Source organism: Sphaeramia orbicularis, chromosome 7 (assembly GCF_902148855.1).
Source record: "Sphaeramia orbicularis chromosome 7, fSphaOr1.1, whole genome shotgun sequence".
Taxonomy (NCBI): Eukaryota; Metazoa; Chordata; class Actinopteri; order Kurtiformes; family Apogonidae; genus Sphaeramia; species Sphaeramia orbicularis.
This window is the reverse complement of record NC_043963.1, coordinates 51,545,601-51,617,689: the sequence shown is the minus strand read 5'-3', so window position 1 is coordinate 51,617,689 and position 72,089 is coordinate 51,545,601. Positions and strand designations below refer to the sequence as shown.

Sequence of the window (72,089 nt, the reverse complement as noted above, 5' to 3'; positions counted from 1 at the left end):
CACACACATGTGGGGGACCTCGAGAGCTTTGACATAAGGCCAAATACGTAGTTGCCATAGAAACGGCTATATTGTTCTTTCTCAGATTCCTATTATTTTTCTTTATTTCTTTATTTATTTTTTTATTAGGCCCGAGCCGAGTAAAACCGGCGCAGGGCCTATTGAGTCTGCAGTGGGCGCATGGGGACAAAATCGCCAGTGACGCGGTCGCCTTTCGCCACTGTCGCCACTCTCACACACATTCACATTCACGGCACTGAGACCTTTCCGAAGATGTATATGATATGTGCACAAGTCGCATATTTACACCTGCACAGAATGAATGGGAGTCAATGGGACACGCCCACTCGGGGTCAGTCACATGGGTGTAAGTGCACGACACGTGACATCTGACCCCACAGACATGTCGGGGAGCTCGAGAGCTTTCAAATAAGGCCAAATACGTGGTTGCCACGGAAACGGCTATATTGTTCTTGCTCAGATTATTATTAGGCCGGAGCCGAGTAAAGCCGGCGCAGGGCCTATTGAGACTGCAGTGGGCGCATGGGAACGAAATCGCCAGTGACGCGGTCGCCTTTCGCCACTCTCACACATATTCACATTCACGGCACTGAGACCTTTCCGACGATGTATATGACGTGCACAAATCGCATATTTACACCTGCTCAGAATGAATGGGAGTCAATGGGACACGCCCACTCGGGGTCAGTCACATGTGTGTAAGTGCACGACAGGTGACATCTGACCCCACACACATGTGGGGGACCTCGAGAACTTTCAAAAAAGGGCAAATACGTGGTTGCCATAGAAACGGCTATATTGTTCTTGCTCAGATTATTATTATTTTTTTTTTAGGCCCGAGCCGAGTAAAGCCGGCGCAGGGCCTATTGAGTCTGCAGTGGGCGCATGGGGACGAAATCGCCAGTGACGCGGTCGCCTTTCGCCACTGTCGCCACTCTCACACATATTCACGTTCACGGCACTGAGACCTGTCCGACGATGTACATGACATGTGTACAAGTCGCATATTTAAACCTGCTCTGAATGAATGGGAGTCAATGGGACACGCCCACTCAGGGTCAGTCACGCGGGTGTAAGTGCACGACACGTGACATCTGACCCCACAGACATGTGGGGGACCTCTCACTGTGTGAGAGAGAGGGCCTTTGCCCGAAGGGCCTATTGTTTTTCGTTTGTTTTTAGGGACCGAGCCGAAAGGTAAGGCCCTCTCACGCAGTGAGAGGCTTTGCCTGCAAGCAAGGCCCTATTGTTTTTCGTTCGTTTTTATATTATTATTATTATTCACACACCACTTTGACCTGGATTTTGACCCCCTGAACATGCACGAAAACTCACCAAATTTGGCACACATGTCAGGCCTGGCGAAAAATTTGATAAAATGAAAAAATTAACCCCATAGGTGCCAAAATGGGCTCTCTAGCGCCACCTATGTGAAAAAAACGGCAACTGCCCTAGTGGCCAGTAGGAATGTCGTACAGACATGAAACCAGTGCCAAAATTTTTGTTGGATCATGCTCTACAAATCATCCACTGACACTCATGACCTATCTGCAACAGGAACTTCGCAATATGCCTTTCAAAATAAAATTTCTAAAACTAACTCCGATGACACCGTTTGTGGTATTGACTTCTAAATAGCGCCAAAAGATAGAGTGAACCCTCCTTAATACAACGATTTCACACCTTTTCCATAACTGTCTTAGTTTCTTTTTTACAAGCCTGCAAAGTTGCGATGTTTGGAACTCATTTTTCACTTTGGAGTTTTTCCCCACATGTCTTCCCCACATATCTACGCGTTCACGGGACTCAGCACAACTCTCACATCCAAAAATTTTTGAGATAGGATGTACGGTTATTGATTTATAACAATTTGTTTCTTTTCATACTTTTTCCACTTTAGACTGCCATTTGACCCCCTTAACATGCTCCAAAACTCACCAAATTTGCCATGTATGTCATGACTGGTGAACACTTTCATACAATATCAAAATTAACCCCTTGCATGCTAAAATGGACTCTGTAGCGCCACCTATGTACTAAAAAACACACAAAATCGGCCCTAGCGGCCAGTAGGAATGTCACAGAAACATGAAACAAATGCCAAAATGTTGGTCTGATTGAGCCCGACAAATCATACACTGACACTCATGAGCTAACTCCAACAGGAAGTTGGCAATCTGCCTTTGAAAGTTACTCTACGTTTCTGCAATTAGTACTCAGTCATTCCAGACTTTTGAATAAAAAGTTATACCTCCCTCAATTCCCACAAGTCTGCAGAATCCAAAAGTGAAAGAATTTTTCAGATCCGACCTACGGTTATGGAATTATGGCGATTTTTTGAAGACTATGTTTACTTTCACTTTTAACAATGACAAAGTCCCTGTAAAATTCTTCTTGGTGGGCAGCTGTCTACGGCTGTCCTTAGTGTAGTGGTTCATGTAGCTGCCTATGGAGCAAGAGGACCTGGGTTCAAGTCCCAGACAATCCAAACTTTTTTTTTTTTTTTTTTTTTTTCTCCATCTTAAAACAGGTTTTACTGCATTGTATTTTGGATACTGGAAATTTTGCACACATTCAAAAGTACACGGAGTACATTTTTTCAAAATAAAACCAAAATTAAGAATAATACAAAATGTCTATTACATAACTTCTTTTCATTTTTATGACCAAACACTCAACTGTTTGTACAATGTTTCTTCATTCAAAAGTACTCTTTCTCACAGACACACATCCTCACACAATAGGGTTTTTCCAAAATAAAAGCCTTAAATGTGGTAAATCATCACTTTTATACTCACTTATTCATACAATTTCAATTAATTTTTCAAACTGATTCTTTCTCTCACATTAAAAACAAATGCACATACACACAGTAGGGTTTCCAAAATAAAAGTCTCATTTTAAAGGTGATGGTGGTTTCAGCAGAGGGTCACTGGTGTTCTGTACAGATGTAAGGAGGACAGACACTAAAGGATGGGAACTGGTATGGGGACGGACAGGTGTGAGTGGAGCTGAGGCGTCGACAGTCACGGGTGGCGGATCGCGGGGGAGGCGGATCGCCCGGTGCGAGGTCCCGCCCAATGCTGCTTGCAGCTTTAATTTATTATTATTATTATTATACCGAGACGCAATAAACTGGAATTTGACCCCTAAACATGCTCGAAAACTCACCAAATTTGGCACGTATGTCAGGTCTGGCGAAAAATTTGATAAAATGCAAAAATTAACCCCCTAGGTGCCATAATGAGCTCTCTAGCGCCCCCTAGAAACACAAAAATGGCCCTAGCGGCCAGTAGGAATGTCGTAGAAACATGAAACAAACGCCAAAATTTTCGTCTCATCGAGCCCGACAAATCACGCACTGACACTCATGACCTAACTCCAACAGGAAGTTCGCAATATGCCTTTCAAAATAACATGTTCGCATACCAACTTCCAGTAGGAATGTCGTAGACACACGAAACCAACGGCAATACTTTCGTTTAATTGAGCCCAACAAATCACGCGCTGACACCTATGAGCTAGCTCCAACAGGAAGTTCGCAATATGCCTTTCAAAATAAAATTTGTAAAATTAACTCCTATCACATCGTTTATCGTATCGTCTTCTAAATAGTGACAGAAGATAGAGAGAACCCTTCTCAAAAAAATGATCTTGCACTTTTTTTATAACTATCTTAGTTTTTTTTTTATAAGCCCTCAAAGTTGCGACGTCTGAAACTGAAAATTCAATTTGGACATTTCCCCCACATATTATATATTGAAGCGATCACCAAAAAAAGCAGAAAACTCCTGTGAAAAAATTTTTGAGATACGATGTACGGTTTTTGAATTACAGCAATTTATGCGAGAAATGGTGTCTGAGGGAACTACACTTATTAACTCTATTGAGTCACATGTCTGATCTATAGGAGCCATGTGAAATGAACGTGCGCATGCACACACATGCTGACAGCTGATTGGCTGAAATCTTGCTGCTAAAACAGACTGGAGAGCCTGTTTTGGTTTGAAAGTCTAGAAACAACTCATAACTCTCATATTTCTGGGGTTACAGGAACAAATTATACATCAAAATGTAGGAAAATCTCTTTTCTTTCCCAGACTGTTGACATTTGAATGTTAAAGTGTTTAGTTTTTGATCTGTGGGCCTCCAAACACAACAACTGCTGCTTTTTCCCTCCTTCCCTCCTGTGTTCCATTTGTCTCACTCACATGTTTGACTAACTCCACCTTCGTACACTCACTGCTGATTCACTTCTGACTTTGTTTCATCACATTATACATTCAAATGTTGGTCCAACCTTCCAGAAGTCTGACATGCAAGAATTTTTCAGATAGGAGCTACTGTTCTGGACTGACGTCAGTTTGTCTGACAGGTGGTTTTTAGTTCATTTCTCTGAAACTCCAGTGTCTCCTCTAAGTCTTTAGTGTTGATCAGGTGCACCTGCCATGTTTATGCTCCCATAGCAACCATGGAGAGTCCATAGCAACTGTGAGTGAGTGAGTGAGTGAGTGAGTGAGTGAGAGAGTGAGTGAGTGAGTGAGAGAGACTACTGCTACTACTATTACTGATCCAACCTAGATAAAATAAAAAAACTGATTAGAACTGATTCACTCTCTGTCATTCTCACACACACACGCACGCACGCACACACACACACACACACACACACACACACTGTAGAGTCCATAACAACCATGTGTCTAACATTACTACTACTACTGCTATTTATACTAATACTACTACTGCTATTACTAAAACTACTACTGCTATTACTACTACTACTACTACTACTGCTATTACTATTAATACTACTACAACTACAACAACTACTGCTATTATACTTCTATTACTACTGCTATTACTACTATTTGTATTACTGATCCAACTTGCATAATTAAAAAAAAAAAATTATAACTGCTTCTCTCTCTCTCTCTCTCTCTCTCTGTCTCTCTCTCTCTCTCGTTTACAACACACACACACACACACACACACACACACACAGTAAGGACTTTCAAAATAAAAGCTTTGTTATAAATGGGGAAAAAAAAACATAAATCTGCCACAAAAACAAGAATGAGGTGTGACTGGTAACGGCTGGTGGCATGGGAGGGGGAACCCGGCCAGAGCGCGAGGTCCCGACCAATGCTGCTTGCAGCTTTAATTATTTTTATTTTTTTGTCTTATTTTTCTTTCTCCTGTGCTTTGAGCTCAATTTTGACCCCCTGAACATTTACGAAAACTCACCAAATTTTGCACAAAATTCAGAAATGCGAGAAATTGAATTTACATATAGGTTGCGAAGATGTCGGTAAAGAAATGTTGCCGCAGCGCCCCCTTGAAAAGTGGAAATGCATTACGCCAATGGGAGCACGTCCAACGTAAAGTTTGTTGTAGAGCCACGAAAATCGGTAGACTGATTCATCATGAGGAGACAAACAAAAAATATTATTATGGCCACGCCCCTAAACCAACCCTTTGTCGGCCATATTGGATTGAAATTTCCAAAATGCTGAGTCAGCGTTTTCGCTGACGTCGTATTTTAACTATCTCCTCCTTGGCCGTTTGGCCGAATGAGCTCAAAATCGGTGTACAGTATCTAGAGAAGTGGGGCATCAAAAGTTAGCCGAATTTTTTGGATAGGTGTCACCGTTTTTGTGTGACGACGTCGCAAATTTTGCAAAGTTTCTTTGTGAATTTACCATTACAAAAATTGCTTCAGCTCAGACATACGAACACCGATTTGGCCCAAATTTGACTCAGACGTCTATCTCCCAGGCCTACACCCATTTATCAGAAATATTTGAAATTCTGTGCCATAGCGCCCCCTACAATTTTACCTTTATGAAAATTACTTCACGTTAGACATACGAATACCAATTTGGCTCAAATTTGAATCAGTGTTCAGTCTCCCAGGCCTACACCCATTTATCAAAAGAAATTGCCACTTCGCTCATTAGCGCCCCCTAATAATTTACCTTCACGAATATTGCATTAATTCGGACATACGAACACTGATTTAGCTCAAATTTGACTCAGTGGTACATCTCGCAAACCTACACCCATTCAATGGTAGAAATTTATTTTTAGCTGCATAGCGCCCCCTACAGATTTACTTATCCAAAACTTTCTTTAGTTCGGACATATAAACAAAGATTTGCCTCAAATTTGAATCAGTTGTCGATCTCCCAGGCCTACACCCATTCATCAGAAGACATTGAAATTTGGTGCTAGAGTGCCACCTGCTGAACGATGGACATACTTCTACTGGACGTGCCTGTGGCGAGGGCCTTTAGATGCCGCTTGCGGCTTTAATTTTTGTTTTTTTGTCTTATTTTTCTTTCTCCTGCGCTTTGAGCTCAATTTTGACCCTCTGAACATTTACGAAAACTCACCAAATTTTGCCTAAAATTCAGAAGTGAGAGAAATTGAATTTACATATAGGTTTCGTAGATGTCGGTAAAGAAATGTTGCAGCAGTGCCCCCTTGAAAAGTGGAAATGCATTGCGCCAATGGGAGCGCGTCCAACATAAAGTTTGTCGTAGAGCCACAAAAATCGGTAGACAGATTCATCATGAGGAGACAAACAAAAAATATTATTATGGCCACGCCCCTAAACCAACCCTTAGTCGGCCATATTGGATTGAAATTTCCAAAATCCTGAGTCAGCGTTTTCACTGAAGTTGTATTTTAACTATCTCCTACTAAGCCGTTTGGCCGAATGAGCTCAAAATCGGTGTACAGTATCTAGAGAAGTGGGGCATCAAAAGTTAGCCGAATTTTTTGAATCGGCATCACCGTTTTTGTGTGACAAGGTTGCAAACTTTGCGAAGTTTTTTTGAAAATTTACCATCATAAAAATTGCTTCAGCTCAGACATACGAACAGCGATTTGGCTGAAATTTGACTCAGACGTCCATCTCCCAGGCCTACACCCATTTATTAAAAGAAATTGAAATTTCACACTATAGCGCCCCCTAAAAATGTACATTTACAAAAATGACATCAGTTCGGACATACGAACACTGATTTGGCTCAAATTTGACTCAGACATCTGTCTCAAAGGCCTACACCTATTTATCAAAAGAAACTGAAATTTTGCACTACAGCGCCCCTAAAAAATTTTTTAATATTTTTTATTAAAATTGCTTCAGTTTGGACATACGAACACCAATTTGGCTCAAATTTTACTCAGACGTCTATATCCCAGGCCTACACCCATTTATCAGAAAAATTTTAAATTCGGCGCAATACCGCCCCCTACAATGTTACCTTTACGAAAATTACTTCACGTTAGACATGCGAACACCAATTTGGCTGAAATTTGAATCAGTTGTCAATCTCCCAGGCCTACACCCATTTATCAAAACAAATTGCCACTTCGCTCAGTAGCGCCCCCTAAAAATTTACCTTCATGAAAATTGCATCAGTTCAGACATACGAACACCGATTTGGCTCAAATTTGACTCAGTGGTACATCTCACAGGCCTACACCCATTCAATGGAACAAATTGAATTTTTGCTCATAGCGCCCCCTACAGATTTATATATACAAAATTTTGTTCAGTTCGGACATACAAACACTGATTTGTCTCAAATCAATTGTCAATGTCCCAGGCCTAAACCCATTCATTAGAAGACACAAAATTTGGGGCTACAGCGCCACCTGCTGAACGATGAGCATACTTCCACTGGATGTGCCCTTGGCGAGGGCCTTTAGATGCCGCTTGCGGCTTTAATTAGGCCCGAGCCGAGTAAAGCCGGCGCAGGGCCTATTGAGTCTGCAGTGGGCGCATGGGGACGAAATCGCCAGTGACGCGGTCGCCTTTCGCCACTGTCGCCACTCTCACACATATTCACATTCATGGCACTGAGACCTTTCCGACGATGTATATGACATGTGCACAAATCGCATATTTACACCTGCTCAGAATGAATGGGAGTCAATGGGACACGCCCACTTGGGGTCAGTCACATGTGTGTAAGTGCACGACAGGTGACATCTGACCCCACACACATGTGGGGGACCTCGAGAACTTTCAAAAAAGGGCAAATACGTGGTTGCCATAGAAACGGCTATATTGTTCTTGCTCAGATTTTTTTTTTTTTTTTTTCTTATTATTCTTTCTCCTGCGCTTTGAGCTCAATTTTGACCCTCTGAACATTTACGAAAACTCACCAAATTTTGCCTAAAATTCAGAAGTGTGAGAAATTGAATTTACATATAGGTTTCGTAGACGTCGGTAAAGAAATGTTGCGGCAGCGCCCCCTTGAAAAGTGGAAATGCATTGCACCAATGGGAGCGTGTCCAACATAAAGTTTGTGGTAGAGCCATGAAAATCGGTAGACAGATTCATCATGAGGAGACAAACAAAAAATATTATTATGGCCACGCCCCTAAACCAACCTTTAGTCGGCCATATTGGATTGAAATTTCCAAAATGCTGAGTCAGCGTTTTCGCTGAAGTTGTATTTTAACTATCTCCTACTAAGCCGTTTTGCCGAATGAGCTCAAAATCGGTGTACAGTATCTAGAGAAGTGGGGCATCAAAAGTTAGCCGAATTTTTTGAATCGGCATCACAGTTTTTGTGTGACAAGGTTGCAAACTTTGCGAAGTTTTTTTGAAAATTTACCATCATAAAAATTGCTTCAGCTAAGACATACGAACAGCAATTTGGCTGAAATTTGACTCAGACGTCCATCTCCCATGCCTACACCCATTTATTTAAAGAAATTGAAATTTGGCACTATAGCGCCCCCTACAAATGTACATTTACAAAAATGACATCAGCTCGGACATACGAACACCAATTTGGCTTAAATTTGACTCAGACATCTGTCTCCCAGGCCTACATCTATTTGTCAAAAGAAACTGAAATTTTGCACTACAGCGCCCCCTACAAAAATTTTTATATTTTTTTATTAAAATTTCTTCAGTTCGGACATATGAACACCGATTTAGCTCAAATTTAACTCAGACATCTATCTCTCAGGCCTACACCCATTTATCAGAAAAATTTGAAATCCGGTGCCATAGCGCCCCCTACAATTTTACCTTTACGAAAATTACTTCATGTTAGACATACAAACACCAATTTGGCTCAAATTTGAATCAGTTGTCAATCTCCCAGGCCTACACCCATTTATCAAAAGAAAATGACATTTCGCTAAATAGTGCCCCCTACAAATTTACCTTCACGAAAATTGCATTAATTCAAACATACAAACACCGATTGGGCTCAAATTTGATTCAGTGGTAAATCTCGCAGGTCTACACCCATTCAAAGGAAGAAATTCAATTTTAGCTGCATAGCGCCCCCTACAGATTTACTTATACTAAAATTTCTTTAGTTTGGACATAAAACCAAAGATCTGCCTCAAATTTGAATCAGTTGTCAATCTCCCGGGCCTACACCCATTCATCAGAAGACATTGAAATTTGGTGCTAGAGCGCCACCTGCTGAACGATGGACATACTTCTACTGGACGTGCCCATGGCGAGGGCCTTTAGATGCCACTTGCGGCTTTAATTTTTCTTTCTCCTGCGCTTTGAGCTCAATTTTGACCCCCCAAACATTTACGAAAACTCACCAAATATTTCCCAAAATTCAGAAATGTGCAAAATTGAATTTACATATAGGTTTCGTAGATGTCGGTAAAGAAATGTTGCGGCAGCGCCCCCTTGAAAAGTGGAAATGCATTGCGCCAATGGGAGCACGTCTAACACAAAGTTTGTCATAGAGCCACGAAAATCGGTACACAGATTCATCATGAGGAGACAAACAAAAAATATTATTATGGCCACGCCCCAAAACCAACCCTTAGTCGGCCATACTGGATTGAAATTTCCAAAATGCTGAGTCAGCGTTTTCGCTGACGTTGTATTTTAACTATCTCCTACTAAGCCGTTTGGCCAAATGAGCTCAAAATCAGTGTACAGTATCTAGAGAAGTGGGGCATCAAAAGTTAGCCGAATTCTTTGAATCAGTGTTACCGTTTTTGTGCGATGACGTTGCAAACTTTGCGAAGTTTTTTCGAAAATTTGCCATCACAAAAATTGCTTCAGCTCAGACATACAAACACTGATTTGGTTGAAATTTGACTCAGACGTCCATCTCCCAGGCCTACACCCATTTATTAAAAGAAATTGAAATTTCACACTATAGCGCCCCCTACAAATGTACATTTACAAAAATGACATCAGTTCGGACATACGAACACTGATTTGGCTCAAATTTGACTCAGACATCTGTCTCCCAGGCCTACACCTATTTATCAAAAGAAACTGAAATTTTGCACTACAGCGCCCCCTACAAAAATTTTTAATATTTTTTTATTAAAATTGCTACAGTTCGGACATACGAACACCGATTTGGCTCAAATTTGACTCAGATGTCTATCTCCCAGGCCTACACCTATTTATATGAAAAATTTGAAATTTGGTGCCATAGCGCCCCCTACAATTTTACCTTTACGAAAATTACTTCACTTCAGACATACGAACACCAATTCAGCTCAAATTTGAATCAGTTGTCAATCTCCCCGGCCTACACCCATTTATCAGAAGAAATTGCCATGTCGCTCAATAGCGCCCCCTACAATTTTACCTTCACAAATATTGCATTAATTCAGACATACGAACACCGATTTTGCTCAAATTTGACTCAGTGGTACATCTCGCAGGCCTACACCCATTTAACGGAAGAAATTTAATTTTAGCTGCATAGCGCCCCCTACAGATTTACTTATACAACAATTTCTCTAGTGTGGACTTACGAACCAAGATCTGCCTCAAATTTGAATCAGTTGTCAATCTCCCAGGCCTACACCCATTCATTAGAAGACATTGAAATTTGGTGCTAGAGTGCCACCTGCTGAACGATGGACATACTTCTACTGGATGTGCCCGTGGCGAGGGCCTTTAGATGCCGCTTGCGGCTTTAATTTTTTCTTCTCCTGCTCTTTGAGCTCAAATTTGACCCCCTGAACATTTACGAAAACTCACCAAATTTTGCCCAAAATTCAGAAGTGTGAGAAATTGAATTTACATATAGGTTTTGTAGATGTCGGTAAAGAAATGTTGCCGCAGTGCCCCCTTGAAAAGTGGAACTGCATTACGCCAATGGGAGCACGTCCAACATAAAGTTTGTTGTGGAGCCACGAAAATCGGTACACAGATTCATCATGAGGAGACAAATAAAAAATATTATTATGGCCACGCCCCAAAACCAACCCTTAGTTTGCCATATTGGATTGAAATTTCCAAAATGCGGAGTCAGCGTTTTTGCTGAGGTCGTATTTTAACTATCTCCTCCTGAGGCGTTTGGCCAAATGACCTCAAAATCAGTTTACAGTATCTAGAGAAGTGGGGCATCAAAAGTTAGCCGAATTTTTTGGATTGGTGTCACTCTTTTTGTGTGACGACGTCGCAAACTTTGCAAAGTTTATTCGCGAATTTACCATTACAAAAATTGCTTCAGCTCACACATATGAACACCGATTTGGCTCAAATTAGACTCAGACGTTTATCTCCCAGGCCTACACCCATTTATTGAAAGACATTGAAATTTTGCACTATAGCGCCCCCTACAAATGTACATTTACAAAAATGACATCAGTTCGGAGATACGAACACCGATTTGGCTCAAATTTGACTCAGACATCTGTCTCCCAGGCCTACACCTATTTGTCAAAAGAAACTTAAATTTCGCACTACATACAAACACCAATTTGGCTCAAATTTGAAGCAGTTTTCAATCTCCCAGGCCTACATCCATTCATCAAAAGAAATTGCCATTTCGCTCAGTAGTGCCCCCTACAAATTTACCTTCACGAAAATTGCATCAGTTAAGATCACCGATTTGGTTCAAATTTTACTCAGTGGTACATCTCGCAGGCCTACACCCATTCAATGGAACAAATTGAATTTTGGCTCCATAGCGCCCCCTACAGATTTATTTATACAAAAATTTGTTCAGTTCGGACATACGAACACTGATTTGTCTCAAATTTGAGTCAATTGTCAATCTCCCAGGCCTACTCCCATTCATCAGAAGACACAAAATTTGGGGCTAGAGCACCACCTGCTGAACGATGGACATACTTCTACTGGACGTGCCCGTGGCGAGGGCCTTTAGATGCCGCTTGCGGCTTTAATTAGAGTTATTCCAGTGAAAAAAAAACAACCCAACATCTTCAATACAAAGCACCTAAAATGGACTTGTTTCCCCTTATTCTTCATTTACTAAAATATACAATTAGTGATTTCAACAATCTAAATAAATACAAGTGTCATGAAAACATGTAGTTTTAATAAAAGTGTTATTTCTGTTAATATTTTGCATATACATAGGGAAAAACATAAAATACCTTTTTCTGTCACTTCCAGACTGTTCCTTTTCTCTTCAGCCACATCATTTTGAATTTGTTCCCATATTTTCCTCTTTGCTCGCTGTCTTCTCTCAAATTTCCCAATATCTTCTTGTCTTCTTTTCTTTGGAGCAGAGACATATATGAAGATGTAAAACACAAATGCTGGGGACAATGGGTTGTCACTCTTTTTACCTTTATGAGTAAAACACATAATTTTAGTTTAAACAACTGTGTCCTGTCAGGTAAATGAAATCCTGGCTAGGACAGTACTAATTATCCATTGTTTATACCCGGATTAGAACAGTTTTGTGTGTTTTTTAATGTATTTTAACTGTATGCTTTACTCTGACATGGGATTATGCACATTTTAGATAGTACATTAAAGCAGTACTTGGAAAGCTTTTTAAACAAAAAGGTTGTGAGAGACTTATTGCCGACAAAGTGCTCACTACAAAGTTTACACGTCTCAGACGGTTTCCAGTTTTCCCTTTTGATAGCAGCTACCAATTTTGCCTGACAATCAGGATCAGCAGGAAGTCTATAAAATGAAACATCTTCCCTGGGGTGCCGATTTGAGCAACCATACACACAGCATAAAAGAACCATTTTATTATCTCAGCACGGTATGTTACCAGTGGCTGTCTTCTGCTGTTTTGTTTATCCTGGCTGCTGCCATCCAAAATGGTGACTGCGCAGAAGTCACGTAACTTAGTGACAACACTTGAGAAAGGTCTATAGCCAGAACTAGGCAAACATTTACAAACAGCAAAAGATTTCACAAATATATTTCATGTAATATATTAATTTTATATATTCACTAATAGACATTGAGTGAAATAACAGAACTGTGAGTATACAATGCAAGCATACAATGACAATATGTACAGAAAGCCATAATAAACCACTGCATTGTATTGCCAATCAATATAATTATCAAGATATAAAATATATCACTTACAATCATAATTAATATAATAAGTAGAAAAGCGAAGCAGATCAGTGCCCCCCCCCCCCCCCCCCCCCCCCCCCATCACTACCAAAATTTAATCATTTGTTCCTTGTGCCAGTATCAACATTTCCTGAATTTTTCATCCAAATCCGTCCAGAACTTTTTGAGTTATCTTACACACGGACAGACAGACAGACCAACGCCGGCAAAAACATAACCCCCTTGCCGGAGGTAATTATTATTATTGTTGAGTTGCACAGCCTTACTTCAAATGCCTACTTATGATTATTACTCTGGGTGCATTTCAGAACCTGTTACTGCAATACATAAATTGAATCAGTACTTTGAGATTTACCTCAATGTGCTTTTTCGTATTAATCTGTACTTCAACTTCAGAAAACTGTGGACTGGGCACTTAGGTCATCCAGTAGTCTGTGAATCGCTGGGTTTCCTCTTTGTCAGGGGTCTACTGAGGGGCTTGCCATGCCTCAGTACACGTGCCCCCGCCTCTCTCGTGTCTGCCCACACTACCACTGTACAGAGTGGACGCGGTAAGCAGTCGATTCTGTATCAGTAAAGATAAGAAGTAACTTAAGTCAATCATTTCTAATGAATATTTGTTGCAATAGCTGACCCTTATGAAACCAGTAATTTACCGTTTAACACAGTAAAACACCTGCTCGTGCGCTCGGTTCGGGATCTCTGCGAGCAGCTCTATGCCTTGACCAATCAGCGCGTGGCGGAGCTGCAGAACAGGCCACGCCCTCTGTTCTCTCTGTGTTCTCAGGAGCTGGAACATTTTGTTTATGAAGCCAAATTAGTTGCTACTGCTGGCAGACTGTGGTGTCCCTGTAGTTTTGGTAGCATACTTATTTGAACAACAAAAAGCCAACGAATTGTTGACAGACTGGCGTTTAACCCCTTTGAAGAACTACTAGAGACGGTAGACGCAAGGACGTCAAACTTAATTAGTTTCGAGTTTAAGTAATGAAAGAGAAACACCTTTCTTCATGCTTACTTTCCACAAAAAAAGAGCTATGGATATTTGTGACGCCAAGAAGAGGAGAAAGGTAAGCGGCAGTGTTCGGGGCTGCAGGCGGAGCGCGGCTGGGAAAATGAAGCGGGAGGCTTGCAAAGTCCTCCGTTCACTCACGGTGGAGGACAACAACAATCACACTGAACCCATGGAGGAGGAGGACGACGACAACTGCTTCTCCATCAGTTACCTCCGGAATGACTGCCTGGAAGAGCCTGCCGTGGTGGTGGCCCCGCGGTACAGCCTGCTGCGGGAGGTCGGACGGGGAACCTACGGGGTTGTATACGAAGCAATAGCCCGTAAAACGGGGGCCAGGGTCGCGGTGAAGAGGCTTCAATGCGACGCCCCGGAGAACGTAGAGCTGGGTTTGGCCGAATTCTGGGCCCTCACGAGCTTGGAGAACCGACACCAGAATGTGGTGCAGCTGGAGGAATGTGTCTTACAGAGGAACGGTCTGGCTCAGAAGATGAGCCACGGCAACAAGAGGTCTAAACAGTACCTGCGCCTGGTGGAGACATCCCTCAAAGGTAAACGGGCTACTGTAAAGTTCATTATGTAGCTGTCAGTAGGACAATTGCTGATCATTGATATCTATTGGCATACGAGCGAGTCCCACTGTGACCGCTAAACTTCCCCACTACACTGGACGACATGAGATCATTAACTGTCAAAAGTGAGAGTGAATGTGCCCGTTGAGTACATTATGCAGGGAACTACAGTAGTTTGCAAATGCTTGGGCAGTGTCTGTTTATGTTTTAGAAATTACTTTTCTAACTGTAACTTCAGAGTGCAATTTCAGTTTGAATAAAGAAGCTCACAGGCTGGTTGCTGTAATTTATGACTGTAGTCAACCGTGTCCCAGGTTTTCTTACTATACTCAGCTATAGCTACTCACCAGCATACTAGTCACATAATCATAAAGTACAAATATTTTTTTGTTTTTCCACCTCATTTCTTTCACGTTACATCCTGAGAATGTTTGCGGTAACTTTCTACAGCTGATAAGCAGTATAGGCACAATTACTAAATAATAAGCCAACCCATATTAAGTTATTTAGATTTTCGATATTCTCTAAACTCTGCAGTATATAAAAAGGCAGATAAAATGATTGAGTGTGTGAAAAGGAGCCTCCATTCACATGTCTTTAAGTGTTTTCATTGACGCTGCTATAGATCGCCTATAGGAGCAGAGTACACTGTGTCTCCATCGGCTCAGAAGAGAACACCGTGTACTTCTTGGCAGAACGTTAGCATATTGCATGTTAACTGAAATTCCAAACATTAAACCGAGAAATTACAGTAAATGATAAGGTTTTGAAATGAAAAAATGTGACTTTGTGTCATAAAATTAAAAAAAAAAAATCAGTCACTCATTTCAGTGTTGTTAAGAATCATATATGACCTACTTATCACTTGCTTTGTTACTTCTCTGCAGGTACTACAAAAGCTGATAATAGCTGTGAAATACATATTTATCACATTAAACTCCCCACAATGACTTGTGTAATGCTGTTAAAGTCCTGTGTTTGCTGAATAAATGGAATGTTTTCTTTTACTAATAACTTGGCTGTTATGTAAGTGACATCATTCAGACATCTACTGAAATGAAATATTAATCTTGAGTTGACATCTTTTTCAGCCATCACACAATAATAGTAATTGTTTTGAAATGACAGAAAGCAGTTGTTTTTTTCTGTAGTTATAGCACAATCAGTGTAAGGCATAAACCTGGTGAGCAAACTGTCAGTAGTGTGTGAAACAAAAAGCAAAACGTAGGCTAGAGCTGTATGTCCTGGCTCAGTTCTCAATGTTAGTAGAGCCACTTGGGAAAACTATCATTTGAATTCTGAGTTGTTGTTTTTTTAATTGAGGTAATTGATAATTTTGTGTATGAGAATTTAGAGAATAATAAAATTGCCTGTATAGAACATCTGAGTTAAAGTAATAAGTACCCAAATCTTGGACTGGATTTTAAACTATCAAGAAATATTGGTGCAGTTTATATATTCTGGGCTGTCACTTTCAGCAAATGCAGCTGAAAAACCAGGTTATTAACTATCAGCCTCTATCATAGCCAAGTTCTAATGATTTTCTACCATTCTATAACCCATATTCAACTACAACATATGAAAAAGAAAAAAGAACATTTTGCATTGCACATGCTGCAAAAAGCAAAGGTTAAGTTTGTTGCAGGAAAAATAAAAATAATATGGTGAAAAAATGTGAAATATTTGATTATTATTTTATTAATCCATTAATGTTGCTGGGATAAAATTTAAAAGAAGCAGCAAATTAGTTCCGGTCTCAGCTTTTGGCCTTTGTAGAACTCTAGTCTAGAGATCACTTCAATGAACCTGATTAACAATTTTGACCCATGACGCTTAGTGGCCCTGACGGGTGTACCTGGTGGTGGTTTCATCATTCTGTTTTTGTTTACATCAGGTCACTTCATACTTGTAGCTTACTTATGCCTTTGTTTGCACAAAACTAATGGCATATGAGATATTTAGAAAAATCCTCAAAAGTTTGAGGTTTTAAACATCAGTCAGTGCTCTGTGAAGTAGAAATCACACAGCAAAACAAAAAGATGTTGTGTGCAGTTATAAATCTACCAATACTGATGGTGTTAACTTAGGGGGAAGCCACCTTCACTTGTCAAATGCGCAGAAAATAATTTATTTGAATTGACATTCAAATAACTCATGGCTTAGTCATAACTATATTGCATGTTAGACACTGGGTTGAAATATGAAAGTAACATTTTGTAAGTACTCAATTAGTCTCTGATTAACTGTGTTTGGAGAGAACGCTTGTACATTTGTCACACATCTGCAGTATATGAGCTACAGTGCAGTGTAAATGTCAGCTTGACTATTCTTGTGTTAGCTCCTTAACGATGTGTCATTCTGCACTCTTTTGCAGGAGAGCGTATCCTGGGTTACCCAGAGGAGCCATGCTATCTCTGGTTTGTCATGGAGTTTTGTGAGGGCGGAGACCTCAACCAGTACATCTTGTCCCGACGGCCTGACCCCCACACTAACAAGAGTTTTATGCGTCAACTGACCTGTGCTGTTGCTTTTCTCCACAAGAATAACATTGTCCATCGTGATCTGAAGCCCGACAACATTCTCATTTCACAAAAATCTGGCTCACCAGTTCTTAAAGTGGCTGACTTTGGCCTCAGTAAAGTCTGTGCTGGTCTGAACTCCAAGAACGGTGATGAACACCATGCAGTAGGCTGCAAAGGCAGCAACCAGAATAATAACATCAATGTAAACAAGTTCTGGTTATCGTCTGCATGTGGCTCAGACTTTTACATGGCTCCAGAGGTGTGGGAGGGCCACTACACGGCTAAAGCTGATATTTTTGCCCTGGGCATCATCATTTGGGCCATGCTTGAGCGGATCACTTTCATTGATGCAGAGTCAAAGCGTGAACTGCTGGGCACCTACATACGGCAGGGGTCGGAGATTGTACCTGTTGGGGAGGCGCTGTTGGAGAACCCCAAAATGGTTCTCCACATTCCTCAGAAGGCCAGGAGTACCATGTCTGAGGGGGTTAAGAAACTTCTCCACGACATGCTTGCAGTCAACCCTCAGGACCGGCCTGATGCCTTCCAGCTGGAAGTGCGCATGGACCAAGTGACATGTGCTGCATAACAGCCCCCACCTTCCCTTTTTACCTCAACCAGTCCAAGAAGCGACCTCTTTCTTTCTCAGGTGAGTGTGTCTCCTTTGTCAGCCTAAGCTGGGCTCAGACTGTAGAGGTCTAAAGACCTTACCAAGTGAACACTGAATCACAAAATCAGACCACAAGTATCATTTGCTTTTGTTACAGCTTATGTCAGCTATGTTTTTTGTTTTTTTTTACAATTAAATCAATGTCTTTTACAGTGTTTTCATCACATTAGGTCTTACAATTCTTTTCTGTCTTGTCATATCTTGTATTTTTTTTTTAATTTAACCTGATAAAGTCCCATTGAGATGATCATCTCTTTTACAAGAGAGACCTGGCCAAGAGGTCACCAGCACACACCATGATGAAAAACAGATTAAAAGATCAATGATAACAGTAAATTAAAAACAGGCAATAATTATCCATACATATCTTGTATGAATAGTTTATGACGACAATAAAAAGCTAGTTTCTTAAAATTTCCTAATCCTAAACCCTAACCCATTTGAAGTGAATGATGATGTGCTACCATTGGTGAAATGTAATTTTATTTGCTGGTAACTGGTGTCAATAATATATCTTTACAGGCCTAGCTGGAACACTCGTCATTGCTTGTTATCAATGTTGCAATTTCTGTCAGTGGCTGTTGTGAAAAGTACTGGCATAATCATCCAGTGTATGAATTCAAGGGGCAATTCAAGGGCTGGTTCTCTGCTAAAAAAGTCAAAAACCCAGTCTGAGCTCAGGATTATTATGTTGGTATTGCACCTAGGGCTGGGTATCATGGCCAATTTCCTTAATCGATTTGATTTCGATTTACAAGGTTCTGAATCGATTAATTGCGATTCGATTTGATTTGATTCGATTCAGTATTAATTGATTGATTCAGATTCATTTAGTGATACCAAAGTACAATTTTGAGTTGTAACTTGATTATTTGACTACTGCAGCCATGCAACACAGAATCAATATTGATATTAGAAAGGAAATAAATATGACATTTCAGCAGTAAATAGCTGAATCTGCTCTGAAATAATGAACAGGACAGAAACATGTCTATGTTTCTCCAGTGGCTCAGAACAGACTTCTTTGTCATCTTTATTCTGTTTTATACCTGGTGCTTCCAGCCTTAAGGCACATTACTATCGCCCTGGGGCACTTAAACCAATTTGGCCCCCCTGAAACAGACTCATGTCGGGCCCTTGGTACAAGAAACTCACTGGAGGGGGAGGGTGGGCGGAGCTTCAAGATTTCCACTTTATTATTCCTCTAACTCCGCACTCAGCCACAGGTGATCGAAGTTAATATTTCTAGAACGACTGGCATCTGCAACCCACCTCCGCTGGCCAGTTCCTCCACACTGCGGGTTCGAATTTGAGGCCGGGAGGACCTCCTGCAGAGGGGTTTTCCCCACCCTTCCTCCGCGTTCCTCCTGCGCCAGAACCATCGCAAGCATGACCAAGACCCCATGAGGGGCTCGCAAGACAGAGCTGGCTGCGCTTCTGCATCGGCATTTTCCGGGTCATTTGCTCACGGTCCTGCTCTGAAAAATTGATCTCATCCACCATTAATCGATTCTGCAAAATTAAAAAGAAATCGATCCAAAATTGATCAAATCAGTTTTTTTACCCAGCCCTAATTGCACCTCTAACAATTTCTTTTTCATTTCATCTTGTGTGACAACATAACCTGCAGTTTTTCTAACCAAACACACATAGCCCAGTTCGATATGCTGCGTACCTGTAGACAGAGAGGAGGATTCAGCTAGTGATTAGTGACCTTTAAAACCTGCAGGCTCTTCTGTGTCACTTAAGTCAGCACGAACTAGCTTAAAGGAAATGTTGGCTCTTGGGTTAAAAACAGTTAATCTTCCCTTAAGGTGACGCTGCTGTCCCAGTCACCAGCTGACACTCTCCTCATTCAAAAGCCACTGGTTGTGGTAAGTCACTGATTGTTGTAGTGAGCTACTATAATATGTGTGATCTAGATGTGCTCTCCCACTACTTCGCTGTGGTGTGAAGAGAAAAACACCTTGTCATTACGTCAGTATAGGGGACGTCAGGCTTAGGATTTCAGGAATCAGTCTCAGCCAAAGTGTGCCTGTGTAGCAGGAACATATACTGTATCTAATGTATGCATAACATATGTCCATATGCCCACCATCTGATCTCATTTGTGTTTTAAAGTTTAAAAAAAGCATCTAACCAGGTTGAAAATGATCACAATAACTGGCAAATCATTATTTCAAAGGTTGAAACCACATGGTTATTTGTAGTTTTAAATTATTCTTTATGATTTGAGTATGTAGAGCACTTGCCAAGATGCAGAACATTTTGCAAAGTTAGAGACAGATTATTCAAAACTAATAATAAAATGATTACTTTCAACATTTGATGACAAACAATGCAACAGTTTAGTTTTTTTTGGGTTTTTTTTTTTTTTTTTTTTTTTTTTTTAACTTTTAGCTGAAAATGTAAACAATAACCCTCCCCCCACACACAAAAAAATGGAATAACAATGTTCTGCTGTCTAACCAGCTTTAGTATGATGTGTCATGTTCTGAAAGGAAAGAAGAGTTTAAAACCTAAATACTTACTCTAACTCAGAACCAGAAATCAGTGTTTAAACTTGAAAGAAATAATGATTGACAATGTTTAACATTGATTGATGACCATTTTTGGCTCTGTCACTCAGCCTTAAGCTTTAGCAGTGTCAGCATTTATAAATCAAAGTTGTAAAAAAGAAAAAAGTCATCTAAGAGAATTACCAATCAAACCTCATCAGTGAACAGGTTCAGCCATGGAAGAAGATGTGGTCATAGAGATATCAAACCACAGGATGGCCTTGTCACCTCTCTCCAAATAGGCTTTAAGCTTCACTGCTACTCCTGATTTCCGTTCCCCACGTCACTGTTGAGTAAACAGGATTAACCTGAAGTGAAAGTAAATACTGCATTGCACGTCAATACACAATACCAGCTATTAAAAGGTTAACTACATGCCTGACCCTATAGTGTGGTAGGTATTTAACTGTCACTAATTTGTAAAAAATAATAAAAGCAAATATGTTATGTGAAATGAAGGCCTTTAGAGGGAGGTGTGTTGGGTAGGCCTCAGGTGAAGGGAGAGGCCTCTGTGAGAGCACAACTATGTGAGCTGGCTGGAGGATGGCTTTCAGACTGACACTGGCAACCAAACAAGGTACATCCCAGGCCTGAGGCAAATCAGCTGCAGTTTTTGTGTATGAGACGATGAAAGAGAACACAGAAAACAATGGCGTATTGGCAGAGAAGGTTTTTGATTGGCACGAACCTCAGTGCTAGACTCACGTGTATTCACTACATGTGCTATCTGCTTGACTATACAAAAGTGGGTAGAACTACTAGAAGGGTGGGGCAATATGTGCCAAAACCATTTGATAGGTATTTTCAAAAGTCAGTAATGATAAATACCAATGATAAAAACTGTCAAATCGGTGTTTCTTTCCAGTTTATAGGCTGTAAACATATTACAAAAGACTGGCTGAAACAACCATGAGTGAGGAAAGTCATTTTACTCTCACACAACTTCAGCCCTTGCATGGTATGATGGTATGGACTGAATTGCTTATGTGCTATGGAGGACCGCTTGATATTGACATAGCCTAATAATGACACAGAGCAGTGACTTCTGTTTTGCTGTTCAGGAACTTGTTTCTTCCTGGTATTTATAACACCTAACAGCAGGCATGCAGCCCAGTTTATATCTCACTAAAAAAGTTTGGGGTCGAGGGAAAGTTTATTTACTGAAGTAATTTTGGTGGAAACGCTCTGAGGATTTTCAAAAGCCTGGGTAAAGGTAAAGTTCCTGTGGTGGAAAAGGGGCATTTGTCACTTTCATTGTGGTTTCCATCCCATCTTGTCACTACTTGACACTTTGGTCAAAGACCCTGTGGCATGACTTGCTCTAATGATCACAAATTTCCTGGCCCCATCAGTGTAAATATATTCAATGCACATCTCTACAGTCAACAAACAGTAGCATAAATTTTGCCGTTATTTCATATTTTTAAGTAGAAATATGTATAGCTCCTTCCAAATTGTAATTTGTAGGCCTACAAAACAAAATGTGTATCACTGACAAACTTAAGGGTAGAGATGTCAGATGTGGGTAAACAGCATGTGCACCTGAATCCACCCATGACATGGACCCTAATGTTCCACTAATATTGGGAATAACATCCCAATCAGAATTTAAATAGATCCAAATTGGTATGTTCAGATGCATTATTCAATCGGAATGAGAGAGGTGGTTGAAACCTTTGGTAATCTGTTCAGCAGGAAAATATTAAACATGTTAACACTTGATCTGATTGTTTCTCTGTTTCTGTTCATATTTCACCCAGTTAGAGTGACATTACATTACGTGACGAGTTTAAGCAGAAAAAAATGAAGTGATTGATGATTGGTATGGTGTGTGCTGCTTGATCTCTTGGCCAGGTTGCCCTTGTAAAAGAGATCTTGATCTCAATGGGATTTTGTCTGGTTAAATAAAGGTTAAAGCTATACTGTATAATGTGGCATTTGTACACTTTTCTTTTGTCATCTTAAAATGCTCCTAATAAGCGTGTGTCAAAATAAAATGTAAAAGAAATCCACCAGGTATTGAACCTCAAAAATGTTTAATTCTCATATATTGCTCATATTTCTGATAAAATTCTGACCAATCATTTTATTCGGTCCAAATGAAATAATTGGCTGAGCCTGGCTGAGCCTCCTGTCAATCATCCATTACTGTTGTCCCACATCCGATCCATTACCGTCGTCCTGCATCCGATATGGGTACCTCTGAATCTGATGCTTCACTCGCGCTGCTTCTCCTGTCACTGACCACAGTCTCCTGTCTAGGGATGTGAATGGATAGGACTCAAATGCACATGAAGGGAAAAAAACGGATTTATTAACAGAAACAACAACCAAGGGGAACAAACAGGAGTCCGGTGAATGAGGGATGGAGATGAAGTCCAGGAGTTGGGTGTATATGACTCCACAGACAGGTCTGCACAAAGGTCAGCTTTTATGACCGCAGGACTCATAAAGGTACATGTACATGGTGTCACACAATGTAGGATGATGTAGGATGATAAATGTATGGACTATGAAACCTCAAATGTCCACGGAAAATTCAAAGGCCACGCGTTTACAGTGCACGCGCCCATCTCCTGGGTGAAGACACTGACCCAGTGCTGCACAGACCAGAACCTTAAATACAGGGTTTACTGATGAAACAGGAGCCCGGCAGGTGGATGATGTATCTGAGGGAGGGGTCTGCAGATATGCCAAAGCGGTATGGGCCTCTGCCTCCACCTTCGCTTCTACCACGCGCTTCAGGTGAGAGGAGGGGAGCCTCAGAGCTCAGGCAGAGAGAAGCAGGAGGGGGTTTGGAGGGAGGCGGGTTGTTCATGTTGAAATTTTCACTAAGTGCTGTGAGAAATGCCACATTGGTAGGTATAACTTTAAATAAATAAATTGAAACAGTATTTTTGTTGGAGAACGTATAGTATTCTGTGTATGTTATTTACCCTAACCCAACATGTCTGGGCTGGTCAATGAAATGATTGGTATGATGATATTGTTATGCTGTGATAATTATATTAGTGGTACATATTTACCTCCGCCAAGGAGGTTTTGTTTGTCTGTCCGTTAGTGTGCAATATAACTCAAAAAGTTATGGACAGATTTGGATGAAATTTTCAGGGTTTGTTGGAAATGGGATAAGGAAGAAATGATTAAATTTTGGTGGTGATCGGGGGGGGGGGCACTGATCGGCCTTGGCGGAGATCTGCGCTCTCCGAGTGCTTCTAGTTATAATTTATTTTCAGGCAATGGCTACTGCCACAGTACTGTACAACGAAATATCGGTTTGTCTATTGCCACAGAGCCAATCAAATGTCTGCATTTGTACTAGAGCCAATCATGGATACTGTTACATGAACTCATTCGCCTCTTGTTGCCACAGTGCTGTGGTGATATATGGTGTATACTTCAGTGCATTCTTTTGTGTATTTTGCTACCACAGTACTGTGGCAATTGATGGAAGAAAAGACAAATTAGTGATAGTATATAATACAGAATAGGAATTATTGTTCTGAATTAGGGGTGAGCAATATAGCAAAAATATCATAACATGATTTTTTTAAAAATAAAATCACAATCTAAATTTTATCATGATTATTTACTTTGATCTTTGAGATTAATTTGCAAGTTTCTGAACAGTGCAACCAAACAATTTCCCTATATAAAACATAGACCTAAAAGAAAAAAATAATTTAACCCAAAGAACCTTCCAGAACATTTTTAATTTAGTTTGTGCAATTTTGCCAACATGTGCCAAGAACATAAACATACTAAAATGTAAACAACAACCCTCTGATTAAGTGCACTCTTGAACATAAAATCTGAATTGCACTTGGTTTTTGAGGTAGATTTTAATAAACATGAAAAGTCAAAAAAATAAAATAAAATATAGAACAAAATATCAATGAAGAAATGGCTGTTTCCAGTGATCCTCAAGGCTTACAGAACAGGTGGCTGGTAGCTCTGGTTTTTCAACTGGTAATCAGTGTATTGGGTGGTCTTGGATGGAGGAAGAAGTCCAAAATGAGGAGAAGAATAATCCAGGCACTCCAAAAAAGAATCAATGTGGAACGTGCTTGCTACTCTTCTCATAGAGTGTCTTTACTAAATGCTTTCATTACAGTTGTTTCCTTTTGTTTAATTCTACCTATTGCCTCTGGCTGTGGTTTGGCTGGTCTTCTAGTTGAGTTTGACTCTCATACTGTTTGGGATGGTGTCTCTTCAGCTGATTGAACAGGTTCATAGTGTTGACATACTAAGATATATGTATATACATACATTCTAAGAGTTTTACGCTACAGACCTGTATGTGGAGGACTCACACTGGCATACTGTGCACACGTGCTGTGAGTGGCGTGGACTCCACATGCGCGCACGTTTCATAGTTGAGTGTACCAATTTCACATTTAAAAAAAGGTTGATGTGCGTGGACCTCAACGGTGTCAAGTATGCCCAACTCTGTGGGGGGCCAAGTCTTAAGTTATGACAGACTTGCCCTGCCATTTTAAGTTTCACTTTCACTGCGCATACTCATTGTGGGGTACATGCAGCACGGAACGCACCCCCCTATAACAACACCCCCCACACACACACACACACACACACACACACACGATCTCTCTGCTTTGTCGGATCGTCGATACGTTCTAATCCTTCACAGTCTAATATTGTCATATTGCATACCCCTATTCTCAATACTCAGTATGTTGTTTATGGTGTTCTCTGCCCTGTGGAGTCAGTGAGGCTTGAGAAGGTGGGCGGAGCTACATGTTAGATGCAGCAGTATGCCATGTGACTTCTCAGTTCTGTATCAGTTCTGTGTCAGTTGAGTGCCGTGGTCCGAATTCTGCACTCTGAACATTGTCCCAGTGGCTGATTTATATCAATGTCAGATTTACGTACTGATGCCTTTGGCGCTGCCAGTCTAGACATGATATAACGAGGGCACTGATTGGCTCTGTGGTAATAGACAAACCGATATTTCATGCCACAGTACTGTATCAGTAGCCACTTTGTTATTTTTATGATGCTTTTTTGTCTACATTTATGTCCAAATGTTTTGACAATGACAAAAATGTATTCTTCTCTTAAATGTCATTTATTTGTCAATAAAACTGTAAATTACTTTTAATCAACATTTGCCTTTACTTATAATGGTCCATATTGTGATGGCTTATTACATGGAAATGGTTAGAGATATCAATATAGTTACTATTGAGCACGGATAGGAAGTCATATATGGACTTTTATTTTAGTTGAGTTATCCTCAAGTGAAAGTACAACCAACATTTATTGGGAGATTGATCTCCTGCATCAAGACCACAGGACTCTTAACATAGTGGCAGAACCTGACAACCTCAGAAATTCAACTTGTTATTGATTGTTGATAGAACAGCTGATGAAGTAGAGTGCCATTAGTCCTATTTTTGTCTTGTTGTGTTGCATAGATAATTTAAAACCACAACTTCATAACTTGTTGTTTGAAGAATGCAGTGTCAGTAACAGTGTTGCAGTGTCTCAGTCTCTGATGTTCATTGTCATCATTTGCTATATAGAGCGGAAACTCCTTGTAGCACATCAATCGGCTGCCCAGTCAATGCTTACTCACCCCTACCATGCATCTCTTTGTCTGAACTTGAACCCACTACTGACCATGAATGAACTCAGGCGCTTGTTCCACAAGTAGCTCTCTAATAACAGAGCCATTCCTGTTAACCCTTATTGAAACCCTGCCCCCTCTGCCTTTTGACGTCACAGATGCTATAGGTGTGGCAGATTGGCCTTTCTGACATAGCATGATGAGATAGTGGATTATGCAACAAGCCCCCGGGGTCAAGGGGAAAACCTGTCATCTGTTTGAGGGATTAGTGTATGTAAATAGGCCGCCATGGCAGCGGGTCATCCAATAACTGAAGGGTTGGTGGTTCGAAATTTGCTCTGTCCTAGTCATGTGCTGTTGTGTCCTTAGGCAAGACACTTCACTAACCTTTCTTCCAGTGTCACTCACACTGGTGTAAGAATGTGTATGAATGTTTGGTGGTGGTCGGAGGGGCCGTTTGGCTTGAATTGGCAGCCACGTTTCCGTCAGCCTACTCCAGGGCAGCTGTAGTTACAAACCTAACTTACCACCACCAGAGTGTGAATGTGAGAGAGAAAGAATAATGAATCAATAATGCAAAGCGCTTTGGGTGCGTTGAAAGAATAGATAGAATAGAGTAGATAGAAATTTAATCCATTATTAAATATGCTCTCTGCTGCATGTTTTGTCAGAACATGTTTAATGGGGGCTCAGCTGACGGCAGTTCATCCACAATATTTAGACCAGAGACCAGACTCAGCACCTCGATTCAATGATAAACCTGTTGTCCAGTTCAACAACATGGGTAGTAGGGCTGCACGATTAATCAATTTTAAATCGAAATTGGATTTTTTAATTAGGACAGTTTTTAAAAATGGGAAATCACGAAATCGATTTCATCTTTTTCATGTCTCCTGGCCACGGGCCTGTGGGCTACCATAGGCTCTTTTTCCCTATCTGTGAAAGCAGTCCTTCACAGAAGTCTGTGTAATGACCACGGACGTTAAATCTGTTAATGAACCCGCAGTACTTATAGCAGTATAAGCTGTGGCTTCACGCACGGATCCCACAATTGAAATATAGCTGTATGGGCATCACTCATCTTATGTTGTCCTGGATCCGTACCATAGCGTCTTCTTCCGATCCGGGTCCGGGTTGCGGGGTCAGCAGCCTCAGCAGAGGAGCCCAGATAGCCTTCTGCCCAGACACATCCACCAGCTCCACAGATAGAATCCCTCCAGTGTGTCCTGAGTCGGTCTCTTCCACGTGGTCTCTTCCCCAGTTTAAATAGAACCGCTTGGGGATCACTCATATTATGTGGTCCACGCACGCACGACTGATGCCTGTCACTGACTTACATTGGTATCAGTTCTGTGGGCCCAGATACCCCAAAAAGGAAAAAAAATTAAAAAAATTTTTAAAAATAATAATTTTAAATAATTAATTTAGTTGCTAAATTTTCATTCACAAATGTAAGTTCTGTAACACAAAACCAAATATTTATTTTTTGAAAGATGTTGAACTTTATTTAAAGCTGTTCGATAAATCTGGAAACAAAAAGGCTGTAAAAACCATCAGTATTTGCTCTGATGTGGACATTGTATTGTAGTGTATTCCCCCTGGCAAACTTATGTTATTTTCTTGTTTTATACATTGATTTTATACTCTACTTCATTCAATAAAGACTTAATGAAGAAAAAAATAAAACTTGTGTAGGTACAGCACGAGATACCATCACAGATTTGAGGTAGGGAGCAGTGGCTTGAATTACGGGCTGCTCACAAAAATGACATGCTGACTTCTGTTATCTTTTGTAGTTCTACCCGAAAATCAAGTTTTTAGAGGAAAAAATCGGGATTTTATTTTTTGCCAAAATCATGCAGCCCTAATGTGTAGCTATTAGGCCTGTAACGGTACACACAATTTTCGGTTCAGTACGTTTTTGGTTTTCAAAGCCACGATTCTTTTTTTTTTCGGTTCGGTACAGGAAGGAAGAAAACCCCTCAAAATGTTTATTAATGCATTTATGAATTTTTTTAACATTTTTCCCCCAATTTTTGGAGACAATAGAATACAGAAAAACAGGAATAATATAATTCTGCTGCTACAAATCAAGTAGAAAATAAAATAAATTATTAGTATTACTAAATGTATTTTAAACATTAGTATTGCACTTTTCCCTGAAAGGTAGTTTCGAACAAACAAGAAAAATTTAATCACAGTTCTGTCAGTTCACATTCTGCATAAAAATAACAAAAAAATTCCACATGAAGTGCAACATTAACAGGGTAAACTAGTATTCTGTTTAAACAAACTGAAGAGAAACATTGACAACACAATGAACCAAATTATTTATTTTAGGACAGAGAACAAACTGTTTAGGACACTGTGTATTTGTGTGTGCCTGTGTGCACGGGGGATTTTTTTTTTTTTTTTTTTTTTTTGTCGAAGCTGGGGGGTAGGGGGGGCGCACAGTTATATACCTGGGGGTGCAGTCCATAACTAATGCTGTCGTGAAACGAAAGTTAAACTTTATATACTTTCAACATTCTATTTATTCCTCTACTATACAGCGTGCGTGATAGACAGACAAACAGACAGACAGAGTTAGTGTAAGTGTTTTAGAACTACCATAGTTCATAGGGGCCAAAAAACGTCTGTCTTATTAACGTCTCTTTCCTCAATGTTGTCTTTCACCTGAACTGATCCAAACTGGACTGTACTGATGGTGGAGGGTCTTCAGTCTCTTCCTTCCAGGTTCACATCATATTTGTTGTGTTTTTTTAACCTTATATCAACTGCTATTTCATATTTCGGGTCAATGTGTGCTCCTTCAATATGTCCGTGTGAAACTTGCATGGATTTAAAGTTCCGCATCGAACAACGTCTTTCATTCCTTTTTCTTTTTCTCATCATACTGTGCCGTTTCGGTACAGCTGTGTACCAAACCGAACAGGTGCGTACCGAAACGGTTTGGTTCGGTACGTGTACCGTTACAGGCTTAGTAGCTATTCATAGTTTGTTTGATTTGAAATGGGATTTGTTCCAGTAACAGCTGCTTCCTACTTCTCACTTTTTTTTTCTTAAGGAGGTCAGTCCTGGATTAGGAATCAGGTTCAGTCTTATTGTTAAGATGCATTAAACAAGTTTTGTGTCAGCGAGCAAGACAAATTAGTAAACTTGAAATACTGTTCCAATGTGTATGGTTTGTTTGATTTTTGCCATAACAATGGTGCAAAGCACCATATAATGCCGTGTTTCCGCTACATGGTACTGGCGTGACTCGATTCGACTCAGCTTTTTGTATTTCCATTACGTAAAAGGACCTGAAATCTGGTACCTGGTACTAGTTTTTTTTAATCTGCTCCGCTGCGGTTCCAAAACAGGGGAAGAGATGCTAAAACGTGACGTGTAAATATGGCAGACCACTGTTTGGTCAGTGAGTAGTCTGCGTCATTGCGTCAGCAATGTGTGATTGCCATTTTAAAAAAACAGATTCAGAAGTTACAGTAAATGTAGGCTAATCCACATGATGGCAGCCCAGAGATGCTGGCAAGTCTTTGAGCTCACTGTCCAAGTCAAGTCTCAAGTCTTTGAGCTCAATCCAAGTCAAGTCTCAAGTCTACAATGGGATTAATGAGTGCTACATGCCAGTCATTCTGCTTTGAACACAGCAGAGCTATATCTCAGGAATACAAAGTTGTACTGAATTATCATCTCTCTGTCATCAAATAGCAACATTGACACAATATGAAAAAAGACCACAATAAAATCTTTTCTTTAAAAAAGAAAAAAAAAAATGTGTATTTTTCCTAATAATAACATTAATTGTAATATTTCACACTCTTTCAGTTACTGATTGACTGGATAGCACCACATTTTCTGTTAAATATTTTTCAGTTTAAATTTGGATGAAAACCCCAACCATGGTGCAACAAAAGTAGTATCCAGACTCCTGGGATTGCTGTGGACCTGAACTTCTCTTGCCTATTCTGTCCCTTTGCACTGGCACCCTTTTTTGCTTTGTTGCATCCTGTGAACCTGTACATGAACAGGTTGTGAAATAGGTTAGGTTACTAATTCTTGAACTAAGATTGTGATGATACAGAAAACTTTTATATTCATGTGCAGCATCTGGAACCACAGGGTTCTGAGAGAAGAACTGGTTCTAAGATAATATTGCAGACATAAAAATTAATATAAACTAACCTTAATGAGGATAAGGGGAATATATTACTAAAAGCATGCAAATAATATCAATAACAAATTACAATTTATTAGTGTCTCCAACTATCACATCAGAGCCTTTCAATGTCTGTATAACATTAACCTATAAACCTAACATTAGGTGGCCTGCACAAACCTGCGTCCTGCCTGTAATGTTAGCCACAATTCATAATGAAGATGGTTGTCTGGCTTTGACGTTAGCCTGTAGATGATGGTAGTGAGACATGGATGATTAGCGACATTATGACAACTCATCTTTTCAAAACACCATAAAAATAATGCCAGCAACATATTAACGTTAGACACCTGACTGGTACAATCTACGACTTGAGTGAGCTAACATTATACATGTTTACTAACTATAAGTGACTGAGCTATCGGTGCGTTTTTAAGGTGCCTTAAAAGTTTAAGGCACCTTAAACTATATTTTCATTACACAGACTTTGCACATGTTTGCTGTGAATCTGTGTGAAGTTGTCCTATTCAAAGGATACAACAAATGGTTCACCGGATCCTGCAGACAAACTCGCAGTATTGCATTAGTTTGTTTACGTTCAGGTCTGCGGCAGTACGCAGCACATGGGTAATGACGCATGCGCTTTAAGAATGAAATCAAATTCAGCCCAGTAGACCCGTGAGGCTTTGATACTACACAAGAGTTTAAGTTTCACTTTCACTGCGCATATTCATTGTGGGGTACATGCAGCATGGAACACACCCCACCCCCCTGATTTCACGATCTCTCTGCTTTGTCAGATCGTTAATACATTGTAATCCTTCACAATCTAATATTGTCATATTGCACACCCCTACTTTACACAGATACTGTGTCAAAGCAACAGTGCAAATTTAGAGATCTGTAATATTACGTTGAGAAATGTAAAACTATTTTAATTCATTATCAAACTGATGGGAAAAATTAGACAATGGAGAGCCACTATACTATCTTCTATAGCCAGGTGCCACATACGCAGAATTTTTATGTCAGTCATTATTGACTTTCACACGTCAGTCATTAACACTTTCAAGGTCAATTTTAAAGCTGAAGAAACCGAAGAAGAATGGATATTTATTTATTTTTAATAATTCATAAAAGATGCAACAGGATGAAAATTATGTAAAATTCAAAACTAGACATATTAACAACAAAAAACACCTCTCTTTTCTGATTTTGTGATTTGGTTTTTATTTTGCTTATTTTATTCATTTCAATGCTTATAGATTTTTATTTATGGTATGAAATTCTCCTGACAGACTTCCCAAACAGCAGAAAATCTGTCCCCAGAAATCTATCTGTATATCTTACTAAAACCACAACAAGGTACAATTTTTCACTGCAAGAGCCCATAATTGGGAGGCTGTGCTAAATGAATAAAAATATTTAAAAACATGCTCCAAGCTTTGTTTAGCATCCGTATAGTATACCTCTAGTTGAGTCATTCCCTAACTTTGTCAGCTCAAAACCTAAAAGGGAAATTGTGTTGTCTCCTTAAGACCCACGCATAAAAAACACATTTTATTCAAATCCAGTCCTCCAGGGCTAGAATCCTACATGTTTTAGATATTTCCCTTGATATTGGTAATGCTTGGGTATAGTTCGGAGATATCTGTCCAAATGTTGTTGTTTTGTACGGAATATAAAATAATATTTAATAAAATAACAAAAAAAAATATTTTATGAAGTGCTGAGCACTTACATAAACTTACGAACTTTCCATGTATCTTCATTTCAACAATGCCCCATCTTCAGTTCGAGGTTCACAAAAAGAAGGAGAGCAGCATACAGCATCTGAACACCCTTATTTAGTAATAATAATAATAGTAACTGCATTTTAATTTTTTGTATTCTATTTAAATATTTGATTGATTGAAATGCACTACATACATCGCATTGTCCATGACTCAAAAGAAATGGGCCTGTGACTTATTGGGGTCCTGACCCCAAGTTTGAGAAAGGCAGTATGTATCTAGTATGTAATATCTGTAATACATGAACATGCCTTTTTTTCAGGTCATGAAATCTTTATGAAATGTGTGTGAACAAATGTGTTTTCTTTAGTGTGACGTCACTGTGCTTACACCTCAGCCCTCCCTGCCCTGCCTCAGCTCTGCTCTGCTTAGTCGGACAATGAGAGTGCTCCTCCTGGTTCAGGGCTTAAACAGGGCTTCTGTCGGGAACATTTTGTCCTCTCACTGTGTGCCAGCCATGTGCCGCCTCTGTCTAAACCAGGCCACAGCCCTGTAAGCTCCTGTTTGATTTCACTGACAGGATGTAGCTATGGCATGTATATATGAATCCCATGCTCTTATGTAAACATGCTAAACCCTAATACCTATTTATGGCATGTGTCTTCCACTTTCTTATCTTATTGACAGAAGTGAATTGTCATCTGATGGAGTTGTTCGGACAGCACTTTGAAGTGGGTACAGTGTGTTCTGCAGGGCTCTGTCAGTATTACAGAGTAGCTGAAAAATTTCAATGGGAGGCCACCTATAAGAGATTTTGGAAGTGAGTGTGATGAGCACCCATGTATTCTTATGCAACATTTCTGTCAAAGTGAGCATTCAGTGACCAAGAAGCTCATAATTTTTTTTTCTCTGGGGTTCCCTCAGGGTTTGAACACAAGAGCAGCGAAAATGAGTTCCTAAGCTGAGGTTTCTGTATGTTGTGTGTTTATGTAAGGTTTTAAGAGTAGGGGTCAGGGTATGAGTGAAAGGCACCGGCTGTGGTCATAAATCCTCAAAATGTACCCAAGTGAATTTCCCCCTTCCGTAATGGAAACACAAGTGCTAACATACAATATGTCAGCTTCATTCTAAAGTCACATGACTACAGTAGAGCTGTGTGATGAATCATATTGCAATGTCAGCTGTAAAACCACAAAGGACTTCAACTTAATGAAATGCAAAATTTGCATTTCCTGTTTGCATGAAGTCTACTTATTATGCACAGACATCTACTGTGTAACACATATAAAATGAATTTTGTTTTATATATATATATATATATATATATATATATATATATATATGTGTGTGTGTGTGTGTGTGTATAATATATATATATATATATATATATATATATATATATATATATATATATATATATATATATATACATATGCAACTTCTATCACAGAATCTTAAAATATAGGGAACTTTAAAAAATTAATAAATAAAAAAATTATACATACATATACACACCATTTTTTAAATTTATTTTATCATATTCATGAGTGGGCAACATTTTCCATCACAGTATAAATTTCTCATTTCATGTCAGACTACTTTAGTTACAATTTGCTTAGGGCAACTATATATTTTTTGCTCAGGTAGCCTAAAAAATATCAAACGCTGCAGCTTTACTTAAACACGAAAATAAGTCAATAGCATTCACTACGAAATCTGTTCAGTAAAAACAAATGATCCATGAAGTTGTGAATAAAAAAATAATAATAAAAGCTCAATCTATAGCAGTTAATTTAACTCATTCATTCATTATCTGAACCCGCTTTATCCTCACTAGGGCCATGGGGGTCGCTTGGAGCCTATCCCAGCTACTTAAGGGCGAAGGCAGGGTACACCCTGGACAAGTCGCCAGTTCATCGCAGGGCTGAACATTTAGAGACAAACAATCACTCTCACATTCACACCTATGGGCAATTTAGATTAACCACCTAACCTATCAGTGCATGTCTTTGGATGGTGGGAGGAAGCCGGAGTACCCGGAGAGAACCCATGCAGACATGGGGAGAACATGCAAACTCCACGCAGAAATTTAACTCACTTTTAGTATTTTGGTAACCCATAGACATGCATTTTCCTAAGTCAAGTCAAGGTTCTACACAAATTGACTTTATTTATGTGTTTGCTAAGGTATATTTGGTGAGTTTAAAAAAAATAAATAAGAATTTAATAGCCCTTAGACTTAGAGGTTGATGGCCGTGTTGTGAAGTTACCCATGCATGCTAGTTCCTGGTAAACAGACTGATCCTTGCTAAGGCAGGCTTTGTTAGACTAAAACTAAAAAGCAGAACCCACTTCAAATATATCTGCACGTAAGCATTTTTATGGTGCTAATGTAGGACTGAGTTTTGGTTCTAGAATCATTGGAGCATTTGTGATGAGAAACCTTACAAAAAAGTGTAAAATGAGTCAGTTGTGTATTTTTTACCTTTGCCAGCCTAATTTTTCTCACTTCATCCTTGCATCCTTGTTAATGTTTTTTGCAATTTTGTGACTTTCTGTCAAACCTTTCCTGGCATATTGCATTTTTTAATGTAATATGGACTGAGGGACAGATCTACAGAGACAATTTCTTGTACAGATGCAAACAAAAGCTGAAAATATGCACAGTAATTTTCAGTGTAAAAGGGGTTAATGTTGTGTCTGATACCTCTAGAAAACCTGGTGTCATCCCACGGTGCTCTGGAAAAACATAGATCCACATATTTTCCACTTCACTGTCCCCATTCATGGTTGGTGTATTGGATCTAATAGGCTGTAAGCTCTTTACACCATGTTAATCCTCTGACAGTCTGAGTACCATCTCTAACCCAACACGTCCTTCCATGACTGCAGGTGGGAATATTAAGGCCTATTGGCTAGATCTCCCAACAGCAGTTGTGTAGTTCCAGTGTTGAATTGACAGTATTTTTCTGTGTAGTTCAGGGGGTAGGGAACCTGTGGCCACATTTGGCTCTTGGGCCCTTTTCAAGTGGCTCCATGTGGCTTTGTCCAAAAATAAATAAATAAATAAAAAATGGAAAAAAAATATGTAGGGATGTATTTTGGCTCCAGACAGTTTTGATTTTCTCTTCCTGTCCTAAAGTGGCTCTTTAGATGGCAAAGGTTGCTGACCCTTGGTGTTGTTAAACAAAGCTCTCTGTGACTAAATCATAGATGAAATGGAATGTGGTCACCATCTGTTGCAGAAAACAAAAGATTCACTCATCTCTCTGAAATTTTAGTGAGGCTTTCAAATTTATTATGTTGCAATAATAAACCCTTAACCAATTTGTGGATTGAAAAATAATGTTTTTGTTTTTGGTCACACAAAAACACAGTACATTTTTCTCCGAGGGTGAGGGGCTGATTTTTCAGCTTGCCTAAATTCACAATATTTTGTAAATTGATGTCAAGGATATACACAAACCCGGTCTGTGGATATGTAGGACATGGTCTGCCAGTTTTTGTGTTAGGAGGAACCAAACACACCTAAACTTAGATAATAAACAGTTTTTGTGAACAATTCAATTATCAAGTCAATTAGAATCTGTTGCTTTGCTTACCACACACCCACAAATCCATTCCCAAACTCATAAAACAAAGCCAGCACTCCCACTCTCTGACTGCTAAACACAGAGAGCTGACTCCCCCAACCACCACTGCTTCCTCCAGATACTGTTCTTTACCGGTTTTTAACAAGTCCTGTTCAGAGTTATGTCACTAAAATTGCCCTGAAGGGTTTCTGAGGAGGCAGCAGGTTTCATTTTGTTGAGGATCTACAGCAGGTCGACCTTCATACTGTTTCCTTTGTTTGGTTTATTTATGTAGTTGTAATAACAACAACAAAGCAGAGAGCAGGGAAATGATATCCTACTTAAGCTTGAGATCAGCACTTCTTCTGCTGAACCCTCAGAATCTACTCAACATACCTGTTCTCCATGATATACATTCTACAGCAGCCTGTTACACCCTGTCATTCAATTTTACAAAATAAAAATAAAATGTTTACCACTGCTTGTTTAATTTTGTTAATTTCTTTTCTCACTTAAGTTCTAAACGAAATATCACAAAGCAGATTTTTAAAAAAAAAGGACAAAAAATTATTTGATGATCACAAGTACTGCTGCTGAAAAAAAAACTGTAGAGGAAACACTGAGATCACTAAAACAAATCTGTTGAAATCATCCTTTAGCTCAGCGAGTTGCCAATCTGTGTCTGACTACTAACGTGTGCTCTATAGGAAAGAGTAATGCAAACTGGGGTCATGACCCCCGACAGAACAGTGCCCCTAGAACTGGAAATAAGCAACTTCTCTAGGACTGATGCATAAAAACGGGCTGAATTCTACACAGGCTGCACTAACAACTATGAATCACAACTTTCCAGAAAATAAATTGACATCTAAAAATCTGTCTATTCCATAGAAAATTAATTAGAAAGTAAACAATCTCTGCCATGTCTCAGTCCTCAGAAATGGTCCAAATCTAGGCGTTTTGTAATTGTTTTATGGCAGTTATTATTAGGCAGAATTATCCAGCGTAGTGGAAATGATCTGAGGTATGACAGTTTGCAATTTCTGACTGTTGCATGAAAATACAGCAAAACCATATGGACCCAAATGATCTCAGATACTGGTACATTATTAGTGCCTTGGTATACATTAGTTACCAAGAATCAAGTCCTTGGGTGTGTCTGGTGTAAAATCTGACAAATGGACCTACAGTAAAATGACACCTGAGTACATATCCTGGTGGCAGACACAACCAGGTTTGGTTCTGGGCTGGTCTAATAATAGCCCAGTCTCTGACGTACCACAGGCTGGCCTAAAGCAGCGGTTTGTTCTTTGTTGCATAACCTCACTGCATGTAAAGTGCACAAGTGGGTTAGCTTAGCAAGATACATGCAGAATGGCGATACAGAATGGACTGGTGCATACATTATTACGGACAGCAAAAACTTGCGGATCCACATTTATGTCAAGTAGTTTACAATGTACTGTTCCCACCATGTCTTTTTTGGGAAAAACAGTTGATAATTTATTTCTCTATAGATATCAGATGTTTGAACTTAATGTGGTCAAAAGAAAATATCAATGAATACCCCTATGAGTATTAATGGATAGTATAGTATCCATAGTATTAATATACGAGACTAGCTTTCTTAGTGTAGGTGAGTAATTTGTTGACTGATTGAGACCTGAATCCATTTCTGTGAAACTAAATTTAGTTTCCACCGTAAATCCACTAGACTCACATTTGTGGCATTTTTTTTTTGTTTGTTTGTTTCAACAGCTAGCCAGTTTGAATTGTTTTTAACACTGAGTACTCACTCTGTGAGTATCTTCTACTGTTTGTCCATGTGAACCAAGTCAACTCCCTGACCCCAGGCATATATTTTACTAGCATGCCTCCCATACCTGAGCACACACACACCTGTAGGTTACACAATGCAATGCACCATGGCTGTGTCCAACCTTGTAAACTTCACTGTTTGTCTGAACAATCTTTACTGTCATTTATTCCAAAACGATAAGGTGAAAACAGGATCTGGTAAAATGACAGATATACTCAAGTTATGACTTCTTTTACATAGGATACAGTAAATGGCTATGTTATTAAAATTTGTCCCACATTTTAAGAGAACCGGGTTGACAACAGAAAAGCTCAACACCGTGTGGATTTTAAAAAGAGACCAAACAAACATGCAAAATTTAGTGAAAAATTGTGGAAAAAAAGAAGTTACAAAACAAACAAAACTTCTTTCTGACTGCCCCAGGCTACATAAGCCTCTCTTCCTCACTCTCCACCTCTTGTGTCTGTCACTTTCAACTTTAAAGAGTCATGTAATGCCACCTCCTGATACAGTGTTTCATAAAATACTGAAGCAGCTGCAGCAGTAATCTTGCAGTGGTGGTGCTGCTGCTGGGAAATGTATATGTAGTAGAGATGTAACGGTACAGAAAAATTTTGATTTGGTCTTCGGTTCGATACATTTTTGATGTTTTTTTCGGTACAGTGAAGGAGACCAGTGAAGGAGACCAGTGAAGGGGGGGTGGGGGGGAAGATAGTCCATAGACTGTGTTTCATACAGTAATACATAACCTGTGCTGTTGGATGAGGAGCTAACCTGAACCTGCTTTTTCCTCTTGAACCACTGATCTGGATCATATAACATTTCAAACTCTTCCATTGTTTGTTTCTGCAGCTCTTCATGCTGGATAGCTTTTCCTAATTCCACAGCATTTTTGTTCCATTCCACCTTATGTGTTTCACATTGCACCAACTTTTCCACCTCTTCCAAGTTTTTTCAGAATCTTCTTCTACAGCAGTAGCACAATCTATCATTAGCTTAGTGATAGTTAGCTAACATCAGTGAACAGGCAGCTCACAACACAACACAGACTCCAACATAATGTGTTACTTGTTCAATTCATTCTTCAGTGAAAGACGTATTTAATTAATGTAAGAGCCGACTCCTATTAATGCTAATATGAATGTTGTGTAAAGCAGGTGCAAATTTTTTGGTTTATGTTAACCTGTTCTTGTTTTCTGTCTTGACAGCTTTGTTTACTACATGGACATGGACTCAAGTGGAAAATAACAACATACTCAACTGTGGACAATCCACATCAGCAACTGGAGTGGAAAGTGTTGAACTGGTTAATGATTCCAAAACCCTCAGATGGGAACACCCCCAGCAGCGTCCACATCCCTTTCACCATGGAGAAGAGGACATTTGTTTTAATCTGTATTAGACAAGGGGTATATGTTGTTTTATGATTTTAATTCAGATCCCCATATAGACTGCTCTTCTTAACATGTCAAATGTAAGCAATGTGGCAAAGGTGACTTTGACACACCACTATTCTAAAGGGAAAGCATGCATTGCCCTGATACATGAATAATTCTCAGCAACAGACAACACTAGTAGTCTCTTCTTACCCGTGAGCCCTATAATTCCCTGGTGCCTTAAAAAAAAAAAAAAAGAACTCACACAAAGTGCGATTGGATCAATAGAAATTTAAAAACACCAGGACAGAAATTTGATTCAGCGTAAAAAAAAAAAAAACAGTTAGGAACCATTTTTTACTGGCCTCTGTCAAAACATACCACTGTATTTTTTTCTTTCTTTGACGTCATGATGTTTCAAACAATATTCCTGGATTTAATAAGCAACAATGTGATCATCACTTCCTCTGCCCAAAGTCTTGAGTGCAATAATGATGCTTGTCTCTACCCAGTCCATACAAGAAACTTGCATGTGTGATAATACTACTTCCTGTTTCCAGTATTTCAGAAGTAAAATGGATTCCAGATTGAATTAATAGTATCTCTGGTACAGATTGGGTAGTGAAATGGAAGAAATTTTACCAGTAAAGATGGATGCTTTGCAACTCTGTGACATGTTCTAAAGGCAGTCAAGTTGTGTTTTGTCTTTGTGTACTGTCCACACATCAGAAGTAGCAGTCCTGTCTGAGCTTCATATAGTTATGCTCATTTGTAACCAAATAATGTCCTGCAGAGAAATTTAAGTAGGTGTTATTGGGCATTAGTTCCTGTTGAATCCAAAGAGCCGAAGCTAGACAAATCTGTCACTGTAAATTTAGCTAAATTAGCATAACGCATGATCAAGACATGATAATTTGAATGATTACCAAGCAGGCTGTTTATGAGGGAAGCCTTGTGGGGGTTTTTTGTTTGTTTTATTTTTGTTGTTTTGATGACATAAATATGAATTACTTTTGTTAAAATTGTGCTGAATGTTTTTACATTAATGCTCAAGGTGGTTCTATAAGATTCCTCACATACTGATGTAACAATTTGCTCTAAACTTGGGTAATTTTTCAGGCTTTCAGTCATGAAGGGATACAGAGCATTGTTTTAAACTCACATCTGCTACGATTTGAGTCTTAAGGTTTCTGATATGAATGGCATTTTGTGGGAAAAGGGCTAGCAGGGTTGTGCCATCTGTGACTGAATTCTTTTGTCTGACTCGGAGACTCGCAGGAAATTAGAAGATTTGGCATCTGGAAATAATCCCCAAATCAGACACAGGGTGCCCAGCCCAGGCCCTCTGTGCTGTCTTTCCTTACTGAAGGGTGTCAGACACTTTGCAGTGATATGTGAAGTTTGGGATACTGTTTCAGACACAATAGGGCACACAATGGTCATAGCCTACAGAAGAGTATTAGGGCTACAGTAAGGACTAAATGAGTGATCAGAGGAAAGTGGTATTTGTTACTGACATCAGCTTAGTTTCAGTGACTTTTCCTACTGACAGCAGAGGAGTTGAGTAGTGTACTGAAAAACCTGAATGGCTTTGTAGCTCTTAACTGGAAATGAAATGATGGCATCAAGCACTGAATTCCAAAACAAAGAATAAAATCAAAACTGTGCTGTAGCAGTAGCAGTAGACTCAAATGTTCCAAAGAATAGTTTGTTTGTTGATCCAGAGCAAAAAAAAGAAAACAAATTTTACACTAGTTAGAAAAAACATTTTAAAAAATGTTTCCCTCTCACTGTGTCCTAATGCTTGAAATAGCATTAGGACAAGTGTTGATTGTGTCTTACATAACTCAAGATGCATAGGTGCTGTCAGTGGCCTCCCATCTAAAGATGTGAGATGGTACTTGAAGGTGTTGAGCGACTGTGTGTTCAGTTGGAATGCAAAGGGTCAAAGGCACACATTTCATCAGAGGTTGGTATGTTTCACACCTGGAAGGCTGTAATGTCCTTATGCTGTGTTCAAACCAAATGTCAGGCCAACTTTGACCTCAGGTTACATGAATACTGACACTGAAGTGTTTTTGGAGTATTTTCAAAAAATGTAAATATTCGCACTTAATAACCAGTAGAAGCTAACACCTAATTCACGGTTAAGTACACCTGTTAGCTCAAATAAAGTAATATATGTGTATTTGTAAAATCAGTGGTTGTGCAGTTTGATCCTCTTTACCCAGGCTCCATAACAGAAGATAGCTCACAGAGCTCATTTGTCGCCAACCATGTTAATGGATTAGCAAGTTAACTTGTAAGATTTGACCGCAAGTCCACTAATTGGTTTGTGTTAATTCTGTACTAGCTCCCAGTTTGACAGTACAGGGTATAAGGTATTATACCATGACACTTATGTCTTACAGACCATAAGAACACATCTAAGCATTGTGATAATTCATGATTATAACAATTATAATGATATCTTAGTGCCTTACTAATGTGATGTTCTGTCTCACAGAGGCATTTTGTGTTGTGTTTACGGTCTACTCTCATGTGTTTGATTTACCATTAATGTCAGATTAGTAACACCACAAATGCTATCGGTTACTGGGTTTATGATGGGTAAGTTAAACTGACAGCTTCCTTATCTCTGTTAAGAGTGAAACACATGTAACAGCAGTAAATGATTTCATCTTTGCATTAACTTCTAGTGTAAGAAATTCATGTCAGGTTTGGGCTGAACACAGCACAAGTCTCCAAACAAATGACCAAATACTTTTGGTTTCATAGTACTTGGTAGCATTTAGTGGATTGACTCAGCAGTGGCAGACTTAAAGGTATTTTGTAGTGTGCTCCTACCTCATTCTTAGTTTTCTTACAGACCTTACCTACCTTTACAGTCTCCGTAGAAAACCTTGTCTTTGTTTCTGATACAGAAAGAATAGGGTTTTTTTTTTAAACCTCAGACCTCTCTTCAGTTGTGACCCAATTTCTGTCATGTTTTTGCTCAACTACAAGTAATGCCTAACCTTTTACTCAAAAATTGCTTCTTATCTGCAACTTTTATTCTTTTACTCCAAAATGTATGATGTGTGATGCTAAAATATTTGCATCCAAAAACTAATGTTCCCATATTGTAGAAAGGCTTCCGTATCCATGTTTCTGTAACATATCTTCTGGATACATTATAGTATTATGTTACAAAATATGGATGGAAGCTAGGTGTTCTGTAGTCTATACACAGACTCAATTTAATGGCTCTCAACCAGTTTATTAAGTCATATATAATTCATTTTTATTTTTATGCAGTTGCAAATGTCAAAAAAATTAGTTCTATGAAAATTACAGAATATCTTGGAGGTCTAGAACAACTAAGACTCCACATATAAATGGACTTAGTGGTGGTTCAAAAAAAAAAAGTACATATTGGTATTTCCTTTGGACACACTGTGTCAGTCATAGGATCTGAAACTGGTAGATGTGTTTAAAATTGCTAAAAGACTAGATTAACATACACAATCCTGTGTATTTTTCACCCCAGTGGGATGCCGAATCTATGACCTGCAGTGCTCAGTATAAGTGTTCCTTTACGCATTAAATCTAATATAGTTAGACTGCAGTGGTTTAGTTGATAAGTACATAAGCTAACTGAGGAGTTTTCAAACTTCAATGTCACTAGTAGAATCTGTAGTCCACTTGCCCTGCTGTTGCTGTTCTTTGTATGAGTCATTTCATTGAACACTTGTCAGACAAGTAATGATTCCACTTGAAAATCCTTTACACTATGCAAACCGTTTCACTGCCTCACTGTTAACACCATTCAGAGCCACACTGTTCTTAAACTGTTGTGTGTAATATCTTGAAATGTTTTCTTTTAGAGCATATTTCCAATTTGTACAGAATTATATGTTTTAAATTTGTAAAATAAGAACTGTTTTGTTATTGAAGCTGACAGGAGCCAATAGATGTTTGAGACAAGCATCTTTTTTTTTTTTTTTTTGCAGTAAATATGTTTGAGAACTTTTCTTGGAATAAATGATGAAAATAATGCTGGTATCTGAATTATTTTTAATGCAAGTAGTGAAAAGCATCCTGTGTTTGTACTACCATGCAACATGCTGACTCCTAAATGGTCCAGGAACTGGTTCTAAAACATTCTTTAGTAGTGTTGCACACAGACTGGGACTTTAACATAAATACATTTGTCTTGTTTTGCAATGAACGTCTGATACTTCAGGATTAACTGCATGTACTTTTTTTAATTAAATGAAAAATCAGTGGGGACAGAAAATGGCTTCAGGGGCGCCAGCTATGAGTGTTCGTCTTCATCCCTCCTGACCACCAGAGGGTGGTGCTGAAAGCACTGAATGTTCCTTTCATGCATGTGCAATTCGAGTAATACCAAAAGAGTCGCAGCTGTGACCCCGGATGACACCCCGGAGGTAATATATTCCTACGTCAGCCATGGCTCTGTTCCTTTCTTCTCACGTGCAGTTCGATCTGCATGGCATGAGCCAATGCTAACTTGGATTACTTTCCCTCATTTGGATGCCCTTCCACTGTAAGTGGTTGGAGCAGTGGATTTCACCCTCCAAGGGCTGCAACGGGCTACTCTTTGTCAGAGGACATTCTTGAAGGGATTTAACCAGACTTGACCCTTTAGTTGGTAACAGTAGCATTCGCACCCCCTCTCTTGTTTAAGTCTGAGTGACTATGTTGTTTATACTGCGGTGATTTTCCTATTGTTTGGTTGGTTTTCTGCTTACTGTGTTGTCTTTTTGTCTGGTGAGGGCAGCATTCACACACCCCCTACCAGTTTGAGTTCAGTGACTGTTACATTTGGATAGTTGGTGTTTTTGCTAACGGTGTTAGCTTTTTTCACTTATTGTATTTTTTCTGGTGAAGGCAGCCAGTTTTTGAGTTTGGTTACTACTACACCTGGATAGCCGGTGTTTTTGCAAATGGTGTTAGCCTTTTTTTTCATTTAGCTAACGCTGTTTACTTTATTCATTTTTTGTTTTTCACTGGTGAAGGCAATGCCTATGCCCCCTCTCCCAGTGTTTGATTTGCTAAAACAAGATAGTGGAAATGCTGTGGATCTTTGTCTTGGTTTTTTTGTCTTGGCTGGTGAAGGCAGCATTCATGCCCCCTCTCTCAGGTAATTCCTTGTACTGTTGCACTTTCATATTTTGACTGCATACGGTGAGCCTTATTGATTTGAGTAGCCTTGATTGGTGAAAACAGCATTCACACACCCACTCCAAAGTTTGGTCTTACCCTACAGGTTTTGGGTCCATATAAATAACGTATTCTGCTGACAGTGTCTGTTAGTTTTTCATGTGTTTGGGTCCTAATTGGTGAAGGCAGTGTTCATGCACCCGCTCCCAGCTTTGGCCTTGGACTTACCACTGTTTTCTAGCTGGCGGTGTGTGTGCTATTATCAGTGGTTCCAGTCATACATGAGTGATGGATGGCTCTGGAGTTGGATGTGATCAAATCTTTTTTTGCACTCATCACCTGGATACTCCCATATCTGAGGCTGGGTTTTCTTCTCTGCCCATGCCTGCCCTTGCCCGAGAGGAGGATGTTCTCTCTCTGGCAGCATTGGCCTCTCATTTTCATGATGAGGGAGAAGCACAGTCTTCTCGTGCTTCTGAAGCTGGACATTTTGCAGCCAGATCAGTCTGGCCCTGGCAGTGCCTTCATTAGGCACGGAAGGGCTCCCATGTCCTTTGCTGTTCCTCCCTCCTAAGAATACCTGAGGGTGTTGCATGCCTGTTGAAGGGACCCAAGCGCCTGTTCATGCCTTTCATCAGATGGCCGTGTGGGCATTCTATCTGGAAATGAACGACTCTCCGCACATCTCACCCTCACTGTTATGGGAAGCTGGGAGAGCATTTGTCAGAGCTAAAATCATTTCATACTCTTCATCCAAGAAAAAAACGGCAACAACAGCAACTGGAAAATACAATAGAAACAGAAAATCAAACATTTAACAAATGAACTATCCTGTAATCCCAGTGAACCAAAACAGATCAAATTAAAAAAGAACTCAAAGCACAATTGGAAAGGATCATACATAAGAAAACTCAGTTTCTCATTCAACAATTGAAATATAATGATTTTCAATACAGTAATAAAGCAAATAATAAATATCTGGCAAACCTACTCCAACATAAAAAAGAGAGATTAGCCATTCCCGCTATCATAGATTCTACAGGAATAATCATTCAAAACCCACAAGTTATAAATAACATATTCCAGGAATTTTATAGTGATCTATGCTCCTTTCTCAACAACCCACATACTCCAACATTGAGGCATTCGTCTACAATTTAGATCTCCCAAAATTACATAAAGAACAAGTAGCATTTCTAGACGCACCCCTTACCCTCAGTGAACTCACTTCTGCTGTAAATAAGATACCTAATAACAAATCTCCAAGACCAGCCAAATTTTACAGACTTTTGTGGGACATTTTATCACCACTATTCCAAAGAGTAATCACAGAGATCAAAGCCACTTCGACCATACCTACACATATGAACACTGCCACCATGACAATACTGTTAAGCCCAATAAAGACCCCACCCAACCCTCTAGTTACCGCCCGTTTTCACTAAGCAACACCAACTTGAAAATTATAACCAAAGCATTAGCAACTAGAATAGAAACAGCCAACCCCAAGCTTATTCACCAAGATCAGACTGGCTTCATAAAAAACAGACACGCCACAGACAACGTCCGCAGACTTTTCAATCTTACAAATATATCACAAAAAACCCAACAAAAATCTAACATTTCTCTTGATGCAGAAAAAGCATTTGATAAGGTAAGGGTTTTTTTTTTTAATTCAACACCCTCCACAAATTTGGGTTTGGAAAGTTGTTCCTACACTGGATTAAGACACTATTTTCATCATCCAGGCCCACAATTACTACTATCAGAATCACTTCAGTAAGTTTCACACTGCAGCAGGGGACCAGACAAGGATGCCCACTCTCGCCCTGTTAGGACTGATGGTACGAGAACCGGACCCAGATGCAAGACCCTCAGACGGAAATACAATTAAAGGGGATTTATTGAATACAGTCAGAGATAATAGTTCACACAGGAAAGTAATGGATCTTTCTTCAGTGTGGCTGTGGTGGGGAACCGTCTTGGTTTCGGATTCCAGGAGAACCACTTTACAGCCCTGGTCGGGAGCACACGAGGGGAACCCGACTAGGAAGAAACACAGAAGAGTCAGGGGACAGACCAGGTCATACACGGGAGGACAATCACTCAGGCAAACGTACATGGGGATAGGCAGGCTCACGTACCGATAGTCCAGGCAGGGGTCGAAACCAGGATAGGGCACCGAGGCGGATGAACAGACAGGGGTCAGGCGAATTCTCAGGTGTGATAGACGAACCAGGTCGAAGACAGACGAGCAGGCAGGCGAGGGACAGGCAGAGACGGTGGTCAAAGGGCAAAACGGGTCACAACAGGCAGGCAAACAAACAGGATCCAAAAAACGCTGGTAAGTTAACACACCAAAAGGAGGAAAACGAACTGGCAATGGACAGGGGAGAACACAGGGTTTAAATACACAAGAGGGCGGGAAGACAATTGGACACAGGTGGAGACAATCAGGGAGGAGTCAGGTAATCAGGGAAAAGGTGAACACAAAAAGGAAGTAAAGACACCAGACAAGACACATGAGGGAAACCTAACAAAATAAAACAGGAAACGACACACAAGACAGACAAAACAAGTAGAAGTCCGGGGACTGATATGACACGCCCTCCCTCTTTGCTGCTTTCATTGAACCCCTTGCAGCAGCAATACGCCAAAATAACATTATTCAAGGAATACAGGTCACAGACACACAACATAAAATCAGCCTGTACACAGCTGATTTACTTCTGTATTTACAGAATCCATGTGCATCCTCCAGGAAACCTCTGAAATCTCCCTTTATACTATTAACTGGAAAAAATTGATAATTTTACCCCTCTCTGATGATGCTTGGGACTCTGGAACTCAGGATTCTCCCCTCCCCCTACACACCGGCAACATTAAATATCTGGGCATTCATATTTCCCCCAGGCTGTCAGAGCTTTTTAATCTCAATTACACTGCCCTAAGAAAAATTGAAGATGACTATAAATGCTGGACAAAACTCACACTCATCAGAAGAATTGCAGCAGTAAAAATGAACACCTTACCCCAGATTAACTACCTCTTCTCTATGATCCCCACCCCTCCCACAGACAACTGGCTCAGAACACTCAACACACTAACAACACAATTGTATTGGAAAAATAAAAAACCCAGAATTTCACTGTTGACTCAGTAAAACAAAAAAGCACATGGTGGACTTGAGGCACTAAACGTCCTACACTACTTCCTTGCCAATCAACTACAGTATTTAGTTAAATGGATCCACAAACAGAACCACAGTTACCCTTGGCTCTAACTGGAACAGCATCAGTGTAAAAACATCTCCATTGCAGATCTCCCCTTCCTTCCACAGTCTAAAGTAAAGCTAACACCTGTACGATCAACACTATCTCCACAACCTTGACAGCCTAGTGGAAAATAAACTGAATCACAAAGTCATCACTAGCACCAAATATGTTCACCCCACTTTGGCACAATCCAACCTTCACTCTACAAAATAAACCCATTCACTTCTACACATGGAAAACAAAGGAAATCACACACCTCTGCCACTTATTTCACAATAATCAATTCATGCCATTTAACACAGTTTTTCAGATCTATGGAGTTGGGAGAGATCAGTTTCTTCAATATCAACAGCTTAAACTAAGAAATAAAGAAAAAGTTAACTTAAGCAATACCACACTACCACCACCCCAGTTAAAGATGGGGTCTGAGATCTTGGAAAAACGGTTCGAGCAAGCTACATTTTGAAAATACTCAGTTCAAAAGTCCAAACCCCTTTCTTCAGACATCCCTCTGAAGCCATGCCTCCAGAGTGGTGGCACACGCGATTCTTGTTCCCAAGGGTTCACGAGCACTGCACAGCAACAATTCGCCGGCTCTGCTGTGCTCCGTACCCGGGTTGGGCTCCGACGCCATCTATGGTCCAGTCTGGTCCGACCGAACCGTCTCTGACACCGGCTGAGGCTCTGTTTCCTGCTCCGGTCCCGTACGCCTCGGGCTCCTACCCCGACTACGGCCCCGGCTGAGCCTCCAGCTCACGTATCCATGCATAGCTCATTCAGTTTCCTCTAACACCCCCGCTCTTACAAAACAGTCCCAGTTCATACCTATGTGACTAATGTTACATTTCCTAGTGGTTTATGTCAGTGACAAAACAGTTTGCAGGTGAACTTTTCATCCTAATATAACTAATATAGCCAAGCTCTGGCTATGCTTCCTGTACAAGGCTCCAGTCTCTGGGAACGTGAAGAGGGATACGCGCAGAGGGGGGAAGGGGGTAGGGGTGAATGGCAGTTGAGTTTGATAGACATATCACCATTCAATCATTTTGAGTGGGTGCTCAAAATGATTGGATGCTGTTTTTTCAGTCCTACCTGTTCCACAGGTGACTGATTTTTTTATTTTTTGTGTTAGCGCATTTAATTAATTAGTTGTAATCGGGGTGTGAAGGGGATTTTAAGGAATAAAATAAATAATGCTCCAGAAAAACTTCTCAGACCCCACCTTTAACTGAAGAACTCATCCAAATCAATAGTCCTATGAAACTAGCATCCAAACTGTATTCACTCATATCCAGCTTAAATAGTACAATAACACTCCCAACAGTCAAGTGGGAAAACGAACTGGCCTTTTCTCCCAACTCTGATTTCTGGGAACAAATCTGCAAAAACACTTTCTCCATGACCACTAACACCAACCTACAGCTAATACAATATAAAATTATTCACAGAACTCACATCATTCAAAACAAAATGTTTAAATGGGACTTGACAACTCAGACATCTGTTCACATTGCACATCAGGGAGCACAGACAACTACTTTCATGCCATCTGGCTTTGCCAACCAGTACACCCCCTTTGGATAAAGGTCAGTGAAACACTATCCACCATCCTGAGGTCCAGAATCCCAGCATCAGTAGCACTTTGCCTTCTTGGCAATATATCCAATGTACACCTCCCACCAGATTCAAAAACCCTTTACTCATTTCTCTAGCTGTCGCTAAAGAAGTTATCCTCCAATATTGAAAATCCAACGATTTTCAGTTTTGGAGGATAACTTCACATCACTCACATCACTCACTGGACCAGCCTCTTACATGATCTCTTTCTTGTATTTTTGCCTTGGTTTTGAAAACACATTCAATTTCATTCTCCTGCCAAAAACCACTGAAATGTAAATGCATCCAAACATTTAAATGCACCTAATGTTAATTAACGACAGCTGAGTGTATACAGTGGAGATTGTTCCATTTGTACCAGCTGAATTATTACATCACTGACACAAGTAATGTTTGTTATTTTAAAACATAATTTTACAAGTCACAAAAGTCACATCTTGTTTTAAAACTATAAATATTCAGAAATATAAAATACAACAATATTTATCAACATGCCTGAAAATGGTGGAGGTGGCATAAACCTAACTGTCTCTATAGTCTGATCAGAATTGTTAAAGATGTTTTTGCAGCTTCAACATGAATGGACTTCAACATGAATGGACTTAAAACGATTAAATGATTGCAGGTCCTCTTAAGACTTTGCTCATTGAGTGAGGTGAAATTTGAAAGTTAGTGATGACTGTTTTTGTGTTGGTCCAATGTATCACATATTACAAGTGATACAATCCACTGAGCCATTTCCTACTTAACTAGCTGTTTCTTTACTATCCTCACCACCAATTGTGACTTTCTTGCTACATATAATGATTTTTTTTGACAAACATCAAAGTGTGTAAATGCTGTCACAATTCAAACAGGATTAGCTGTCACCAAGGTTATAACAGTTTTGGATTTTTCATTATAGTTTAGTTTTATTTAGTTTTGACTTTTTTTCTCTAATTCAGTTAGTTTTAATTAGTTTTTAGAGGAAGTTTGCTAGTTTTTATTAGTTTTTGTTATTTTTGAAATGCTTAGTTTTAGTTTAGTTTTAGTTTTTTTATATCTTCTTTGCCATCGAATTCAAATAAATCCCAGACAGGACTTTACTGCTTTCTCCCAACTTTAGTCTCCATGTTTCCAGGTACAGTGGGGACCAGAAGATGACTCTCAACCACAAGTGACGAGAAGTGACAGACCATTAAATATGATATGGTGCCATCAGTTAACGTTGCTTGAGGGAAATAAATCGATCTCATATCAATCCGACAATGACGAAGACGAAATCTAAGGGAATTTTATCCATAATTTTTATAAGTTTTCGTTTGTTTTGTAAGCACACCATACAGTTTCAGTTAGTTATCGTTTTCTTCTTTTAATTTTAGTTTTTATTTATTTCAGTTAACGAAAATGTTTTTACTAGGCCTGTAACAGTACACACAATTTTCGGTTCGGTACGTTTTCGGTTTTCAAAGCCATGGTTCTTTTTATTTTTGGTTCGGTACAGGAAAAAAGAAAACCCCTCAAAATGTCTATTAATGCATTTATGAATTTTTTAACATTTTTCCCCCAATTTTTGGAGACAATAGAATATAGAAAAACAGGAATAATATAATTCTGCTGCTACAAATCAAATAGAAAATAAAATAAATTATTAGTATTACTAAATGTATTTTAAACATTAGTATTGCACTTTTCCCTGAAAGGTAGTTTCGAACAAACAAGAAAAATCTAATCACAGTTCTGTCAGTTCACATTCTGCATAAAAATAACAAAAAAATTCCACATGAAGTCCAACATTAACAGGGTAAACTGGTATTCTGTTTAAACAAACTGAAGAGAAACATTGACAACACAATGAACCAAATTATTTATTTTAGGACAGAGAACAAACTGTTTAGGACACTGTGTATTTGTGTGTGCCTGGGCGCAGTTATATACCTGGGGGTGCAGTCCATAATTAACGTAACGAACGCTGTCGTGAAACGAAAGTTAAACTTTATATACTTTCAACGTTCTATTTATTCCTCTATTATACAGCGTGCGTGATAGACAGACAGACAGAGTTAGTGTAAGTGTTTTAGAACTACCGTAGCTCATAGGAGCCAAACAACATCTGTCTTATTAACGTCTCATTCCTCATTGTTGTCTTTTCCCTGAACTGATCCAAACTGGACTGTACTGATGGTGGAGGGTCTTCAGTCTCTTCCTTCCAGGTTCACATCATATTTTTTGTTTTTTTTAACGTTATATCAACTGCTATTTCATATTTCGGGTCAATGTGTGCTCCTTCAATATGTCCGTGTGAAACTTGCGCGGATTTAAAGTTCTGCATCAAACAATGTCTTTCATTCCTTTTTCTTTTTCTCATCATACTGTGCCGTTTCGGTACAGCTGTGTACCGAACCGAACAGGTGCGTACCGAAACAGTTCGGTTCGGTACGTGTACCGTTACAGGCCTAGTTTTTGCAGTTCTAGTTTTCGTCATTTCGTTAGTTTTCCTTAATGATAATAACCTTGGCTGTCACTTGCTAGTGATTACCAGTCGTATCTTTTCCAGAGTTTGGCCCCATGGGGCACACCAGAAGGAGGACTTGGGCTTTGAAATACTTTTTGTTAGTGGTACAAAGGCTAAATTAAACATGCCATAACTAAAATGGATTTTCCCATTTGATTAGCAAAAGCCCTTTTTCCTCATTTCTGGCCATGTGTGTCCAATGCATTGTGTTAAGGCATGAAGATGCCATGACACCAGAAAATGGTACTATTCCATTGCTGTGATGATTGAAAAGCAAAAACACTCTTGTTCATGTAACTATGGTTTCATTTGGCCATGGTACTTCAGGCAGAGCTAAGTGAATGTTGGTTTATTTTACAGAAGTTATGTCCCATCACTGTTGACTCAGGCTTCACATGGAACAAGTTGTTTCCCACACTAGTGTCTAATCCTCTAGATCCATCCTGTTTGATCAGTCCAGAGACAACAGGCAGGCTGAAAATGTTAATGTACCCAAAAGTAACCTGTAGTCAAGCCCTATAGTTGACAGTTAGTGATACTACAGAAGCCATGGGATGTTCATTGTGTTTAGAAATTGGAAATGCTCCAGACAGTATGTACACACTCAGATTCGATGTTTTTCAAACTACAGGAGTTCAGTGCTGAATAATGACAAAAATATGTACATTAACACATTATGAGGATTCATTATTCATGATTTTCTAAGTCTAAAATCACCACTATAATGGAGAAGTGCACACATTGGCCTTAATACCCAAGGGTGTGTCTGAGTGGCCAGAAACAAATTAGTAAATAAAACTAATTTGCAAAATACAGGACTTTTTTTTTTCTTCCAAATTGTCTGACAAATTTTGTTCCTTAAACATTTTTTAATACAATACTTTAACATTAATTAAATATCTCAATACTACTACTACTACTGCTACTACTACTACTACTACTACTACTACTACTACTAATAATAATAATAATAATAATAATAATAATAATAACACATCAGTTTTATGTAGTGCTTTTCTAAGTACTCAGAGAAGTACTCAATGGAAACTATAACTAAGTGGGTGTTTTTTTCAAGGGTTCTTTGTTAAAGGTATAAAATAATCACTCAAATATGCAACCTAAGGTTAGATGTAATCAAAACAAATAAATAATATGACAATTAAACCAGTGAAAATGGGAGGGGTTTTGGTGTTTTGTCATTACATCTTTTTTTTATGTCCTATTTAGTCTTTTACATCTTTTTCTTCCTGTTTGGTCATCACGTTTTTCACCCCAACTGCATCATCTCTTTGTGCCGTGCTTGTTGTTGCTGTATGTTTTTTTCATATTTCCTGGAATGTTTTTTGCTTACCTTTAATCATTTGCATAATTTTATCTGCTATGAGGTTTTTATTTTTGTGCGCTGACTTAGCCTTGCGTCATCTTTTTTTTTATCTTCCAATTGTCATATGTGATATCCATTGACAAATTAGTTTTATATACAGTTGTATGCAAACATTTGGGCCCTTGAAAAACTGCACAATGTAGTGATTTTTGATTTGAAAAGTTTTTAAGATATGCTACAATAGTGTATTTGTTTTTTGTTTTGTTTTTTTCCCGCTCATATTCTACAGAGACCATTTCCATCTTTTCAGTTCAAAAAAATAAAAATAATTATGCATTATCATTCAAGGAGTGCCAAAATGTTTGCACACAAGTAAATGTGTTATTTTTCTATCCATTAAGATCTTCATGTTGTAGAACTACACAATGTAGGAAAAAAAGGGATAAGGTATAATTACCGTGAGATGTATTAAAATGGTTGAAAATGTAAGGTGTACAGAAATTTGTATTAACATGTCAGGAATGAAAGGAAAAAGTGGAAGTCAGAAAAATAAACTCTCCATTAAGCTTCTTTTGAGCCTGCCTGCGCTTTGCTCTGTGACAGAATGACAGCGTATTGAATTATGATTTGTTAGCATGTGTTTGCTCTTCTTGAAGCCCACAGTAAAAACATTCCAGACATAATAGTCCTGGTAGCAGCTATTGGGGTTTCATACTGAAAGAACAACAGAGCACAGTAATGTGATTGACTGGAAAAAGTGACAATAAGTACATATAGAAGTGTAAACATCTTTCCTGGAGACCTTGGTCAGAACCAAAGCTACATCTTGTATAAGATCAACAGTCAAATTAATAAACACTGAAATCACTGCTAATGTGTGTGAGTGATGGGGTACAGGGGAAAAAAACCTGGCCAAAGCCTCCTTTACATGTTCACACAATGCCTCATGCAAACAGACAGCAGACTACAATATGACAGTGTTCTATGTTCTTTATGTTCAGCTGGGTACACAGTGTACTAAGAGAGCAGGAGGAGGGCAGGGGCTGGGGAGCTGAGAGGCAGGAGACCAGGCGGGGGAAGGGAAGGCAGGGTGTCTTTTTGTTTTGTTTTTGTACAGACGCTACTAAATCAGGATAAGATAGAAACAGCTGTGATATGACCAGCAAACAACCAATAGGAAAGAGGAAGCATTAAAAGCAATTCAGAGATCAGGAAATTTACTAACCATACAATCAATCCTTATGAGTTTGTACCTCAATATGCCATGGTTAAAAAATAAAATACAAGTCTGTACAGCAGACAGTAGTTGCAATGATGAATACATTAAAGGAATATTACATATCATTTGTCAATGGAGTAATAAGAATAAACAAAAATGTAGTTAACTGTTAACTAATACTGTCCATGCAAAAAAAAAAAAAAAGGTATTCATTAATACATTATTTATTCTTTGAAAATCATTAATACAGCACCAGGAGTTGATTAACAAGGAACTAATGGTCTCAAAAATCATGATCATTAAATCATTACCTTTAAATTAAGATTTAAAAAAAAGTTTTCTGTTAATTTAATGACACCCATCAGGGGCTTCCCAATATTTTCATCAATTTAGTGGTTCCTCAGGACCCAAATTTGCAAAAATATGTAAGAAATGATCATACAGCTACATTTTTACAGACTCTTCCCTGTGTAGCTGAAAGTTTTCTTTTTCCTACTAGGTAGTACTTGGCCTTTTCTTTTCTTTCTTTTTTTTTTGTTTTTCTTGTGTTTTTTGAGGTGATTTAATCTTGTTGTGAAGTCATCTTTTTCTTCTTATGTCTTTTATATTATTTGCCTTTCATTCCATTTTGTTTCATCATGTTGCGTCTTTTACATCATCTCCATCTTGTATGCTGCCAAGTTCATGTTCATATTAATAAATTCTTCCAGACGGCATTTTTCTTGTGTTTTTATAAGGCAACTTCACATATCACATTTTTGCCATATATTTTCCTTCACTAATTGTACATAATAACATCCCATTTTGAGTCCCAATCTTAAATTTGAGAAACATAGACTTACATAATAAAATGAAACTAAGTTTAGTCAGCAGCTTACTTCCCATTCAAACCATGTGAATTAAAAATCAATCTCTTGCTGCTTATTGCTTATTGTTCTAGTACTTATTACCATATTATCTCATGCTATGTATAAATTCAGACTGGTTTTAACATGAAGTCCATTACTAAATTAATAACTTAGATTATCAATCTAAATGGAAAATATATCTGAATTATTTTTTATTTGGGGTGGGAGGGGATTGATGTTTTACTTTTACTTGCTGTGTTTGACCCATAAAGCCCCAAACATCCACTGTCAGCCAAAACCATCTACTGATGTAAATGTTTAATACCTGCTGATCCACTAGTCCATTGTCAATACATGTAAATAATTGGTGTCATCTTTTCGTGGTCATGACCCATTTGGACATTCAGAGGCTCTGTAGTGAATGTGGAAACACTGTCACCTTCTACAACATTTATTCACCAGTACAATCTGTGGAGTTTGATAAATGACAGTGGATGAACACATGGTTTATGTTCAGTTATTGATATATTTGCTGAAAAAGTCATTTCTTTTTCAGTTTTCTCTGTTTTTGATATAATATCCCACAACTTTAATCTGAGCTTTAATGAACATCTGCATGATCAGTGAATTAAATATAGTATTTAAATATTACATTTAAATATAGTATTTGGGGGGGCTGTGTGGTCCAGAGGGTTAGGTGATAGACAGACATACCAGAGGCCCGGGTTTGATTCCCAGCTTGGGCAATCTAAGAGTATTTCTGTGAATCCTCACTTGGTGGTCATGTACATTTGTGCATGTAAAAGATCCTGGGTGGTAGAAGCTTCAGTGGATCAGAGTACTAAGTAAGTGGCATACATGTACAGAGTCTCCTGTTACAGTGATAAACAAATTTGAATCCAGTTTAATGGTGCTCCCAGTAGAGCCTGGCAGCGCCTTGCGTGGCAGCAGCCGCCTACTGGTGTATGAATCTGTGCAGGGACGTGCACAGGATTATAGAGGGGCAGGGGCTCAAAGTCACAAAAGGGCAGTATGTGTGCGCCAATTTTTTTTCAGGCCTTAATAACACAATATGTGGCTTAATGTAAAATTAATAAAGTAGCCATAGATAACAACAGCAACATAGCTGTGTGTATTGTGTAGCCGTGAGTGATGCAATTGCTGTTTCTCTTGTGTCATCAAATTATTGTCAAAATGTATCATAATACTGAGGTTTGGAGGACATGCGATTCAGCTGCAGTTCTAAAAAGCAATAAAACATTGGCTTTTTATCAGGCTATATATTGTTGAAGATAAAGATTGTAACACATGAACATTCAACTGGGAAACATTGAACACTGACAAAAATATAGAAATAAATACTAGAAAAACAGTCCTGTTTAGTCTGTAGTTCAGCCTGCATGCCTACAGGACTGCAGTCAACATGTTGATCTCAATGATTTGTTGTTGATATAGCATAGCTAGCATAGTCTGAGACCTGAGATTAGCTACACTAGAACAGCTACACTAGAACAGCTACACTAGAACTAGAACAGCTACACTAGAACTAGAACAATTTCCCGACTCCCCAAAACCGAGTCATAACTTCCAAACTGGTAAGTTAAGTCTAATATGATATTTTTCCTAAGGTGCACATTAACGCAGCTTTCATTAAAAAAAAAAAAAAATAGTCCAGGCTACACATTAAACAGTCCTACTGTGACTGCTGTTTGAGTTTCCTGTTCCTACTGGAGAAACAGTCACAGCAGCAAAGGCACAATGAACTCAATATCTGGAAACAAATGTAAATTGTCAGTAAAATCAAGTGGAGTGAATGATTCCTCCTGTTTCCGATTCAATACATTCAAGTAATTTTAGAGGGGGGGGTGGGGGTTGATAAGCCACAAAGGTTGAAGTCAATCCACTGTCCCGTCTCATCTGTGCAGGAACTACACAGTGGAGATGTGACCGCGGCTTGTACCTCTCTCTCTCTCTCTCTCTCTCTCTCTCTCTCTCTCTCTCTCTCTCTCTCTCTCTCTTTCTCCGTATGTATGTGCGCGTGCAGCATAGGGAAGTCAGTCAGAGACAGCGGACAGAGAAGCGTCATCAGACTCAACACACGTTCGTGCTATAACGAGGAAATGCGTACGGTAGATAACCATGGCGTTTTCATACAGCCGTTTTCTTTTAAAAGTAAAAGGGGCACTTTTTCTACGATGCAAAAAGGGCAGGGGCTCAAGCCCCCTTTGGGCCCTATGTATGCACGTGCCTGAATCTGTGTGTGAAAGGGTAAGTGTGAGGAATTGTAAAGCGCTTTGGGCACCATTAAGGTGTAGAAAATGCGCTATATAAGTTCAGTCCATTTACCATTTACCAAGCGAATCAGCATATGGCTGCCAGGTTTTGGTCATATTCCAATCAGATCTGTAAAAAATTCCATTTCCAAGTAGATAAAATTGATACTTACTGATTTATTGTATCAATCCACTTCCTATCTCTTATAATGGGAAAATTTTTCAAAGTCGCACCAAATCCAGAATCAGATCCAGATCGAAATAATTTCAATACCTTGTGTTGACATCATCATAGAGAAGCTGTATACCAAGTTTGAAGTCAATCAGAACTGTAGTTTCGGAGAAGAAGACGATTGAAATTTTTTCCCCATAAGAGCCCATGTTAAATTTTCCGTAAGTACTCGGATCCAGAAGAAGATCCTGATCAGCATGTGGCCATTATGTTTTGGTCATCTCCCCATCAAGGCTGTGCTGTAGAAATTTAAACTTCATATCATTTATATTTACTGAGTTATTGCATCGATCCACTTCCTACTCTTATAATGGGGAAATTTTTCAAAGTCGCACCAAATCCAGAATCAGATCCAGATCAAAATAATTTCATTAACTTTTGTTGGCGTCATCATAAAGAAGCTGTATACCAAGTTTGAAGTCAATCAGAATTGTAGTTTCGGAGAAGAAGACAATTGAAAGTTTTATAACGGATGACAGACGACAGACAACGACAGACGATGATGACGGACGCCGCATGACGATAATAGCTTACAGCCTATCGGCCAGTAAGCTAATAAAAAGGTGTTTTTAAAAATTAAATGCAATGCATGTGGTTCCCTAGATGATAAGATTTAATTTTACTTTGGTCCAGAGAAGAAACAATATCCTTGTTAGCTTACCGGCCGATGGGTCGTAAGCTATTGTCGTCGTCCAGTGGCGGCGTCTGTCAGCGTCTGTCAGCGTCTGTCAGCGTCTGTTGTCTGTTGTCCATTACAAAAATTTCAATCGTCTTCTTCTCCGAAACTACATTTCTGATTGACTTCAAATTTGGTATACAGCTTCTTTATGATCATGTCAACAAAAGTCAGTGAAATTATTTGGATCCATATCTGATTCTGGATTTGGTGCGACTTTGAAAAATGTCCCCATTATAAGAGATAGGAAGTGGATCGATGCAATAACTCAGTAAATATAAATGATATCAAACTGAAATCTCTACAGTACAGCCCTGATGGGGAGATACACAGACACCGGACACAGAGTCTGGCTCTTGGGACATGGAATGTCACTTCACTGGGGGGGAAGGAGCCGGAGCTTGTGAGGGAGGTTGAGATATTCCGTCTAGATATAGTCAGGCTCACCTCCACACATAGCTTGGGCTCTGGAACCCAACCCCTTGAAAGGGGCTGGACTCTCCACTTCTCTGGCGTTGCCTGTGGTGAGAGGCGGTGGGCTGGTATGGGCTTGCTAATAGCCCCTCAGCTCAGCCGCCATGTGTTGGAGTTCACCTCGGTGAACGAGAGGATCGCGTCCCTACGCCTTCGGGTCTGGGACAGGTGCCTCACTGTTGTTTTGGCCTACGGGCCGAACAGCAGTGCAGAGTACCCGGCCTTCTTGGAGTCCCTGGGAGGGGTGCTGGATGGTGCTCCGACTGGGGACTTCATTGTTTTCCTGGGCGACTTCAATGCCCACGTGGGCAACGACAGTGAGACCTGGAAGGGGGTGATGGGGAGGAACGGCCTCCCTGATCTGAACCCGAGTGGTGTTCTGTTATTGGACTTCTGTGCTAGTCACAGTTTGTCCATAACGAATACCATGTTCAAACACAGGGATGTCCATAAGTGCACTTGGCACCAGGACACCCTAGGCCGGAGGTCGATCATCGACTTCATTGCCGTATCATCAGACCTCCGGCCGCGTGTTTTGGACACTCGGGTGAAGAGAGGGGCAGAGCTGTCAACCGATAACCACCTGGTGGTGAGTTGGATCCGCTGGCGAAGGAGGAAACCGGACCGACTCGGCAGGCCCAAACGTGTTGTGAGGGTCTGTTGGGAACGTCTGGCAGAGCCCAATGTCAGTGCGGTCTTCAACTTCCACCTCCGGGAGAGCTTCTCCCAGATCCCGGGGGAGGCTGGGGACAATGAGTCCGAGTGGACCGTGTTCTCCACCTCCATTGTCGAAGCAGCTGCTCAGAGCTGTGGTCGCAAGGTCTCCGGTGCCTGTCGTGGCGGCAATCCCCGAACCCGGTGGTGGACCCCGGAAGTTAAGGATGTCGTCAAGCTGAAGAAGGAGTCTTATTGGACCTTGTTGGCCCGTGGGACTCCTGAGGCAGCTGATGGATACCGGAAGGCCAAGCGTGCTGCAGCTCGGACGGTTGTAGAGGCAAAAACTCAGGTCTGGGTGGAGTTTGGGGAGATCATGGAGGAGGACTATCGGTTGGCCTCGAGGAAATTCTGGCAAACCATCCGGCGCCTCAGGAGGGGAAAGCAGTGCGCCACCAACACTGTTTACAGTGGAAGTGGGGAGCTGCTGACCTCAACTGGGGATGTTGTCGAACGGTGGAAGGAATACTTTGAGGATCTCCTCAATCCCACTGCCACATCGTCCATAGAAGAAGCAGAGGCTGAGATCTCAGAGGTGGACTCGTCCATCACCCAAGCTGAAGTCACCAAGGTGGTTGGCAAGCTCCTCAGTGGCAGGGCACCGGGGGTGGATGAGATTCGCCCTGAGTACCTTAAGTCTCTGGATGTGCAGGGACTACCTTGGATGACACGTCTCTGTAACATCGCGTGGTGGTCGGGGACAGTACCTCTGGATTGGCAGACCGGGGTGGTGGTTCCCCTTTTCAAGAAAGGGGACCGGAGGATGTGCTCCAACTATAGGGGGATCACACTCCTCAGCCTCCCAGGGAAAGTCTATTCCAGGGTACTGGAGAGGAGGATCTGACCGATAGTCGAACCTCGGATCCAGGAGGAACAATGCGGTTTTCGTCCCGGTCGTGGAACGCTGGACCAGCTGTATACTCTCCATCGGGTGCTGGAGGGTTCATGGGAGTTCGCCCAGCCAGTCCACATGTGTTTTGTGGATCTGGAGAAGGCGTTCGACCATGTCCCTCGTGGTATCCTGTGGGGGGTGCTTCGGGAGTATGGGGTCCGGGGCCCTTTGCTAAGGGCAGTCCGGTCCTTGTATGACCGAAGCAGGAGCCTGGTTCGCATTGCTGGCAGTAAGTCAGACCTGTTCCAGGTGCATGTTGGACTCCGGCAGGGCTGCCCTTTGACACCGGTTCTGTTCATAATTTTTATGGACAGAATTTCTAGGCGCAGCCAAGGGCCGGAGGGGGTCCGGTTTGGGGACCACAGGATTTCATCTCTGCTTTTTGCAGATGACGTCCTGTTGGCCTCATCGAACCTGGACCTTCAGCGTGCACTGGGGCGGTTTGCAGCCGAGTGTGAAGCGAGCGAGATGAGGATCAGCACCTCCAAATCCGAGGCCATGGTTCTCGACCGGAAAAAGGTGGTCTGCCCTCTCCGGGTCGGTGGGGAGTCTTTGCCCCAAGTGGAGGAGTTTAAGTATCTCGGGGTCTTGTTCACGAGTGAGGGAAGGATGGAGCGTGAGATTGACAGACGGATCGGTGCAGCGTCTGCAGTGATGCAGTCACTGTACCGGTCGGTTGTGGTAAAGAAGGAGCTGAGCCGAGAGGCGAAGCTCTTGATTTACCGGTCAATCTACGTTCCTACCCTCACCTATGGTCATGAGCTTCGGGTCATGACCGAAAGGACAAGATCCCGGATACAAGCGGTTGAAAAAAGTTTCCTCCGCAGGGTGGCTGGGCGCACCCTTAGGGATAGGGTGAGGAGCTCAGTCACCAGGGAGGAGCTCGGAGTAGAGCTGCTGCTCCTCCGCGTCGAGAGGGGCCAGCTGAGGTGGCTCGGGCATCTGTTTCGGATGCCTCTTGGACGCCTCCCTGGGGAGGTGTTCCGGGCATGTCCCACCGGGAGGAGACCTCGGGGAAGACCCAGGACACGTTGGAGAGACTATGTCTCTCAGCTGGCCTGGGAATGCCTCGGGGTCCCCCCAGAAGAGCTGGAGGAGGAGTCTGGGGAGAGGGAAGTCTGGGCATCCCTGGTTAGACTGTTACCCCCGCGACCCGGCCCCGGATAAGCAGTGGATAATGGATGGATGGATAGCTCAACATCACTGGCATTAATAGAATCAACAGAAGAAATCTTTAATTAACTGGAACAGAAACTGTATACAATTTGAATATTCATAGACATAAAAAGCTTTTGACACAATTAACCATAATGTATCACTCATGAAATTAGAACGGTATGGCATCAGGGGAAGGGTACTGGACTGGATGAGGAGTTATCTGTTTGACAGGAAACAGTTTGTGAAGTTGGGCGATTACACTTCAACATGATTGAGCATTCCTTGTGGTGTCCCCCAGGGGTCAGTGTTGGGCCCAAAACTGTTTATTTTGTATATCAATGATTTATGCAAAATGTCAGGTATGTTTAAGCTGGTCTTATTCGCAGATGATACCAATATTTTTTTTTCGGGCAGTGATCTACAACACCTAGTAGAGGATATAAACATTGAAATGATTAAATTAAAAAAGTGGTTTGATATTAATAAATTAGCACTAAATTTGGATAAAACAAAAATAATGTGTGGAAATTGCAGAAATGATAAAACAATACAGATTCAACTAGATGGGGTAAATACAGACCTGATCAAAATCTTAAGACCAGTTGAAAAATAGCTAGAATTTACCTTTTGCACATTTGGCTCTTAATGAGGTTTTAAGTAGAGCTACAATATACAAAAGCAAGAAGGGGGAGTGAGACAAAAAGCACTTTGAAAAAGTAATTTATTGAAAACAACAAGTAAACTGAAATAGGCTGTTTATCAGCTGATCAAAAGTTTAAGACCGCAGGCTATAAAAGCCAAAATCTGCTCAAAATTCTCATTTTCTGTCGGGCATTCACACGGTCATGCCCTCCTAATGGCTACAGCTAAGAAGCTTTCTCTTCTTGAACGTGGTCGGATCGTCGAGCTGCATAAGCAAGGCCTCTCGCATCGTGCCATTGCTGCTGAGGTTGGACGCAGTAATACAGTCATTCTAAATTTTTTGACAGATCCTGAGCATTATGGAACAAAAAAGTCAAGTAGCAGACCCAAAAAAATTACACCTGCGCTGAGCCGGAGGATCCAATTGACTGTCCGTCAAGACACGGGGCGGTCCTCGACCCAAATTAAGGCCCTTACTGGTGCTGACTGCAGCGCAATAACCATCAGACGGCATCTGCGGGAAAAGGGTTTCAAAAACAAAAAACGAATTCAAAGACCTCGTCTCCTACAACGCCACAAAACTTCCAACGTTACTGGCATGACAAGGAGATCCCACCTGAGATGTTTTCTACTCAGCACAGTGGAGGGGGGTCCATCATGATCTGGGGTGCTTTTTCATTCAGTGGAACACTGGAGCTTCAGGTGGTGCAGGGTCGTCAAACGGCGGCTGGTTACGTGCAGATGTTGCAGCGGGCATCCCTCATGACTGAGGGCCCTCGTCTGTGTGGTAACAGCTGGGTTTAAAAACAGGACAACGCTGCAGTTCACAATGCTCGCTTGATGAAGGACTTCTTCAGGGAGAATAACATCACTCTTTTGGACCATCCCGCATGTTCCCCTGATTTAAATCCCATAGAGAACATTTGGGGATGGATGGCAAGGGAAGTTTATCAAAATGGCCATCAGTTCCAGACAGTTGATGCCCTTCGTGAAGCCATCTTCACCACTTGGAGCAATGTTCCCACCAGCCTCCTGGAAACACTCGCATCAAGCATGCCCAAACGAATTTTTGAAGTGATTAACAAGAATGGTGGAGCTACTCATTACTGAGTCCTACTGAGAAAATTTTTTTGTTCTGGTTTGGAGAGTTTTTTGTAATTTTTTGAGCGATGGTCTTAAACTTTTGATCAGCTGATAAACAGCCTATTTCAGTTTACTTGTTGTTTTCAATAAATTACTTTTTCAAAGTGCTTTTTGTCTCACTCCCACTTCTTGCTTTTGTATATTGTAGCTCTACTTAAAACCTCATTAAGATCCAAATGTGCAAAAGGTAAATTCTAGCTATTTTTCAACTGGTCTTAAGATTTTGATCAGGTCTGTATCAATAGTCAAAGAAATCAAATTCTTAGGGGTGACAATAGATGAGCAGATCAGCTGGAAACCACATATAAGATATATACGGTCCAAATTATCAAGAAGCATAGCAGTATTAAATAATGCAAAACAGGTTCTGGATCACAAATCACTCCGCATTCTCTACTGGTCCATAGTTCTTCCATATATAAGTTACTATGCAGAGGTTTGGGGCAATAACTACAATGGTACAATCCATCCACTAATCATTCTACAAAAGAAAGCAGTAAGGATCATTCACAAGGCAGGTTACACAGATCACACAAATGCATTATTTTTTACAGTCAAAGTTACTAAAACTCAAAGACATCATAGAACTACAAACAACACAAATCATATTCAAAGCCAAAAATAATCTACTACCAGGAAACATACAGAAATAATTCACTGAAAGGGAAGGGAGATATAATTTAAGGGGTAGATTTAATTTCAAAATTCAGAGGGTGCGCACTACTAGGAAAAGTTTTACCATATCTGTGTGTGGTGTTAAAGTCTGGAATAGATTGAGGGAGGTGCACAAGGAATGTTCAAACATAAGACAATTCAAAAACACTTACAAGAACATGTTTTTCACAAGATATAGGGAAGAAGGTTGTTAATTGTATGGTGATATGTTCACTGTTGTTTATGTATATATTTCCTTCCTTGTTCCTTATTATTTGTTTATTTATCAGCTAGCACAACTAAGAAAGGCATTGGTAAAAGATTATATGTGTATTTGTATGTGTGTATATGTATAAACGTATATATGTGTATATGGATGTGTGTGTGTATGTGTGTTTGTGTGTATGTGAATAGATATATAAATATAGAACAGTAATGTAAAAGGAAGTGGGACATATATTATTAATAATATTGTAGGGAGAGGGGGTGGGATTAAATAAGTTATACTTCTTCCCACCCCTTTTCGGGCATGTAAATGGAATTATTTTGCTTTTCTTCCAACTAAGATTGTTATGACTCTTAATATTTGTATTATTATGTATGTTTTGCAAGTGCATATATGTTAAATTTCATTGCATGTTTGGAATAAATCACTAAATCACATGGTGACAAAACCAGGAAGGATGTTCATAAACTGAATTAAGCAAAATAATCTCATATAGATCTTGGTTGTGTTTTGTAATACAGACAGCAGCATTTATGATCATAGAATGATCCATCCTACTCACTGTTCTGATGGTTTCTTGATTTTCAAGTATTCCATTAGGTTTTGAAATTCAGATTCTCTAATGTGTGTCAGAACAAAATGATTCATCTTAAGAAGCAAACTTAATGCACTGACTGTGCTTCTCATTGTGGTTAACATAATAATTAATAGGCCTAATGGCTCCAACCTTTATGTTTATGCTTTATCTCCTGAGAAAAAAAAAATATTGATGCGGCTCAATACCTCAATAGGCCTTTGAACACAGCACCATATTCTCTGATGACAGCATCAAGATGTCTAAAGAAAAAACAGGAAGTGATATCACATGAAGATGCTTGTTAGTTTGGTTAGAATTTCAATTCAGATGCTCTATTTAAAGACTTTGTGTGTCTGTGTCTGTCCTTTATCAGACCAATTTCCATAAAGTTTAAGGTCTACTTAATCATAGTCCACTAAATAATACAGGGGGGGGGCTTATTTCAGGAAAATTTTCAGATTCAACTTTAGCCCTGATTTTCTGATGCAACAAGATGTTCTAAGCACTCCTGTGTCATTTTTTTTTAAATTTTCATCCAAAAACCCCACCCTCACCCTGAAAATTACTTTTTCAACCCTGAAAATGTGGGTTTTTGGCAACTTTCAAACCTTCTTTGTTTTTGATAAAGTACAATGCAACAATATGCTCGTGCTGGGCCCTTAAATGTTTTTTTGTGAGACATGTCATGTCTTAAGAGTGCTTTGCACTACAAAAGGTGTAGTGTCAAGGTGAAATTACAGGTCATAGGTCACCCAAATGGTCAAAAATGCATATTTCATGGAATTAAGCTGTTAATGTGGGTTCTTCAACATGTTCGGCTCAGGTTCCCTCCTCAAAGCACATCTACTGACCACAAACAACTTCTATTCAATAAGACACATTAAACAGAACTATTTACTCAATATTATGCATATAGACATGTCAAAAATAACAAACGGTAGTTTCACATGACTTTGCAGTTTACATGAATATGTCCCGTTGCGGGTGACACAGTGGTGCAGTGGATAGTGCTGGTGCCTCACAGACAGAAGGTCCTGGGTTTGATTCCAACACCAGTCGATGGGGGTGGGACCTTTCTGTGTGGAGTTTGCATGTTCTCCCCGTGCCTGTGTGGGTTCTCTCCAGGTACTCTGGCTCCTCCCACCATCCAAACACAAGTACTGACAGGTTAATTGGCTAATCTAAATTGCCCATAGGTGTGAATGTGAGAGGGATTGTTTGTCTCTATATGTTTAGCCCTGCGATGAACTGGCGACATGTCCAGGGTGAACACTGCCTTCACCTGTAAGTAGCTGGGATAGGCTCCAAGTGACCCCCGTGACCCTAGTGAGGACAAAGCAGGTTCAGAAAATTAATGAATGAATGTCCCATTGCAATACTTGTGTGAATGAATGAATGAAGTGTTAGTGATTCCCGCCAAAATGTATGCTAGTGTTTCCCGCCACACTAATGGCGGCAAATTCAAATGGAATGTACATGTTGCAATATTTAGTCTCTAATGTGACTTTGAAAGGGCCAAAGGCCTTGGGGGATCCCACCAGGAAACCAGAGGGAAGAGAACTTCGGACATATTTGATAAAATGTCAGAATGGTATGAATTTTTGAAAAAACTAGGCATTTTGGTGACCTTTAACCTACAACGTGACCTTGACATTAGACTTTTCATTGTACAAAGTATTCTTATGGTATAATATGGCACTTACAAGATCATTAAATGGCCCATCATGAACATATTTATACATTGCACTGGACAAAAGAGTAGAGAAGCTGTGAAAGTTGTCATTTTCAGAGTTAAAAAAAAGTAATTTTCAGGGTGGTGGTGGTGGTGGGGGGGGGGGTTTGGATGAAAATTTCCAAAAAAAATTAAACAGGAGTGCTTAGAACATCTTGTTGCATTAGAAAATCAGGGCTAATGTGGTATTTGATGTTAAGCCCCCCCCCTACAAATCAAGGCCATGTTTTTTGTTGAATAGAGTGTTGCAGGGAGTGATGCAGTCTCATTCTAAACTCCTCACATCACATCATTATTTTTGTCATGTTGGGTCTCAGCTTGGTCACCCTTCAATGAAAAAATAGATGAAGGATTTGTTGTCATAATGCAATGATTTCATTCTTCAGGATATCATGTATCAGACACTAATACTAACTTACACTTGTGAAATACTAAATAAATTAAGCCTTTTATTGCACTAATATTTTGATGTACATGAACAGATAAATAACTGAATACGATGACTTAAATGCTTTGAAGGTGGCTAAAGTAAATTGGATTAAACTGGACATTGACCAGGAAATGTGAAAGAAGTGCTTTGGTAGAGAAGGCAGTCCTCGGGGGTCAGACCCAAACAAACACTGCAGAGAATGGCTGTGTCGCTTCCTGTCTCTGTTAGACTAGGTTGACCCACTTCTTGGGTGCTGCTGCCTTGTTCCAGGACGGCACGTGTCCTGGGCAGCTGCTACAGACAGACATGCAGACAGACACACAGACACCGCTGCTGAATCAAGCCTGGGATCTGCCTTCTGTTCATCAAAATCTGCTACAATCCAAATCTGTGCCCCGTGACTTCTCCCTCTCAGCCTTTCTAAAAGTAGAATCCAGACCAATGTGATAGTTGTACTTTGCCGTGTCACTGGTGCTGCTCACGTGTACACTGTAAGATACTTTTTTGTCATTGACCAACTCTGACCAGCTACATAAAACTAAATTTAATGATGAGTTTAATAACACAACAAAACAATATGTTCCCAAGACCATGTCATAAATTAAGAACTAAATAATTAAAATTGTACATTCAAAGATCCATACAAGTAAGGAGGAAATCCATAAACTGTATACCCCTCAGAAATAAAATCATTTTCACAACACTGACACGACTGTCCTCTAAGGCATAGGTGTCAAACTCTGGTCCTCGAGGGCCGCTATCCTGCATGTTTTAGATGTTTCCCTCTTCCAGCCACACCTGGTTCAATTAATGATCAGCTCATCATCCAGCTCTGCAGAAGCCTGATAACATTGTAATGGCTTCCAGGTGTGATAGAAGAAGGAACCATCTAAAACATGCAGGATACCGGCCCTTGAGGATCTGAGTTTGACACTCCTGCTCTAAGTCACTGTTTGTTTTGTACATCTGGTCTTTATAATTAAGAGGATGATGACTCACACTTAGAAGGGGACAGTAGTGCACCGTTAAAGTAAAAGGCAATGGTTTCAGCAAAACCAAAAATGATCCCTGTTACTAATGGTGCCTCATGATGTTAACTTTTTCATTGACAATGGCCTTTGCGTGTCATTTTTTACATACTATTACTAGTACCACGTAAGCAGAAGTACTAAGCAATACTATTCATTCATTCATTTTCTGAACCCGCTTTATCCTCACTAGGGTCACGGGGGTCGCTTGGAGCCTATCCCAGCTACATAGGGGCGAAGGCGGGGTACACCCTGGACAAGTCGCCAGTTCATCGCAGGGCTGACATTTAGACAAACAATCACTCTCACATTCATACCTATGGGCAATTTTAAATTAACCAATTAACCTATTAGTGCATGTCTTTGGATGGTGGGAGGAAGCCGGAGTACCCGGAGAGAACCCACGCAGACATGGGGAGAACATGCAAACTCCACACAGAAAGGTCCCACCCCCCGTCGACTGGTGTTGGAATCGAACCCAGGACCTTCTTGCTGTGAGGCACGAGTGCTAACCACTGCACCACCGTGTTGCCCATCATGTTGTGATGTGGAACATTAAGCCAAGTTAGCACACTCTATCTTAAAGCTGTGGGAGACTTTTGTCACCAATTTTTCATCAAAACTGTAAAACCCCAGTCATAGCCTAAGTATCACGAATCCGTAAGTTTTTCTGTGAGTCTCTCCTGAATCTCTCCCCTCACAGTGAACAATTTCAAAGCGCACTCCACCATAATCAAACCATGTGAACTGGTTTAGCTCTTTTGACGTTTCCTCTCTCAACCAAATAGACTTCTTCAGTTGGTGAAGAAGTCTGCTTCTTCACCATGCTGTCAGCCCCCAACAAGAACAGACTCATCCAGATCACACATAAAGCTGCTAAAATCATTGGATTCCCCACTCCCAACCTCTCAGACCTCAATAGCACAGCCACTGCACGCACAGCACACACCATTGCACTTGACCCCAGCCACGCCCTTAATCCATATTTCATACCGCTTTCTTCTGGTCACCGCTACAGGTTAATAAACTGAAAAAAAGTTAAATACAGCAAAAGTTTAATTCCAAATTCAATAACACAACTGAACAAATCATTAAAGAGTTGGATATGTGGACAAGTTGGATATGTGTGGTGGCGGGTATATGGTGGTGGAAGTGTTGTTTTGCTGTTTTGGGTGGGTACATGGTGTGGAATGTTTTTGGGTTTGTTTTAGGTTATATGTTTTTTGTGGGTGATGTGCTATATTCTCATGGCTGTACGGATCTATCTATCTATCTATCTATCTATCTATCTATCTATCTATCTATCTATCTATCTATCTATCTATCTATCTATCTATCTATCTATCTATCTAAACCACTTGAACCAAGAGCAAAACTAACTGTGACAGTATTGGTATCAGCTCACTTCAAAAATATTCAACTTGGTTTGGTTTTAGTAAAAAGTTGTTTTGTTGAAAACTTCATTCGTTTACAAATAGTGTAATAAAAAAAAACCTCAAGTTATCTTCTGGTTGTCCAAAAGATGATGATAAATGATTGTACAATCCCGTGTGGTTCACAGATTTACAAAATGGCACAAGTCACCTCTTCAACGCATAGGCGATGAATGATAGTTTCCAGTTATGCTCAAGAAATGATAACAGACAGATGGATGGACAGACAGAGGGACATGCTGTCTGCAGTATCCCCACATTATAGATCAGAGAGATGAAAAAGAAGAGGAAGGGAATTCTGAGCTGCTGATCTATAGAAACAAAACAGACTGGATGGGAGGTGATCTGCTCCCTCTGTACATAGAAATGACTCAAACTAAGGTAATAAAAACACAACCATTTTCATTGATGTGTACAATCATAACTGTATTAGGCATATTGTATTCTGCAGGGGGTTTTTTGGGCCTAAACCTAAATGTCATCTAGGTATGAGGACATGTTGGATTGGCAGTGGGTTAAGCCCCTGCTTCACCCATTTGTCCAGACTGTCTTCTGACCCAGGACACTGCTGTGTAATGCACTTGTCACTTCCTGACCTTCCTTCTTCTTGCCAAAAGCAAGCCTGGGAAGTCTGCACAGGTAAATATAGATCTGACTAATCCTAATCCACAGAACTTTAATCTGCAGGAAGAATAAGATGTGAACACATCGTGTCCCGACTCAGCCTGCCATGCCCTGAGTCAATCTGGATCATGATTCTATGTTTCCACTGAAGATGACACAGCATGAAAAGAATGTGCCAGCACTCAGCCATCTACATATCCAGAAATAGAAAAATGTCATTCATCATTTTTAATTTGTACTCCAAAACGTAGTTTTGAAAAATAAATGGATTTTTTTTTTTTTTTTTTTTTAAATGCCAATAAGGGGAACTTATCGTCTTTACCTGTCTGACTATATAACTCAGTTATATACTTTATTTATTTTACAAATCTTAAATAAGTTATGCAAGCAGCATTGAGCAGGACCTCACATCGTTGGTTCCACCTCCTGTCACTATTGACACCTCAGCTCCACTCAAACCTCTCTGCCCCGGCTCCAGCCCCCACCCTTTTGTGTCTGTCCTCCTTTCATCCCTCCAGAACACCAGCCAAACCCCAGTTTGAAAATGTGCAGAGCTGAGCGACCAGTAACATGGACAGGATTTTTCCATGTTAAATCAACTGCAAAACCACCTATCAAACAAATTGCAATTAATCCATAACCATACATTCTATCTCAAAAATTCTTTCACATGAGGCTTGTGGAGAGTCTTGTAAACGCATCAATGGATAATATGTTGAAAAGAGTCCAAAATGAATAAGCAGTGATTGTGGGAATGGCAAACTTTGAAAGGCAAATTGCCGACTTTCTGTTGGAGTTAGCTCATGGGTGTCAGCATATGGTTTGTCTTGCTTAATGAAACAAAACTGTTGGCGTTTGTTTCTCTATAGCATTCCTACTGGCCACTAGGGACATTTTTGTGTAGCTAGATGGCACTACAGAGCACATTTTGGCACCTAAGGGGTTATTTTTTATATTGCATCAAATTGTTCACCAGACATGAAATGAATGCCAAATTTGGTGAGTTTCTGAGCATGTTGAGCAAGTCAAATTTCAGTTTAAAGTGGAAGAAGTATAATGATAAACAAATTGCGATAAATCCATAACCGTACAGCCAATCTCAAAAATTCTTGCACATCAGAGTTGTGGTGAGTCTTGTGAATGTATTGATATATAACACATGAAAAAAAGTCAGAATGGATTAAGCAGTTTCAGACTTTGCAACTTTCAGGACTTATAAAAAAACTGAGACAGGTATGACAAAGTTGTATGCTACTTTTTTTGACAGGGGTTTACTCTATCTTTTGGTACTATTTAGAAGCCAGCAAAACAAACAGCCTTGAATAAGACAGTTTTTGAAGTTTTACTTCGAAAGCCAAATTGTCGACTTTCTGTAGGAGTTAGCTCAGGTTGGTCGCACATAATATGTAGGGCTCGATGAGTTTCATGTCTTTATGACATTCCTCATGGCTGCTGGGGCCATTTTTGTGTACCTAGGTGGCGCTAAAGAGCTCATTTTGGCACCTAAGGGGTTAATTTTTAAATTTAATCATTTTTTTCAGCAGATGTGACATGCATGACAAATTTGGTGAGTTTTTGAGCGTGTTTAGGGGATCAAATTTCAGTTGAAAGTGGCGGAGTAAGAAAAAACGAACCAAAAATACATTAGGGCCTTGCCTTTCAGGCAAGTCCTCTTACTCTATGAGTGAGAGGGCTCACCTTTTGACTTGGTCCCTAAAAATGAACGAAATACAATAGGGTCTTGCCTTTCAGGCAAGTCCTCTCTCTCTGTGAGTGGGAGGGACTCACCCTTTGGGCTCAGCCCCTAATTATGATTGGTAAGGGGTGCCAAAGCTTTTGTCCTGGGGTGAATCTTTTATCCTCAAATGAGAGCATAGAGTCACTTCAACTTTTCTTCAAAAGTTGAAGTGACTATACATACTCAATTGTTCAGTGCCCTGCAACCAGGAAGAGAAGGGGAGAGGAGAGCAGCTTTAGTGTAAAGTGAAACATTTTCAACAAAACCAAGTTTGCTTTTTCACTGACAGTATCAGTACAATTCACCACAGCTCTGCATGTAATTTTTGGCATATTACTTTCAGAACCACCTTAGCAAGGGTTCCAGGCAATACTAAACATGATGTACAATCACATAGAACACAGATCGGTCCATTCATTAAACATTAGCTAATGCAACTAAGTTATTAAATAGAAGCTCTGAAAGTCTGACTCAGCCACTGAGCAACTGTCAATCAAAGCCCACATAAGAGACACAGATGACACTCACCCACCTGTCAATCACAACTACACCATTTCATATTAAAATTTGAG

General features: G+C 40.0%; 1 protein-coding gene across 2 annotated transcripts; it reads left to right on the top strand.

The window, feature by feature from the left end:
• Window positions 1-14,129: 14,129 nt before the first annotated feature.
• stk35 (serine/threonine kinase 35) lies at window positions 14,130-42,320 on the top strand. Of its 2 annotated transcripts, XM_030139335.1 has the most exons (4): window positions 14,130-14,905; window positions 17,301-18,097; window positions 38,761-40,430; window positions 40,462-42,320. In XM_030139335.1, the coding sequence occupies exons 1-2, from the start codon at window positions 14,353-14,355 to the stop codon at window positions 18,035-18,037; spliced, it is 1,290 nt and encodes a 429-aa protein (XP_029995195.1). In that variant the 5' UTR covers window positions 14,130-14,352; the 3' UTR covers window positions 18,038-18,097; window positions 38,761-40,430; window positions 40,462-42,320. The 2 variants fall into 2 exon arrangements, with proteins under 2 accessions (XP_029995195.1, XP_029995194.1); XM_030139334.1 differs by having other exon boundaries at window positions 38,761-42,320.
• The last annotated feature ends 29,769 nt before the right edge of the window (window positions 42,321-72,089 follow it).

What these genes read in the sequence shown, in the direction of transcription:
- stk35 (XM_030139335.1), top strand. Translation starts at nt 14,353, where the DNA reads ATGCTTACTTTCCACAAAAAAAGAGCTATGGATATTTGTGACGCCAAG. An exon ending in GGTGGAGACATCCCTCAAAG is followed by an intron (nt 14,906 to 17,300) that starts GTAAACGGGCTA and finishes ACTCTTTTGCAG; the next exon opens with GAGAGCGTATCCTGGGTTAC.